Source organism: Magnolia sinica, chromosome 3, assembly GCF_029962835.1.
Source record: "Magnolia sinica isolate HGM2019 chromosome 3, MsV1, whole genome shotgun sequence".
Lineage (NCBI taxonomy): Eukaryota > Viridiplantae > Streptophyta > Magnoliopsida > Magnoliales > Magnoliaceae > Magnolia > Magnolia sinica.
In genome coordinates this window covers 94,029,680-94,101,768 of record NC_080575.1, presented here as the reverse complement: position 1 = coordinate 94,101,768, position 72,089 = coordinate 94,029,680, and the positions used below count along the sequence as shown (strand labels likewise).

At 40.5% G+C, this 72,089-nt stretch overlaps 2 protein-coding genes, 1 long non-coding RNA gene and 1 other non-coding gene across 5 annotated transcripts; all 4 read right to left on the bottom strand.

Moving 5' to 3' along the window:
* Positions 1–8,903: 8,903 nt before the first annotated feature.
* LOC131241849 (small nucleolar RNA R71) lies at positions 8,904–9,010 on the bottom strand. The gene has a single exon (XR_009169416.1). It is a non-coding gene; the product is annotated as a small nucleolar RNA R71 (small nucleolar RNA).
* Positions 9,011–18,472: 9,462 nt separating this feature from the next.
* On the bottom strand, positions 18,473–32,326 carry LOC131240279 (uncharacterized). Its single transcript, XM_058238405.1, has 2 exons — positions 29,688–32,326; positions 18,473–18,920 (listed from the first exon to the last, which is right to left on the bottom strand). Exons 1-2 carry the CDS (start codon positions 32,230–32,232, stop codon positions 18,901–18,903), a joined length of 2,565 nt encoding a protein of 854 aa, XP_058094388.1. The 5' UTR covers positions 32,233–32,326; the 3' UTR covers positions 18,473–18,900.
* A 3,331-nt stretch (positions 32,327–35,657) lies between these two features.
* LOC131240278 (uncharacterized) lies at positions 35,658–39,264 on the bottom strand. The gene is made up of 5 exons (XR_009168696.1): positions 38,463–39,264; positions 37,905–38,369; positions 37,249–37,682; positions 36,268–37,153; positions 35,658–36,125 (listed from the first exon to the last, which is right to left on the bottom strand). It is a non-coding gene; the product is annotated as an uncharacterized LOC131240278 (long non-coding RNA).
* A 5,403-nt stretch (positions 39,265–44,667) lies between these two features.
* On the bottom strand, positions 44,668–65,158 carry LOC131240277 (tryptophan--tRNA ligase, cytoplasmic). Of its 2 annotated transcripts, XM_058238402.1 has the most exons (12): positions 64,799–65,155; positions 64,584–64,703; positions 62,345–62,530; positions 60,960–61,011; positions 60,808–60,873; positions 60,621–60,707; positions 59,347–59,439; positions 51,312–51,392; positions 50,314–50,385; positions 48,181–48,249; positions 47,867–47,977; positions 44,668–44,953 (listed from the first exon to the last, which is right to left on the bottom strand). In XM_058238402.1, exons 1-12 carry the CDS (start codon positions 65,023–65,025, stop codon positions 44,903–44,905), a joined length of 1,215 nt encoding a protein of 404 aa, XP_058094385.1. In that variant the 5' UTR covers positions 65,026–65,155; the 3' UTR covers positions 44,668–44,902. The 2 variants fall into 2 exon arrangements, with proteins under 2 accessions (XP_058094385.1, XP_058094386.1); XM_058238403.1 differs by lacking the exons at positions 44,668–44,953; positions 47,867–47,977; positions 48,181–48,249 and adding an exon at positions 49,473–50,158 and having other exon boundaries at positions 64,799–65,158.
* Positions 65,159–72,089: the final 6,931 nt, after the last annotated feature.

Sequence of the window (72,089 nt, the reverse complement as noted above, 5' to 3'; positions counted from 1 at the left end):
GGCGTAGGAACCTTTTCCAGGCAGCCTCCGGTCTTGGCAATAATAGATGTTGTTGAAAGCATCCAAGAAGCTGACAATTTCAAACGTAGAATGGTTAGGATAAGAAAGTCATGAGCTTAGCTATCATTCCAATAATGACGTTTCATCTATGTGGGGAGATCAGAATCGTGAAGAACTTTGATACTCTAGCAGATTGTGATGGATGATACACAATCACTGGGAGATTACTTACAAATTACATTCATGGCATACAGGTTATTCAAACTAAACCGCCCAAACTATGGTCCCAATTTAAATATCTCCTCAACGGAAAAAAGTAATATTATTTGATTATTTGATTGTTGGAAATCTAATGGAAGGTTAAAAATTAAAAAATAAAAAATAAAATCCAATCCCTCTGTTTCATCAAACGTGTCCATGAATCAGGGGTTAGGATCGTTCAACCAATTCCGATTTTGGCTCTTTGACTCGGGCGCCTGTGGATTCCCCAATTTAGTCATTTTATTCCAGTTAGTGTATCGACATGTACAATTTTTTGAGTGCCTGTGTATCAACCATCATAAGCAGCCGGAGTATCAAATAATGCGAATTTGTAATAATTTCATTGCTTGTTGAAAAAGCAACATACCAAATACATACACCCTTCCATAGGGATTAGATTAGGTAAACGAGAAAGCCAAAACGCACACGACTTTACAAGGATCCTTGCCGCCCAGCCAGCAGATTTTACAATCCGCTGGCCACCGTTCATCAGCCGCTCAGATGATGAATGTTGGTTGGCCCAGAAATTCTGACGGTCCACCAATCATCAGGTGCTACCAATTTGTTGGTTGGCTCAAAAATTCACTGTAGGTCTTGCCTGGTGAACGGCTCGGATCTTGAAAACGTACGGCATAGTCTGGCAGGCTGCAGGTGTGATCTTGATGGGCGGCTGCAAACATCATGTAGTCCATTAAATAACAACAAAACATGGAAAAACTGACAGAAATACAAGAAAGGAAAATGATAGCAACCACTTTGTGAAAATGATTGAAAATTGAAAACATCCAAACAGCTCTCTGACTAAAAGGAATAAAAGGGGATGCCTTTTGCTTCTAGAGAGAGATACGATTAAAGATACTTAAGCCGGCTAAAATGGATAGAGATATTGCTTTGAAATGGGTGGAAAAACCCAAGATTGATTTTTTTATTTACAATGGTGAGATACCCAAGCTTGATTAGGTCAGCAATGATGGATTTTCTTCTTCTTCTTCTTTTTAATGATAAAAGAATAAGAAAAAGAAAAACTATTAGTATTGGTTATTAAATGGGAAAAGCATTGGACCTACCTCAAACTGTACACTACACATGGGGCCGTGTTCCATGATCGGAACCGTTCATCTTGCATGTCCCACCGTGGATGGCCCTTGGTGTGAAAATCAATGATTAGATGATCCAATGGGTCCTGCATCATGTAAGCAGGTTTTTTTTTTATTAATCAGGAGTGGACTGGTAAACTGCCCCCCTTATTAAATATAGTCATCTTTAAAATGTGAAGAATATTTAAAATGCAACTAGGAAAAAAATAAAATTTTGACTGAAACCCAATATCTATATGCATTGGCTATGAAATTTTAAATCGCTGTGAACTAGACAGGCCAACCAAACATGGCAAACCAACCCCTTTGGATTGCCAATGTTATCAGTCTGATATATTCAGGCGAAATCCTTAATAAAGTAACTCTATCATGCGAGACGGGTCTGTTAGCATGTCATATCAGTAAGAAACTCACGGCATTATCTTAAGACTTTAATAAAACTAGTAGCTTTATAAAATGAAATACACACCATACATGGTATTTAATTAATTTCATATTTTGAGTCAATAGTCATGATAGAACTACCTTATTGGATAAGCTTAAAGCCCAGTTTGGTTGCTACTTAAAAATGATTTCATCTCATTTTCATCAGTAGCAATTATGTATCATAGTTTATAAAATTCATGGGCTATCACGATTATTTCTATTTCTTACCAAGATCTCTAATACACGACTACTTTTAGCTAAAATGATATGAACTGATTTTTATGTGGCAACCAAACAGGACCTAATGGAAAAAATATCATTTAGAACAAAACCCAATTCCTCAAACTACCTCATCATACAGATTTACTAATGACCAGTTCAAATCTTCTAATCCTATAAATCAAGAGGTTTGCTCGAATACGGTATGTCAGGACTGTAGCCTTTGAATCTGTCATTTTCCAGAATCCAAACCACCGTATTACACGACTCACTTTTTACAGTGGAAAGGCTATCAATAAAAGCGCTCAAATGAATTATTTCAACCCTTCGGTAACTTGGGTCTTCTGCTTTGAACATGAACAGTCATCATAGCCTTTGTATAGTCAAAGGGTTGAAATATTCAATTTGGGAGATTTTCCAGGAATCCCCCATCCAATTAGGGCCCTATCACATAAACAGTTGGATCATTTTAAAAAAGCCCAAATCCGACAGCTAGAGTCTGACACAACCTTATTGTAATACATCGGGATGTATTCAAGCAAGCCTTGTAAATAAATATAATACAACCACTACAAGCGTGTTAAAGATTTTCATTATTTAAGTCAATGATCATGATAGAACTTTCCAATAAGAAAAGCCAAATACCAAACCCATATCCAGCTTGTCCAAGGATCAATATCCTTTTGTTACAAAATTCAATCAAAATACAAGCTTAAAAGGGAATATAAGTAATTTCCACCGTAAGCCATAATGGTAACAGCAGTGGCTGTTATGACCACCGTTGTCATTATGGAAATACCTTGATGATTATCCAACTCCAACATACAAACCCTGCAAGGGTACTTTGGTAATTTCGCCAATCCAGGTCAATTGTCTTGACTAAGCTTTCCTATAAGAAAAACCATGGAGAAGAATCTCATTACAACACCAAATCCAACCTTCCATAACTTTTCATTCTCTCTCCCACATACACAGATGGAGGGTCTGATTCCCATGGTTTACAAGGCAATCAAGAAGAACAACACCCGTCGGAAATACAGGTGTTTGTCGCATGGCCAGGCAGAAATGTTTCCCCTTGCAGACTCTTTCGTTAGCAGCCATGCATGTGTGAAACCGGCACCAGAAAAGCTCATCGGGTTCCACGAAGAACATGCTGGTCACCGAAGAACCAAGTCGGTTGATGAATACACCAGCAGGTACTACTCAACAGAGATGACAAGGGAAGAACCAAGGTTTTCTAAGAAATTTGTCCATTCAAGGAGTAATCGTATGTTTGCATGTATAACAGGTGGGTAGCTACAATCTCTTGTTTGTGTACTATAGCAGAAGTTATCAGGGGATGCTTTTAAATTTCCTAAATAAATTAAGAAATAAAAGAAACATGTAAAGCCACAAAGGTGATGTCTTTTTTTTTTCTCTAATTTGTACAGCAAAGTAATTGTTTTGGAATATCATGACAGCATGCACAAGCCTATTGACAGAAATGTTTAAGAGGAATATCAATATCTAATGAGTTGGTTGAATCTTATCAAGTTATCAACTCAAGAATAAAAATACTATCCTTTAGTAAATGATTGAAATATAAGAAATATGTATTTGAGAATGAGAAAATATTCGATATTAAGCACTCGTCTCCAAGCCCATTGTCAAGTATTCTTATCTAGTACAAAGCATAGTTCTAAAACTCAGCAACTCAACTCGAACCTCGGCCGAGTTGATTTGACGAGGTTTCGAACCGAGTCCCCATGGAACTCAGAAATGTGAGTGACTCGGTCTCAAATTGTTGTGACTCATCCTGTTCACTCGAACCCAGTCACTGGAATCACACATTTATTAATATAAAAAATGCAACAGTGGGAGAAAAGCTTCTTGATGTTTCGATTTTTATTTTTTTATTTTTATTTTTATGTAAAACTACACACACACACACACACACACACACACACACACACATTAAGATAATTATTAGATATAGAATTGAGTCAAGTAAAGACTCGGCTGAGCCTTCGAGTCTGCCCGAGCCAGCTGAACATCGAGTCAAGTTGAGTTTTAGAGTTTTTGAATTATGGTGCAAAGGGCATGTCCACAATCCTGGACTGTTCATCCAGTAGGCCCAACAATGGATGGCAATACCCTAAAAATCACACTGGTTGGAACTTGGAAGATCCAGCTACCAAATGGAGCACCTTTACTAGTTGAATGTATACCATTGGTCAGCCTTTCTCCTCCTCTTTTTTGTAATCAGTCCATTAGTAATCCATAGAAGTCCTCCGAAGACAGCAAGGATCATCTGACCGGTGTCATTTTCTTCACTATGTGATGAGAGTGCCTGATTACTAACGTGGAAAACATGAGCTTACCAATGGATCCTTTCGTTTGAAAAAAACAAGTTTCTCCTTTCGAGTTTGTTGTTATCTAAGTTACAGATTTTGTAATGGAGAATGAGCATTTTCACTTGAGTTGATCCTTCTCCCAGCAATTTGGGGATGGCTTTTAAGTAGATTGACAAGAGTTCTATGATCAGTTACCCACTAGACATCAGCCACCCACTTTTACCAGGGGTTTGGAACCTGCCATGGAAGAGGCTCAAAATTGCAATAACAGTTTCATCTGAGATAATACAACTGCAGTAGTCATCCTTATAACTGATTTTAATGCAAGGTTTTTTTTTTTCATCTTAGAACCTGGGGACATTATCCAACTGAAATGCAATTCTGGAACCTTGCAAAAGACCTGAACGTACAAAATGCGAACACAGAAATGCATCTCTATGATCTTATTGATGAGTTAATGCACTGAGAAGGAAAAACATACATTAGATCATTGCAGATCAATCGGCATCAGCTTATTCAACTGTTCTGGCCGTGGAGGCCAAAACCTGGTGAGGTTTGAGGCACCACAAAGATTTGTGCCTCTGAAAGGTGGTGGGTCCCACAAATGGATTGCTATCGAAACATATCACAATGCAGTGTGACCTGATGTAGGTGCTATAGAATGAGTTGTGCCTCAACAGATCCATAATAAAGCATCCCGAACCCCAAAACCAATCCCATCATGCGTGGGATGAAGTATGCTTATCATACATGCCAACCTATAAATGCAAGCATACATGTACAAGATCTGAGCCACTCACCAGACAGGTGAAGCTGTGGATGATACCTGGTCCAAAAATCAGGTTAGTCTAACAATCCTAACAGCTGGAATTGAGCATCAAATATTGACAATTGATCAAGTTTCTAGCTGTCCAATTGTCCCCCAAATCCAATGGTTAGAATTGCCTGACCAACCTGATTTCCATAGTGGGTCTGCCTGATGAGCAGCTTCACCATGCAGGATTAGCAAATCTCATACATGGTTTCCCCATTATTACGACTCTAAAGGGCCTGCTTGAATGCAACGGATTCGGAATTGTAACCAAGCATCCCCCATGGGTTCTATACCCGATTCATAACTAAAGACCTTCTCTGGTCCTTCACTAATCGGGGGCTAAAACTCCAGAAATTAGAAATGCTTGATTTTGCAACCACAGGGAGACCCGGGACACCTGTTGTGCAGTGTGGTGCTAAAACGGAAAACACATTAAGCATGCTTCCATTTTGCTCATTTTTTCCTGCAAAAATCACAAGTAGATAAGAATGATACTTTTCCTGTTCTACTTGTACAAGTAATTTGGACCGAGCACATCCCATCCCATACACCCTGGGATGCAACAACAGAGTTGTACCTTGAGTCACCAAAAGCACAAGTGGGAGTTGTTGTGGAAGCAACAAAGTCAACAGAAGTTGCAAAAAAAAAAGGCCTCTACATGCTGAAAGTTTCTAGAAATCAGGAAATTCCAAAGTGGGAGCAGTTCTCCTAAGTAGAAAATCTGTGTAACCATACCCTTATCATCATTCAACTATCAATCAAGGCATTCCATAACGGTAACGGTGGTCGTAACGGCCACCATTGTTATCTTTACGATGCAGGCTGAAACGGCCGTTATGGTCCCCGTAACGGCTGTTACGGTCCCTTTTTTTTCTATTGAAAAAAAAAAAAAAAAAAAACACCCCCGAAAACCTGTATCAGCCCCGTAACGGCCCATTACAGGGCCATTACGGCCTTTACAGGGGGCATAACAGGCCGTTACGGGGGCTGTAAGCACATCATGCTACAAATACAAGGAACTAAAAATTACCAGGCCAAGATGGTTTGTGATTGATTCTTTTTAGGTTGATGAACATAAAGAGCATTACTCAGAAAATTGGGTTTGCAGTATTAGTACAAGCAACAGCATTACAAGGCATGCACAATAACCTAATCCAGTATATAAAAAAAAAAAAAAAACTGACACAGAGGCATGAAAGCACATTATGCACCGGCTACTCAGCCACCACCACAATCTTTCTAGTCACATCATTGAACTTCTCAATGTCACTTTTCTTAATTTTTGTTCAATCCATATTTTCCAGAGCATTCAGAAGATTAAGGGCGTGTTTGTTGTTGAGGGTCAAATATTGCATATTAGACCCCAGTTATTACCTGATCTGCAAGGTGAATTTAGGAGCCTGAACTAAAAAAGGGTACTAAAAGCATGGATTTAACGCTCAAAAGTCACCAAGGCAAGGGACGGACCCCAGGGGACCGAGATCGAAGAATTTACACGCCAAAGATCCGAGAAAATCAAGTGATTGGGTTTAAACGGACATGAAAGTTGTCTAGAATGCAAGATCACAGGGTTCCCACCGAACACGTGAGCAAGACTGCGTAAGGATTACACACGTACCGGGAAAACCGGCTTTTCCAGGAGGTAGTGGCCCATTACCGATCATTAGATGGCCGATCTGGACTGTCCATCGTGTAGGCCATCCAAAAACGTCCTAGGGGACGTTGTTTTTTTGGAAAGAAAGCAAGGAAAGTGGGTGATTTTCAGCCTCTCTTCTTGTCTACGTAAACAGCCCTACGCAGGTTCTCTTGGCTGCATAAGAAGAGTCGGTTCGTTCAACTCCAAACCGACCGACCTTGCCCTCTTTCCTACTCTATAAAAGGAAGGCTTGGACGTGGAGATCACCATCTTTGGACGTTTAGAGGAAGAAGCAAGAGAAAAGAAAGAGAGATCATGGCTGGCGTTTGAGTGTTTTCTTCCTTTTTCTAATTTTGTTCATGTTTTTTATTTTTAAAGAGATTTTTGTCTAACCATGGCTATGGCTAACTAAACCTCTTAGCTAGGGCTAGAGGTGAAGCGTGTAGTGAGATGGGAGACATTTCTTTATGCCTTTTGATTCATGTTTAACCTGAACTGATTTTGATTCTAGTTTGATTATAAGGAATGCCTTTAGTTTTTAATGGTTTGTTGTGACTTAAATTACAATGGATCTGCGATAGCTTGGAGCATGTTCTTTGCTTTATTATGATTATGAAATTAGGAACCCTGTTGTTTACCATCGCCCCTTGGACATGGTTGGATGATGGAACCCTTCCTAAGGTTCATAACTCTCTCAGATGGATGTGGATTGGTTAGATTTTGTTGTTTGCTTTTTCTCATGGGCATGGCCTTGTGATGGAAGCAAGTCTAATTCTCATACCTCTTATCCATTGATGACTAGATCAAAGGACGTTCATAATTGTTTTTAAAGAAGTATCTTTCATCTAGATGAGGATAGGACTCTGAATCCAGTTGTGTCTGTGAATCAAGCATAGATCTCCCTGATTGCTACAAGTGGATCCTTGGCACCCTAGTTTCCCACCTTTGAATTTCACAAGTTTTAGTTAATTAAATTCACAATTATTCCCTTAAATTTTTCCTGGTTTAGATTACATCTTCGTCTAGTTCTAGTTCTGGTTACTTTCAGATTACGTACAAGGTTCAGTCCCTGTGGATTCAACCTCGGTGTTAGCGAGATTATTACTACATCACAACCCTATACTTGGGGTGTGAACGAGTTTTTGGTGTCGTTGCTGGGGATTGACGGTTACGTTTTTATGAAATTAACTAGTTTTATAATTAGGTTAAGATTAGGGTTTTTCTATTTTTAGATTTTGGTTTTTATTTTCTATTCCTAGAAACTTTCTAGTTTTAGGTTTAGAACTTTCCTAGTTTGTTTTTAGAAACTTTCTAATTTTTTAATTTTTAGGAAATTTCCTTTTTTTAAAGAAACTAGTTTACTTTCTATTTTAGGATTTCTTGCTATTTCTAGACTTTCTATCTTTAGAAACTGGTTTGTTTTATTTTGTAGGATCTAACTTAGGAACTTCGAATTTGGTAACTTCCTTCCAAATCTTCTCTCTTTTGTTTCCTAGATTTCTATTCTTTTCTTTCCTTTAGGTTTAAGTTAGAATCTGTGATTGAGGGCTGCGAGTGTTTCATGCCTAAGTGGGTCCGTGACAACACTCGATGTCTCTTGACTGAAGGAGGATTGAGTGAGGGGTTGACTATCCATCGCAGGACTAGACACCGCTCGAGATCCCCAGAGTTAATTGAAGTAATGGCTGTAAACCAACCTCTTCTACCTCAACCTAGGGTGGAGGACATCCAGGATGAGAATGAGGTGCATCAAGCACCCCCGCCTCGTACTTTACGAGATTATTTACAACCGGCGAGGGTGAGCACGCCATCATGCATGGTTTTTCCTGAGAATACGGGACACATGGATATCAAGCCAAGGGTGATCCAACTCCTTCCTAAATTTCATGGGCTTGAGTCAGAAAATCCATTTACACCTGAAAGAGTTTGATGAGATCATAGCCACTTTATATTTTCCAAACGTACCTAAGGACACGGTCAGGTTGAAACTCTTTCCCTTTTCTTTGAAAGAGAAAGCTAAGACGTGGTTGCATTCACTACGTCCTAGATCTATTGGCACATGGAATGATATGCAAAGGGAGTTCATAAAGAAATTTTTTCCACATCATAAAACGAACACCCTTAGAAAATCAATCATGAACTTCACCCAAAAGGAGGATGAAACATTCTTCCAATGTTGAGAAAGGTTCAAGGATCTTGTCAGTTCATGCCCACAACACGGTTTTGAAATGTAGCGCATTACGCACTTTTTCTATGATGGATTGACATCTTCCATGCGCCAATTGGTCGATACCACATGCAATGGGGAATTCATGAATAAAAATGTCGATGATGTTTGGGACTACTTGGATAGACTTGCTGAAAACGCACAATCATGGGACACATACCTAAAATCAAGCACCATATCTAGGCTGACTCAATCTAAGGAGGGGTGGAATGTATCTTCTGAAAGAAGACGATGATATCAATTCTAAAGTGACTAATCTCATAAGGAAATTCGAGGCCATGGAATTAAAGAAGGATAAGATTAATGAAACTGTTTGTGGCATCTATGGTTGCAACATTCACACAACTGAAAACTGTCCAACAATACCTGCCTTTCGAGGGGTGTTGAATGAGCAATCCAATGCCGTAAACAATTATCAAAGACCTTTCAATGGACCTACCTCCAATACATACAATCCTGGTTGGAGAAATCAACCAAACTTCAGTTGGAGAAATGGACAAATTGCTACCCCTCAAGGTTTCTTCAATCAAAATCCAAATAAAGAGAAACCTCAAGAGGATCCGATTCAAAAACATATTCGAGAACAAGAGCTACTTAATCAAAATTCGGCATAAACGTTCCATGATATCAGATCAGCATTAGGAACGCTTGCGTCGTCTATTCAAAAGATAGAGTCACACTTAACGATTGAGGGAAAGGGGATGCTCCCTGCTCAACATCTCTCCAATCCCAAGCCACAATATGAGATAAGTGATCCAAGCTCTTCAAATCAGATGGAGTAAGCTAAATCTATCACCACTCTCAGGAGTGGGAAGATCATTGACAAAATTATTCCGGTTAGGGCTGAAAAGCCTAAGGACCCGAAAGTGGACGAAGATGATGGATCTAGCCATGCTCCACTAGAATTAGAACCGGAACCTCAAGGGAAGCCGGTTGCTCCATTTCCCCAACGGTTGGTTGCATCAAAACCTCTCTCTAACTCTCAGGATATTCTAGAGGTGTTGAAACAAGTGAAGTCAATATTCCTTTACTTGATGCCATAAAACAAATACCTTCATATGCCAAATTCCTTAAAGACTTGTGCACGACCAAAAGACGGCAAAATATTTAAAAGAAAATCTTCTTGATTGAGAAAGTGAGTGCTATCCTAAAGCAAGATGTGCCGCAGAAATTTAAAGATCCCGGTAGCCCAACCATATCATGTGTAATCAAGAACTATCGAATTGAGCACGCACTTCTTGACTTAGGAGCGAGCATCAATCTGATTCCCTACTTAGTGTATAAGCAGTTAGAATTGGGTGAATTAAGACCCATCTTAACCACATTACAACTTAATGATCGCTCTGTTTGTATACCAAGAGGGATAATTGAGGATGTGTTGGTCCAGGTTGACAAATTCTACTACCCTGTAGATTTTATCGTCCTGGATACCAAACCCATCAGTAACATGAGCACTCAAATTCCCGTCATTCTTGGTCGCCCATTCCTTGCCACTTCAAACGCAATTATCAATTGCAGGAATGGTGTCATGAGTATGTCTTTCAGGAATATGACATTGGAGTTAAACATCTTTTTCAACACAGGCAGACGGTTAGAGGATGATGACGATTTCCACGACATTAACATGATTGACTCTTTCGGGAAGATAGGACACCTTTGACCTTATCCTCTGACCCTCTAGAGACGTGCCTGGCCCACTCCCATGATTTTGATGATGACATTATTAGAGAGATGGTTGTCATGCTTAATACTACGCCGGTACTTGAAGTTAACCGGTGGAGGCCACAATTTGAAGAATTGCCCCAAACTGAAGCAGTGCATCTGCCGTCTAACCTCAAGGCACCGAAGCTTGACCTAAAACCTTTGCCCTCTAATTTGAAATGTCTATTTAAGTCAAGATGAGACATACCCAGTGGTGATCTCTGCCCACCTGGAGAAAGAACGGGAGAGTATGCTCATATCCACTCTCATTGAGCATAAGGGAGCCCTTGGATGGACGATTACGGACCTCAAGGGAATTGACCCTTCGATTTGTACTCACCGCATTTATCTCGAGGATAATGCGAAGACCTCTCGGCAATCACAACGTAGATTAAATCCAAACATGGAGGAAGTGGTTAAAGCCGAGGTTCTTAAACTATTGGATGTGGGTATCATATACCCTATATCCGATAGTCAATGGGTGAGTCCAACTTAGGTGGTGAACTTATGCCAACTAGAGTTACTACTAGTTGGAGAATGTGCATTGACTACAGGAAGTTGAATACCGTCACGAGGAAGGACCACTTTCCTTTGCCCTTCATTGATCAGATCTTGGAAAGGCTAGCTGATCATTCTTATTACTGTTTCCTTGACGGGTATTCGGATTACAATCAGATAGAGATAGCCACTGAAGATCAGGAAAAGACTACATTTACATGTCCCTATGACACCTTTGCTTACCGAAGGATGCCATTCGGACTATGTAATGCCCCTGCCACTTTTCAGCGATGTATGATGAGTATCTTTTTTGATATGGTGGGGCAATATCTAGAGGTCTTCATGGACAATTTCTCCGTCTTCGGTCCATCTTTCAGCGAGTGCTTAAAGAGTCTTAAATATGTGTTGAAAAGATGTGAAGAAAAGAATTTAGTGCTTAATTGGGAGAAGTGTCATTTCATGGTTCGTAAGGGAATTGTCCTTGGACATATCATCTCGTCCAAAGGAATCGAGGTTGATAAGGCTAAAATTGATCTTATCTCAAACTTACCTCCATCCAAGAACATATGGGACGTGCGATCCTTCTTAAGACACCAGGTTTTACAGATGATTCGTAAATGACTTTAGTCTCATCTCTTATCCTCTATGTAATCTACTTCAAAAGGATGCACCATACGAGTGGACTGAATAATGCCAGAAATCTTTCACTAAGCTTAAAGGCATGTTGACCACTGCGCCTATCATCCAGCCACCCGACTGGAGCCTTCCTTTTGAACTTATGTGCAATGCATCTGATTATGCACTTCGGACGGTTTTAGGCCAGAGAAAAGATAAGAAGCCCTACGTTATTCATTACGCAAGTAAGACTCTAAATCCTGCCCAAGTGAACTACTCGACTACGGAAAAGGAACTTTTAGCCGTAGTGTTCGCTTTGGACAAATTTAGGTTTTACTTGATCGGATCCAAGATCGTCATTTACACAGATCATGCGACACTCAAGTACCTTCTTGCTAAGAATGATGTTAAGCCTCGCCTGATAAGATGGATCTTCTTACTCCAAGAATTTGATTTAGAAATTAAAGATAAAAATGGAGTAGAGAACGCAGTGGTTAACCATCTTTCCCGCCTTAATCCCTCTAATTCCCTTAGGACGGCACATATTAATGACATGTTTCCTGACGAACAATTGTTCAGAGTCTCCCATTCACCTTGGTTCGCTGATATTGCTAATTATCTTGCCACAGGTTTCATACTGACACATTGGATTGCGCAAGATAAGAAAAAAAATTTCACTGAGGTGCGCAACTTTTTCTGGGACGATCCATATTTGTTTAAATATTGCCCAGACCAAATCTTAAGGAGATGTGTGTCAGACGATGAGCATCAGAGTGTCATCTTCTTCTGTCACTCACAGGCCTGTGGTGGTCACTTTTCTGTTAAGAAGACCACGGCCAATATTCTGCAGTGTGGCTTTTACTGGCCCACTATGTTCAGGGACACTCGTGAGTTTTGCAAGGCTTGTGAGCGTTGTCAGAAATTGGGAGCATTGTCCCGTCAAAATATGATGCCCTTGAACCCTGTTCTCATCATAGAGGCATTTGATGGTTGGGACATCGATTTCATGGGACCATTCTCCCAATCCTTTGGAAATTTATACATTTTCATCGCCGTAGACTGTCACCAAATGGGTCGAAGCGATTCCGTGCCGGAATAATGACCATCGCCCGCTCATTAAATTCTTAAAAGAGAACATCCTTTCCCAGTTCGAAACACCTCAAGCCATCATTAATGATGGGGGCTCACACTTTTGTAATCGACCATTCGAGAGTTTAATGAAGAAATATGGTATCTCTCACAAGGTGAGCACCCCATACCACCCACAGACAAGTGGGCAAGCTGAGATTTCCAATAAGGAGATCAAACACATTTTGGAAAAGACGGGTAATTCTGACCGTAAGGATTGGTCAATCCGATTGACCAATGCCTTATAGGCTTACCGTACTGCATTTAAAACCCCTATTGGAATGTCTTCCTTTAGACTTGTCTATGAGAAAGCTTGCCACTTGCCTGTGGAGTTGGAACATAGAGCCTACTGGGCGATCAAAAATCTTAATTTCAATTTGGATAATGCTGACTCGCTGCGCAAACTTCAGTTGAATGAACTTGAAGAAATTCGGAACGATGCGTACGAGAACTCGAGAATTTACAAGGACAACATGAAGGCGTTTCATGACCAACATATTCATCGAAAATCATTCACGCCAGGTCAGAGAGTCCTTTTATATGATTCTTGGTTACATCTCTTTCCGGGTAAGCTCCGATCTCGTTGGACCGGCCTTTTCACTGTTATCAATGTTTATCCTCAGGGGCAGTCAAGATTCGGAATCCAAACAATTGCAATGAGTTTAAAGTAAATGGACATCGATTAAAGCCATTAGTTGAGAAATTTGATTCAGAGGAAATGTCCATGCCTCAAAATGATCCTGTTTACCAGGCTTGATCTCCTAGTCTAATGGAGGTATAGGTAGGTTTATTGCTTTCATAGGACTAAGGTAGTTTGTTTTTTGTCATTCTAGGTTAGTCGGCTTTATGACGATAGGTTAGTTTGCTTTCGTTGGATTAACTCTTATGCCGAGCCGCCTTCACGCTGAAATCTCTTTGAGAAAAAGTCGCTTAACTCCGTCATCAGGTACTATCTTTCCATCACTTCTCTTTTACTTTCGTTGTCTCACGTGCGTTGCATGCTTATCTCTTTTACATTGAGGACAATGTAGATTTTAGGTTCGGGATGGGAGATTAGGTTACCTAATCAATGTTTTCTCAGTCTTGAGCAAAAATTGTGAAAATTTCTAAAATTTTTCTGGAAATTTTTGTGATTTTGACAACCATCTTTGATTTAGACGTATAAGATACGTAATGTTGGTAATTTATGACTCTTGGATTCAGTTATCTGTTAGATTTCATAGTTAAGTCGACTTGTTAATCCATAATTAGAAGTTTTAAACATTGATTGAGTTATGATTTCACATGTCACACCTAGCTTACACATTAAGGCTTCAGTTCGATATTGAATTGTTAACCTGGTAGTCACTAGACATGGAAGGAGCCAACCAGGGGAATTTGTCCATCATGTTCAAAGAAAAAATAATAATAATACCTAGAAAAAAAAAAAACAGTCGTCTTCGAAAAGGGTTGGGCGAATGGTCTTTATTATGGGTTTGCTCCCTATAGGTGAGGGTTCGATTCCCCTCCTTGGCTTTACCTTTAAAGGGTTGACATAGTGTGAAAGCCATCGATGGAAAAATCAAAAGCTGGAAGAATGAAAAGTTGAACTGTAAGGCAAGTTTTGGTTTAGGTCATGGTTATCCTGAATACTCTTGTGATTATCAATGTTATCATGAAAATAAAGAATTGAGTCTTTGATTGTGATAAGTTTATGTTTCACTATACACCCATGAAACTCAATGTTTAGAATTATTAATACTTTGAACTTGACAATGAAGTTTACCATGCACTTGAGTCCAGGACAAAGTACTGCCCAACATTCATGAATCTTAGAATTCTAGTATCCGGATTGTTTTTTAAAATTCACTTGGGTTTATAGAAATTGTCTCATACTTTTTAAATTATTTTTCGCATACTTTGCTCGGGACTAGCAAAATGCTAGTTGGGGATTGTGTTGAGGGTCAAATATTACATATTAGACCCTAGTTATTACCTAATTTTACAAACATGATACTATTTAACGACCTATTTTAATCATGTTTGTGCTGTAAGGTGAATTTAGGAGCCTGGACTGAAAAAGGGTACTAAAAACATGGATTTAATGCTCAGAAGTCACCAAGGTAAAGGACAGACCCCAGGGGACCGAGATCGAAGAATTTACACGTCAAAGATCCAAGAAAATCAAGTGATTGGGTTTAAACGAGCCTGAAAGTCGTCTAGAATGCAAGATCACAGGGTTCCCACCGAACACGTCAGCAAGACTGCGTAAGGATTACGTACGTACCGGGAAAACCGGCTTTTCCGGGAGGTAGTGGCCCATTATCGATGATCGGATGGCCGATATGGACCATCCATCGTGTAGGCCATCCAAAAAAGTCCCAAGGGACGTCCTTTTTTTGGAAAGAAAGCAAGGAAAGTGGGTGATTTTCGGCCTCTCTTCTTGTCTGCGTAAACAGCCCTATGCAGGTTCTCTTGGCTGCGTAAGAAGAGTCAGTTTGTCCGACTCCAAACCGACCGACCTTGCTCTCCTTCCTACTCTATAAAAGGAAGGCTTGGACGTGGAGATCACCATCTTTCAACGTGCAAAGGAAGAAGCAAGAGAAGAGAGAGATCGTGGCCGGCGTTTTGAGTTTTTTCTTCCTTTTACTAATTCTGTTCATTTTATTTTTTTTAAAGAGATTTTTGTCTAACCATGGCTATGGCTAGCTAAACCTCTTAGCTAGGGCTAAGAGGTGAAGCTTGTAGTGAGATGGGAGACTTTTCTTTGTGCCTTTTGATTCATGTTTAACCTGAACTGATTTTGATTCTAGTTTGATTATAAGGAATGCCTTTAGTTTTTAATGGTTTGTTGTGACTTAAATTACAATGGATCTGCGATAGCTTAGAGCATGTTCTTTGCTTTATTATGATTATGAAATTAGGAACCCTGTTGTTTACCATTGCCCCTTGGACATGGTTGGATGACGGAACCCTTCCTAAGGTTCATAACTCTCTTAGATGGAAGTGGATTGGTTAGATTCTGTTGTTTGCTTTGTCTCATAGGCATGGCCTTGTGATGGAATCAAGTCTAATTCTCATACCTCTTATCCATTGATGACTAGATCGAAGGACGTTCATAATTGTTTTTAAAGAAGTATCTTCCATCTGGATGAGGATAGGACTCTGAATCCAGTTGTGTTTGTGAATCAAGCATAGATCTCCCTGATTGCTACAAGTGGATCCTTGGCACCCTAGTTTCCCACCTTTGAATTTCACAAGTTTTAGTTAATTAAATTCACAATTATTCTCTTAAATTTTCCCTGGTTTAGATTACATCTTCGTCTAGTTCTAGTTCTGGTTACTTTCAGATTACGTACAAGTTCAGTCCCTGTGGATTCGACCTCGGTCTTATCGAGATTATTACTACATCACAATCCTATACTTGGGGTGTGAACATTTGTTTACAGGAAATCCATGCAGAATGGAAATTGTTTTCCACTGACAAGACGGTTGAGCTGTTTGGATATGTGAATTCCACGCAGTAATCATTACTTTATCTACGGTCAGAATTATCTGGTGCAAGAAACAAGGTAACTATTGTCTAATGAATTTGAGAATTTGACTTGTTATCCAAACAGGCACCCCATTTTTGGAATCCTATTTTCTACCGTGACTATGAAAATTATCAGTGGGTAATCATTACATTATCCATGGACTCCAAACAGAATCCACATATCCAAACACGCCCTAAGGGTGAAAGAGTAATGAACCAATTATTCTGTCACAAGATTTTCTAAGCATTCAATAATGAATTGCATTGCTGCATTCGATGCCCTTCTCAAAACACTATGCATCCATGCCTAAAATAACGCATATATGGAAGTGTCTTTGAGAGGTAAGTTGTGCCTAACTGCTCAAACATTATAGGAGACAAACCTCAACATTCACAATGTTCTGCTCATTGGGCTTTTGATGGAACCTTGTCATCAAAGGCTGCATACACAACTGGAACTGTTCATGGAACTGCAATTCACCTACACACACATCAAAGAGTTACGATAATTCAATGCTTCAAAAAAACTGGAGTACCCGGAGTAGATTACCTGACAATGTTCCACTCATTTGGCTTTTGTTGGAACCTTGTCATCAGAGCTACACATGCAATTGAAACTGCCCATGGAACTGCAATTCACCACCATATACATCAAAGAGCTATGATAATTCAATGCTTCAAAAAACTGGACTACCCGACTCATTTGCTCAAATAGAAGGATAAGGCATCCACCTCCTCAAGACTTCAATTGCAAATCTAGAGGCTTTGAACGTTTAAGACAGTACTTACCTGGAATTTGTAGTGAATTCCACCAACTGGTTTTAGGGCTTGTTTGGCCGGGCAGATTGGATGGGATTGGAAGGGATTGGAAGATAGATCCCGGGATTGGCCAGGCGTGCCAAACAGACACGGGATCCTGATCCCGGGATATAGCAATCCCATGGATCTTAAGACAATCCACTAACTTCACCATCATTACCTTTAAATCCCATCCAATCCACCCTAATCCCTTCAAAATTGCCTGGGACGTGTTTGGTTCGAGGGATTGAAAGGGATTGGAAGGTTTAATCCTGGGATTGGTCGGGCGTGCCAAACAAACCCGATATAGCAATCCCATAGATCTTGCACCAATCCACTGACGCAGCTATCATTACCTTGAAATCCGTGCAATCCACTCTAATACCATCCAATCTGCCCGGCCAAACAGGCCCTTAAAGGGACCACTGTGCCGTCCATCCACGAGCCCCATCATGAATTCTGGAATAACCCAATCAACCTTAAAGAAGCTGTGAAAAATGACTAAATGCACCACACTGCCTCACACTGAATGAAAAGATGGTTGCATATTCTGATTCCTTTTTACACATCAAACACCTGTTGACCGATGGCGCTTTCGAAGGATATCAATTGTAAAAGTCTTGTTCAATGTATTAGACCACAAAAAAGCCTCCACTCAATAGGAGGCATTCATTCCCCAAACCTTAGCCCATGGCGGGGAGAGAGACTAATGACTAATGAGCAAAGTGCTTGGAACAAATTCTTAAAAGAAAAGTGGCCTTTGGAGTAAGCTAGAACTTGGGTTTCTGTGCACATCGATAATCCATTAGCAAGAGAATTGCCCGCAAAACGAAACATGATCTTATGATCAAGATTTCATGAGAAAATAAAACAACGATGAACGCCATAATAAAAATGGTACTATGGAGATGCAATTGGAAGGTCGTTGTATCAAAAGCCCCACAAGAGAAATATCAAAGGATCAACCAATGCATAGTTCTCCTAAAGGGCATGTTTGGATTCGCTGAAATGAAAGGTAGATACAGCATTTCCACAAAAAATCTTATTTGCAATTGATTGCCTTTATTAGCCTTTATTATTATTATTATTTTGAAAGATACTGATTTTATTCAAGACCAAAAGCCAAAAATCAGATCAATTGAAAGAAAAAGAAATTATATATATATATATAAAGACAAAAGAAAAGAAAAGAAAAGAGAAAAAGCAGCCAATTGAGGCACCCAATCCCTGATAGAAAGATTCATCCTACTAATAACCCCAGTCGACGAAAATTTCTTGTTCTGACCATTCCTCCTGCCCCGCAAGGACTAGAGAACAGCTAGAAGCACTCCTCTCCATCTGGACCTCTTGTCCTTCCCCCCACTCATGAGCTAGAATTGAAGCAGCATTTCAATAGAATTTGGCATCACCCACGAAGTATAAAAGGCCGAGAGGACACTGCTCCAGATTTCTCTCACGAAAAGGCAGCGGATAAATAAAATGATCCACCGCTTCTGCATCTTTGAGACAGGAGATGGATATTTGGAAGCACCATAGCACTCTTGCGCAAGTTGTTGACGGTCAGGATCTAGTTCTGGCCCACAAGCCAAGTGAAAGCCACCACTTTAGAGGAGTGTCGTAGGCCCCAATTGGACTAGTGTGAGAATCCAGCACCTGGACTGAAAATTGGGAGATTAGAGAATAGAAGGATCTCATGGAGAAGATCCCAGATTTATGAAACCTCCAAACTAGAGAACCTGAAACACCATGAGATGGCATGTACCCCTCCATGAGATATAAGAGCAAGGCTAAGTCCTCTAATTCTGCATTTAACAAGTTATGCCTGTAAGGAGGAATCCACACTCCCCTTTCCTTGGAACCTGAAAAACAATAAGTGACCGAAACTCCAAGGACAGAACAAATCCCAGCTAATCTTGGGAACACCGATCTTAAGGGAAGACTTCCCTGCACAAGACATCGTCCCAAAACCTAGCCCGATTTCCCCAATGACAAAACCCAAGCTAACAAAAAATTTTGGAGCAATCCGAGTGACACCCTTTCAAACATGGGCGGCACGATAAAGTGACGAGTCCTTTATCCACCGACTCCTATGGGAGGAGCCATATCTAGCCACAACAATGGACCTCCACAAACAACTCCTCGACCCCAAATCTCTAAACCCATTTACCCAACGACGCCACATTAACTTCATCCAACCGCTTAATCCCAAGACCTCCAACAGAATAAAGACTACACACTTCCAATTTAGCAGATGGAATTTACCCCAAAGACGTTCCACCTTGCCAAAGAAAATCTCTCCTGAGCTTATCAATCTTGTAAATAACCGATTTGGGACAATGGAACAAGGACATGATGTAAAGAGGGAGGTTGGATAGAGAAGCCTCAATGAGGGTGATTCTTTCCCTGAGAAAAAGAAATTTACTCTTCCAAGGGGAAAGTTTCTTCTCCATACGTTCAACCACCTTATCCAACAGATGCTTAGCTGGTTTCCCGACACGAAAGAAGACCGAGGAAGAAGGAAGGGACCCCACATGACACCCAAAAATACTACCTAACTGAGAGACTTCATTCTCAAGTAGAGATGAATTCCCAACAACTCACGTTTTTCCGGAGTAACTCTTGAGACCTGACACCAGCTCGAAGCATCTAATGATCTTCCTAAGGTTGTCAATCATAGACCTATTTGCAGACAGATCTCCCTGCCGTTAAACTTCCTGCCTTTAAGACCTTCAATGGCCTTGACTTATTATTATTTTGAATACAATAACACCTTTATTAATTAGCCTTTATTATTTCCTTTGGAAATGACATTTCAACTTTTCCTAAATTTCTTGGAAATTAGCCCTTTTTCGTTTCTTTACTTGGACTTTAGAAATTAAGATTCTCAAAATGAAGGGAAAAAAAAAAAGGAAACGTGTCAATATGGAGCTTCCCTATGAAGAGGTTTGCTAGTTGCACACGTGTATGGATTCTTACACATTCATGAGCAGCAAACGTGCTAATATGGAAAACTTGAATGAGATCTAAGCCTTCCATCTGTTGTTTGTCACCATGGATGGACTGCCACATTTCAGAAAAGAAGATCCTAGTCTCCTATCTCTGGCCTATTCTGGTTGAATGCGAACAAGTCTCCGGTTCCCTGTACAACAAAGAGGGCATGTGCCACAACTGCTTAGATTTTCGCTGTACATGGCATTACTGTTCCTCCAGAAGTTATTTGATAGGCCGGCACGCATTCACTTGTCATACGCATGGCATGCATGTGGAAATGTGGGACCAGATCCAATGGACCCATAAAGCTCAACTGGACACCATGCCTTCCAACAATCATAACTAACTCTTCATCCCTTAATTTGCACATACGCACATAGCATAGCATAGGAAATAAAATGGGGAATCTTAAGATAACTGGTCACCTACAGCAAACTTCATGCCAAGCTTGCTAACTTAGCATGCAACCCCATCTTCCCACCTACATGTCAGTTGTATAGGACAGTCGAGCTACGAGGAAAGGAGGGCCAACGCCTCTCTCAGAAACCATGCCAATCCAATAACTGAGCTTTCTACACTAGTGGACATTTTTGGATGGGTGGTATGAAAACAAGCCAATGGTTCCCGCAGACTAGTCAACAGGCATGTGTGAGATGGCCACATACCAAGATGGGCTAATATGGGAATGTAAAATGATCAAAACAGGTGTATGCAATTTCTGAAAGCATCTACCGAAGCATTCAAATTTTCCACAAAAAATATATAGCCACGGAACTACTGGAGCAATGCAGATTAATTATCCTGAAGATGTGCCCCTTGCATTTTAGAACATGATAAGGCACTGGTAGAATATAATAGTTTTCCTCTACTTAGGGCCCATTTGGACGCACCCTCAAAAGGGGCATTTGATGCGTAAACCCCCTTCTGAGCCACCATGGTTTTCATGTGTTTGGATGCACTTTGCAAACCAATGTTTCACCATCCCTCCCAACAAAATAGGCTCTAAAATGCCAGATTGGCTTTCATCGAGGCTTGAAACCCCTTTTGGTGCAAGTGCATCCAAATGGGCCCCTAATGTTTTTCCAAAACACCGGACACAAAAGATAGGTTTCAAGCTTCTGTTGTAACTAAAATACATTGGAGTTTGCCTCAATGGCAAAAGATGAATGCCCATGTGAGAACGGAGAACATTGTAAATATACAAGTCGAGTTCATTCAACTGAAACTATAATTGATAAGGAAGATTGATGTAGGACGACCTAATCCAACCTTAAATGAGCATGGTATATGAAAGGGGCAGATTTATGCAATCTTAAAAAAACAAATAAAATATCAGCCTTATACATCATAAAACAAGAAAGAAATAAGGTTGATATAGTATTTGATTATGGCCATCCATCACAAACATGAAGTATTGAATCTTAAAATTTGAGTTTAGTTGGATCCGGCGAAAGATGGAACTTTCGTCTTGCAATAGGTCCGTCTAACGATCCAAGTGGATTTTCTAATCCAGAAAAATAGGAATTTCCTGGATTGGGAAATCTGAAAAATTCAGAAAAGAATTGGTGGTTCTTCAAATTTAGATTTGAGTGATGGGTTTTATGTGGGGATGAAAATCTTTTGAGATCTAATGATTTAGATAAAAAGAAACAAGATTCGGCTTCTAGATCTAAAGATTTTAGAAGAAAAGGAAGAGAATGAGGTTAAAGAAAAGAGTACCTTAAGAAAAGAGAGAAAGAGAAAGAAGTAGAGGATGAGAAATCGTTTACCTGGGCCTCACACCCTCTTCCAATCACTGGAAGTCGAAGACAAAATTGTCAGAAGCAAAAAGCTCACTTTTTCTTTTCATAAACATAACATAACATGCTATAGGTTTAGAGCAACCCTTATAAATTCGTAATCACTTGAAATTACCAAAATACCCCTACTAAAAAAAGTTTTTTTTTAAAAAAAAATTCGCACAAAATTGTGCACAAACTGTCTCAAAACTTAAATAAATCAAATGTTCATAGACTAAATGCAAATTTAATATGCCCGATGGGCCCTGATAATAGCACCGTGAAGGTGACGTAATGAAGGTGGGTCGTGACGATCCAACGGTCCGATCACACCATCCTCGCGATCCAACGGTCCAAATGTCTCCTCTAAACAACTTACACATGTCACAAACACATGTGTAAGGTCTTCAACCTCTAGAGACTCGACCCGTATCCGTCATCTAATCACATTGACATGGGTAATGCACGTCTCCTGCGTTGATATACTTTGAATGGCCTAGTGTCCGCATCAACTCCCCTCAGCTGAGAAGATCTCGACTCCGGCGAGATAAAACTCTTGTGCTTTTCTAACAAATCTGGATCTAGTCGCTACAATTCTGCTTCCGTCAACCATGTACAGTCGGATGATGGTCTGTTCTTCCACTTCACTAAGTACATCTGAAATCCACCGTCCTGAGTGGAAACAATTTGCTCATCCACAATTCCTTCAATTTCTTCTCTTTTCTCAGGTATAGTAGGCATAGGTGGTGTAGGTTGGGAAGAAAATTCAGAAATTGGCCAATGGTTTGTAACAAAATTAGGGTCTATGGGATGGCTTGAACAAGGCATTAGATCCTCCACATTGAATGTTGAACTAATCCCCACGCAAGGTGGAAGATCTATCACATACGCATTGGACCCAATCTTTTTCAGAATCTTAAATGGTCCAACACTGCGTGCTTGTAACTTCTTAACGGTACCTTTTGGGAATCGTTCTAGCCTCATCCTAAACATTACATAATCACCCTCATTAAATTCTTGAATTCTAAGGTGTAAGTCAGCTGAAATTTTGTATTGTTCATCACTAGCATTTATCCGCCTCCTAATCTCTACATGCAACTCATGAATGTGATGGGAAAATGCATCGGCTGACTCTAAGGTCCTCTGGATGACTGACATAGGTAACAAATCTATGGGTAGTCTAGGTTTATAACCACTAACGATCTCGAATGGACTCATACCCATAGACCTATTAACTGAACTGTTATATGCAAACTCGGCGACTGTAAGGACTAAGTCCCAAGTTTTAATGTGTTCATCCACCAAACATCGTAGTAGATTTCCGAGACTTCGATTCATAACCTCAGTTTGGCCATCAATTTGAGGATGGTAGGTAGACGAGAACTGGAGTCTCATACCCATCATATGCCATAATGTCTTCCAAAAATAACTAATAAACCGGACATTCCTGTCAGACACTATGGTCTTAGGCAAACCATATAATCGAACTACCCCCTCAAAGAAAATCTTGGCTATGTTGGACGCATCTGAGGTTTTAGAACAAGGGAGAAAGTGAGCCATTTTTTAAAAACGGTTCACGACCACAAAAATGGAATCGTGCTTTCTATTTGTCTTGGGAAGTCCAAGCACGAAATCCATACTGATGTCTTGCCACGGTACGTGTGGCACTGGCACTGGCATTGGCACTGGCAATGGCGTATACAATCCAGTATTCTGCTTCTTCTGTTTTGCCAGTTGACATGTTCGACACTGCCCTAAAATTTTGGCTACGTCTCACTTGAGACTTGGCCAATAAAATCGATCCTCCACTAGGGCGATGGTCTTATCTCGACTAAAATGTCCAGCATGAAGCTCCCAAACAAGGAAATCCCGAAAGGGAAATGCGAGGAATACAAAGTCGGTCTCCTTTGAAAAGGAAACTATCTTTCAGCACGAACTCACCCAAACTATGCTAGGCACCTAAGAGTGACACGTATGTTCTCCCAAAATTTGGACACATGGGATACTCGTCTTTCAATTGCTCAAATCCGACAACTTCTACACTCAAGGAGTTAAGTAATGTCACTCTCCTACTAAGGGCATCGGCTGGTTTGTTCTCGATCTCGGCTTTATGTTTCAAGACAAATGAATATTCCTGAAGAAACGCTGCCCACTTGGCATGCCTTGAGTTAAGCTTCTTTTGGAAATTCAAATACCTCAAAGCCTCGTGATCAGAAAACAAGACAAATTCTTGCGGTAGAAGATAATGACGTAGCGATTGCACTACCGGATAAAATTCTTTGTCATAGGTAGAATATTTTTGTTTTGCCTCATTCTGTTTCTCACTGAAATAGGCAACTGGATGACCCTCTTGGCTTAATACTCCTCCTATACTTATGCTTGAAGTATCACACGCTACTTCAAAGACTTTATAAAAATCTGGAAGACGCATGACGGGAGCCTCTATCATCTTGCCCTTAATAACTTTGAATGCCTTAACTGCGACCTTAGACCATATGAACTCTCCCTTTTTAATGCAATCAGTAATGAGAGTCATAATAGTGCTAAACCCTCGAATGAACCAACGATAAAATGTGGCTAAGTCATGAAAGCTTCTCACTTCATGTATGTTCCGCGGTTCAGGCCAGTCAACTATGGCCTTGACTTTTTCTAGATCTGCTCGCATCCCTACAGACGACACTATAAATCCTAAGAAGACAACCCTATCAGACAAGAACGAACATTTCTTAAGGTTCGCACATAACCTCTCTGCCCTCAAGACACTACAGACCTGCCTAAGTGGTCGAGATGCAGCTCTTTAGTGGTACTATATATGAGTATGTCATCAAAATAAACCACTAAGAACTTTCCCATAAAGGGTCTCAAAACCTGGTCATCACACGCATAAAAGTACTGGGTGCATTAGTCAAGCCAAAGGGCATGACCAACCACTCGTACAACTCATCCTTCGTCTTAAAGGCTGTCTTCCACTCCTCTCCAGGGCGTATGCGTACCTGGTGATACCCGCTCTTGAGGTCTATCTTGGAAAAAACGATGGATTTGGCCATCATGTCTAACATATCATCAAGCCTTGGTATCGGAAACCGATACTTGATCGTGATCTTATTAATGGCCCTACTGTCCACACACATCCGCCACGTACCATCTTTCTTAGGCGTTAATAGCGCTGGTACGGCACATGGACTCATGCTCTCATGGATGAAACCTTTTTGCAGGAGCTCATTTACCTGTCTATGCAACTCTGCATGCTCTGCAGGATTCATCCTGTAATGAGGAAGGTTCGGTAAAGAAGACCCCAGGACGAGATCAATGGCATGTTGGATGTCCCGCATAGGTGGAAACTCATCCGCTAAATCCTCGGGGAATACATCACTGTACTCCTCAAGAATCGAAGTCACCTACTCTACATGAACCTGGGGTGTAACTTCCCTAGCCATTAGGGCGTACACCGTCGAATCATCCTCTGTCTCTTCCTCAAACTCTTTTGCATTTATGATATGTAGAGACTTCGGAATAGATTTCCTCACATCCTTCCTTGACTCACTCGTTTTCACATCCCTAGCCTTGTCCGTGTGGCTCTTGGGTAGCAACGGATTAATCTTGATTTTCTTGCCCTCATGCGTGAATGTACACACGTTCGAGCGACCAAAAATCGTGACATCTCTATCGCATAACCACGGCCTCCCTAAAATGATGTGACCTACATCCATAAGTAAAACATCACACCACAACATGTCTTTATATGAACCGATTTGGATGGGGACTAAACACTGCTGGGACACAGGCATAAAAGACGTGTCAACCCAAAAAACCTTGTAGGGTTGAGGGTGAGGGATGGACTTCAAACCCAAACGAGTGACTGTGCTAGCTGAAACCACGTTGGTGCAACTACCACTATTCACGATGACTTTGCAATTTTTGTCATCGCTCTTGATAAACGTGTAGAAAATTGTGCTTATGCGCCAATCATCACTCTCTTTGGCCTGCGCTAAAGCACATCTAACTACAGCTAGTGGTGCAGTCTCTGGTTCTTTTTCTTCATAATCACTAGCACCCATCTCTGGGTGATTTTCCTCAACTTCATAATCACCCATGTCATCTTTCATTTAACTCGTCTATGACTAAGGCTTTCCCGCGAGTCTTTGCCGTGCACTGGTATGCGAAATGACCTATACCTCGCACTCATAACATCTAAAATGACTACCACTGCCAGGATTGGAACCAAGGACACCTTTTCTCTTATCATCCTCAGGCTTAGGCGGCGCAGTAGCCTACGCCCTAGGCTGACTTCCAATGTTAGGTTTGGTTCCCTGAAAACCAGATCTAACAGTAGAGTCTCGGGACTCAAAGCGCCTCGTGACAGGAGACTTTAGGTAAAGCTCTAACTCCTATACAACTTGGTAAGCCTGATCCAAGTCACTCACAGCATGGGTCATAAGTTCACGCTGAAGATCCATGCGAAGACCCACCTTGATACGCGCCAGCGTCACTAAGGGATCCTCCTGAATATCACACTGCATCATATACTCCTCAAATTTTGCAATGTAATCTGCAACCGACATAGATCCTTGGCGTAATGCTTGCCATTGATCTAGGAGCTTTTGACGGTAAGAGAGAGGAAGATATTTTTCCTTTAATAACTCTTTCATCTCTACCCAATGCACGACTGAGACACCTCCTGATTTCTTGATCCTAAGCTCCGTATTTGTCCAAAAAAATTTAGCTTGACCCACAAGTTTCATTTTCGCAAACCGCACCTGTCGGTTTTCAGACATCTCATACCATTCAAAATAATGGTCCATGTCCGCTAACCAATCAAGGAATGATTTTGGGTTAAGACGCCCATCAAAACTAAAAGCATCTACTTTAATACTCTTTAAGACCTTCTCATTGACATCATAACGGTCTTGATATTCGACAGCAGGCTGCGGATTTCTCGCCCCTCCATGTCCTACCCCTCGGCCACGTGTTCTACGACCTCTACCACGATTTCCTACCTGTTCTTCAACTACTCCCCCTACGTGAGACTGTTCATCCCCTCTAATGTCGGAGATTTCTCTTAGGAATGCTTCTATCTGATCCATACGGGTATTCGTGTTCCTAAATTGCGCCTCAATGGCGGCCGAACGTTGGTTGATCGTGTTCGTCATCGTAGTCAACTGTTTTATATTGAAAATCGGGTGTAGACCAAATCCTCTACCAGTCCGAGTGGGCATACACAATAAGACTCAACTTAGGTTTCCTAAAACACAACTCTAAGAGATTGTTTTGACACAAGACTATAGACACCGATGATCCTAACCTTTAGAATGATGCAAATGTGGAAAAATTCAGATCTAGACTTCCTTTTCTTTTCTTTTTTGTGCGAATCTGAAAATTTCAAATCTAGACTCTATATGCGATGCATGAAACCCTAGAAAAAAAAATAATAAATAAAAATCTAGACTCTTGATAACTCGATCTAAGACGACCCAATGTAAGGACCTAAGCTTTAATACCAAAAATTGATGTAGGACAACCTAATCCAACCTTAAATGAGCATGGTATATGAAAGGGGCAGATTTATGCAATCTTCAAAAAACAAATAAAATATCAGCCTTATACATCATAAAACAAGAAAGAAATAAGGTTAATATAGTATTGATTATGGCCATCCATCACAAACATGAAGTATTGAATCTTAAAATTTGAGTTAAGCTGGATCCGGCGAAAGATAGTGCATCAGTCTTGCAATAGGTCCGTCCAACGATCCAAGTGGATTTTCTAATTCAGAAAAATAGGAATTCCCTGGATTGGGAAATCTGAAAAATTCAGAAAAGAATTCATGGTTCTTCAAATTTAGATTTGGGTTATGGGTTTTATATGGGGATGAAAATCTTTTGAGATCTAATGATTTAAATAAAAAAGAAACAAGATTTGGCTTCTAAATCTAAAGATTATAGGAAAAAAGGAAGAGAATGGGGTTAAAGAAAGGAGTACCTTAAGAAAAGAGAAAATGAGAAAGAAGTAGAGGATGGGAAATTGTTTACCTGGGCCTCACGCCCTCTTCCAATCACTGGAAGTCGAAGACGAAATTGTCAGAAGCAAAAAGCTCACTTTTTCTTTTTCATAAACATAACATAACATGCTATAGGTTTAGGGCAACCCTTATAAATTCGTAATCACATGAAATTATCAAAATACTCCTACTAAAAAAAGTTTTTAAAAAAAAAAGAAATTTGCACAAAATTGTGCACAAACTGTCTCAAAACTTAAATAAATCAAATGTTTATAGACTAAATACAAATTCAAGATGCCTGATGGGCCCCGATGATAGCGCCATGAAGGTGGCGTAATGAAGGTGGGCCGTGACGATCCAACGGTCCGATCACACCATCCTCGCGATCTAATGGTCCAAATGTCTCCCCTAAACAACTTACACATGTCACAAACACATGTGTAAGGTCTTCAACCTCTAGAGACCCGACCCATATCCGTCATCTAACCACATTGACACGGGTAATGCACGCCTCCTGCGTTGATATACTTTGAATAGCCTGGTGTCCGCATCAAAGATCCTTAATTTGATTGGTTCTCTAGTTTTTTGTCATCTGGTAAATTTATTGAGTCTTAGTTGACTAAATTAAGCATTCATTCGAGTTTCCTTGGTATTTAATCAAATTTTCTCAGTTACTAAGAAGCCGAACTATACCCTCTAAACGAGACCAGAATCTTCTTAGTCAAGTCGACTCGGTGCCAAAAGTAACAAAAGTCTATGATAGCTTTATTCATTTTTCTTGCATATCTGATGTAAACAACTGAACTGAATTGAGAAAGATATTTACATTGTTATGAACGTCCTACAATTACAGCTGTTTCAATACTGCTCAAACATATGACTCTATTGAATTATTTTTTTAACTGTCATGTTTTCAATTTATGAAAATGCAGCTAGACTAGACATCAAAGTGTGCTTTTTTGTAACAGGTATTATTATGTAGCAACTCATTAACAACACACATGATCTACATACATGCACGCCAACCTACACCATCAAACCAGCGGGCACTACTATGGATGGAGCACAGCCTGATTCACATAGAGGCCATCTCCACCATCTGATTCCATAAACTAAATTCAATCTGGCAACTGCTTTTTTAATATGGCCATTATTCAGATGGTCGGGATGCTCGATCAGAGTGATTTTCCAGCTACACATTCACAGTGGGGCCATGATTTTGATGTTCTAGGCTGGAGTTCGTGTATGCCAAACAGGTAACATGGATGAGTTGACACAATGGTAAGTTCATATCAGAATCTAGCCCATCAAAATGTTAGGGTGCTTTGGCTATGCTTTATTTGCCAGCGAACACCCCATGTTTATCTGACATCTGCTTAGATTCCTCAAAGCAACACCATCTGCTAAATTGTGTTTAGTTTTGCAAGGAAATGAAGAAGACAGGAACCTAACTTTGAAGAACTTGAATTGCACACTGTTGAACATCAGAACTACAGTTTACACGAATACTATCAAATACTCATTTCATCTTCCATGATTCCATCTGAAATCAGATCACTGAAATAGAGATTAGAATGACGTACAGCAAGATGAAAAGAGGAAATTATACTTCAAACAAGTGGTTTTTGTAGCAGAGAGTCCAATCTGAATCACCTGATGCAACCAGTCCACCTCCATCTGTGCTTATGGATTCTGCACATGAAATGGGTTCAGGAGGAGGAAGCTTCACTTCAGTTTTCTCATCATCTTGTACATCATACACAAATTCCGTAGATCCAAAGCCATTGGTTAACCTCTGATCATTTTGATCAGTTGATGCAGAATTACTTGCATTTTGATCGAATTCAAGACCAAAATCAGAATTAAACTGATCATTCTTGCAATAATCATCATCTTCCTCTTCTTCTGAAAGCCATTGACAGCAATCCAATTCATCCATCTCAAAAATCCTACTAACTAGTCCTTCCCTCCATGATATCCTCATTTGAGAAGTATTCTCAAATTTTGAACTGGACGCCCCTCCCTCCCATCTGCAAAATTCTTCTCTTCCAAATTTTTGATCGTTCAAAGGCTTTAGTAGCTGGGCTCGATCAATGGAATTGGAAGGCGTTACTGGACATGATAGCTGAAAATTCAGACCACGCGAAGGCAACACACCAGTCTGGTCACAAGGTTCAACCTGCCCCTTTGGAGACAAGCTCATGGTTTCAAGGATCTCTGCCATTGAATTAAGTTCAAACCGACAGTCAGAAAGATCCTCCAATTTCGACCAAGAAAACCCCACCTGTCTTCCTGAACTCGAATCTGAAACTGGTGTACAAATGACATTGTGACTGGCCCAGGAGTCCCCAGAAAAAGGAGAATTCTCTATCATTTGATCATATCGATATCCTATCTCTTCCTGGGGCACAAGAACTTTATGTCCATATGAAGTTGCTTGACCTTCTACAATTGGTGGACAAGGACTAGCAGCATTAGTGATTGAAGAACCACAAAACTCATGACCAGATGAACGCGAAGCTTCTGAAACAAGTCTAGCAGGTCCCACCAATCCTTCAAATTCAAGTGGCCCCTTTTCAAGAACATCCTTCTTTGTAGCGTCGCAAGGAGACAACAACCAATTTATAGAAGCTTCAGCAGGGGGGCGAACCATAGACACCCTAACACTACTACAGCCATCAGAGGACCCCAGGTGACCCTCCTCTCCCAATACAGTGGGCCCCACAGATCCTTCAAATTCAGGTAAACCATTCTGATTGACACCCTTCCTTTCACCCCCACAAGGAGCCAACTTCCAATTCATAGAAGCCTCAGCAGGGGAAGCAACCATAGACAGCCTAACGCTGCTGCCACCATCTGAAAACCCCACATCAACCAATGCAGTGGGGCCCACCAACCCTTCAAGCTCAGGCGACCCATTATGAATCACGCCCTTTTTTGCAGACTCAGAAGGTGACAAGTGCCAATGCATGGATGCCTCAGCAGGCACAGGGATCAATGACGCCCTGTTATCACAAAACCCCAGAATCTCAACCTCTTCCCCGACGGTCAAGAGTCCTCTTGGCCTGCATTTCCTCCTGTCAGAGACACCGACAATAACATGGCCCGCAGCAAAACATGAGGGAGTCGAAACCAAAGAAGACCCACATTGGATTTCTGGGGATATCGAGGCCTGAACTGGGGGTGTGATTGTGGAGTTCTCTTCCGAGGCTTTGTCCGGGGTAGAAACTAAACAAGACCCAGATGCCGGTTTATTTACAGGAGTGCTATTCACTGTCCTGAAACTCATGTCGGGCAGTGCCATTGTGGAGTGATGCCCTTGCATGACCTTGTCAGGGGTAGAAACAAAACAAGACCCAGATGCCAGTTTATTCAGAGGAGTGCCACTGATATGTAAAACTGGCCGAAAGCTCAGCTCAGAAGGCTTAATGTTATCAATTTTTGGAGATATAGAGACCAGCAGAGGAGGCGTTGCAGGCTTAACAGTATCGATTTTTGGAGATATAGAGGCCAGCAGAGGAGGTGTTGTAGAGTGCTCTTCCAAGGCCTTGCTAGGGGTAGAAACCAAACACGACCCAGATGCCAGTTTATTAACAGGACTGCCATTCATGTCAAAAAATGCCCTAAACCTCATATTAGGAGGTGGGATTACGGATAGCCTTCCCAAAATCGTATCATCAGTGGAATCCGAACAAGAACCAGATGCCAACTTATTTACAGGAGTGCCATTCTCATCCAAAACCGCAGCAAAACTCGGTTGGGGAAGCTTACCTGCATCATTCTCTGCTGAGGATTGCCCTCGGGAACCAGATTTCTTACCATTTTGCCAGTGAAGGAGATACGAGCTTCTCGGTTTCTTCGGAATCTGTGATCTGGGTTTCGTGGGATTTTTCTGGGGGGGTTTGAGTCTGGGGTTCGAAGCAGCTTTTTGAGTCGCATTTGGGGCTGATTTGGGAGTTTTGGTGAGGGATTTGGATCTGGGGAGGGTAGTTTTGGAAGAGGAATTTGAAGAGAGAAGGAACCTGAAACAGCCCCTTGGGGCTTCAATGGAGGTGGAAGAAGAAGAAGAAGAGGTGGTGTTGAGTTCCTTCAATGGATTTCTGGGGTTTGCTTTTTTCTTCGTTTGGGTCTTTGGGTGAGGTGTTTCTGCTGCTGGAAGAGAGTTTTTCCTGCTGCCAAGCATCGCTGCTTTGTTCATGGTCTCTCTCTCTCTCTCTCGTTCTCTCTCTGTGAGATCCGTTTGGGAGGGCGGATTTGAAATGAGATTGGAGGGGAGACCAGGTTCGAGTTGAGGGATTTAGATTGATATATACTCCGGCAGACTATGAAGGTTGATACGCAGGCGCACAGAAATGGTATGAGTGGCATGTATCAATTAATACTAAACTATATAATTTCTTGAATCACTGTAGATATATTATCATACCAAATTCAGTTTGTTTAAACTATTTGAGTCTTTGATTATTGGACATTTATTTTCTAAAGGTGGACCGTTGGTAACTTTTCATTTCAACCGTCCATTTGATGTCCAACAATGGACTATTTAGCTTATTAGAAAAGTATAATATTTAGGTTTATGGTCCATCTAAGTTAAACCTCTCGATTTTGACGGTTTATTTTTAGTTTTCTGTGTGTAGAATATACAATGTCGTGGTGCCTGTGTATAAATTATTACACAATGCCAAAATATTTTACTAGTCCGCGTGACCACTGGAAAATGTCCTTAGGATTAGGAGTCGGCTGTTGGTGATCAGAACCACTTACCGTGCTTTTGGTGGCCACATTAAGGCCTGTTTGGGCGGTGGGATTAGAAGGGATTAGGTGGGATTGGATTAAAAAAAAAAACATAATTATTAACCGGATTCCCTGCCCCCTGCTGCCATGGGATAAGATTACTGCCATGCTTTGTTGATAATACGGTGGTACATTGAATGGATATACCCACCGTCATTTGATGTTACTAAGAATAATATATATGTGTTATATCTAAACTGTTCATTTGTTTTATAACCTCATTTTATGGCATGGGCCTAAAAATGAGGTAAATCCAAAACTTATGTGGCCCCAAAGAAGCTTTCAACAGTAAGTATTCAATCCCCATTGCTTTCTATGGTGGAGTCCACTTGAGATTTAGATTTACCTATTTTTTCGCCTATGCTCTAAAATAATCTCGATAAATGGGTGGACAGTGTGAATATAGCCCACACATCATAGTGGGACCTACACAACTTGCTAACATTGAGTGAAATTGGCACGGGACCCAATGCAATCCATTTAGGGCATGTTTCGGCAGTGGGATTAGAAGGGATCAGGTGGGATGGGATTCACGTGGTCCTTCACTCCACGTTTGGGAAGAAAGGAAAAGCTTGGAATTACATTAAATGGAATTGTACGGGTCCGTGCCAATTTCACTCAATGTTAGCAAGTTGTGTAGGTCTCACTATGATGTGTGGGCTATATCCACACTGTCCACCCATTTATCGAGATTATATTAAAGCATAGGCAAAAAAATCAAGTAAATCTAAATCTCAAGTGGACCCCACCATAGAAAGCAACAGAGATTGAATACTTACCATTGAAGCCTTCTTTGGGGCCACATAAGCTTTGGATTTACCTCATTTTTAGGCTCATGCCATAAAATGAGGTTGCAAAACAAATGAACGGTTTAGATATAACACATGTATATTATTCTTAATAATATCAAATGACGGTGGGTATATCCATTCAATGTACCACCATATTATCAACAAAGCATGGCAGTAATCTTATCCCATGGCAGCAGGGGACAATCCCTGCCATGGTTAATAATTATGTTTTTTGAATCCAATCCCACCTAATTCCATCTAATTCCACCGCCCAAACAGGCCCTTAATGTAAGTCCAAGCTTTTCCTTTCTTCCCAAACGTGGAGTGAAATTGGCACAGGACCACATGAATCCCATCCCACTTGATCCCTTCTAATCCCACCGCCCAAACAGGCCCTTAGTATCATGGTACGGGGATTTTCATAATAAAATGTTCCTCCCTTGGAGCATCTTACGCTGGTTGACATATAAACAGGTCTATCAAGACCTCCCAAAGCCAGAACATCAAACCCATGTTTTCGCAGTATGAAATAAGAATAAGAGGGATTTACAGGGATTTGTTTTTTTTTTTTTTCATTGTTTGGTAGCTAAGAATTGAAGTGATTTATTAAATTTGAGAGGAATCCAAATTTTCACAAAAGAGCTCTTTTTGAACTCACACATTAAAACTTTATTTCAATCAACCCATTTAATTTTGTACGGATTAAAATGAACTGAATTGCAAGAGAGTTTTAAGTCTACATCACCAAAAAGGCCTTTGTACTTGAATTCATTCTTTTACGTTCATTGACCTATTATTATTATTATTATTATTATTATTATTATTATTGTTGAGATGGCATATAGCCATGTGTGTATCTTTTGAACTCATCTGATTGGGTCTTACTCACGGATTAGTGGTAGACTCACAAGAGTTTCAACACAAAGCCATACGGTCAAGCCCCCATGCTGAGCTGGGTTAGCGTTTTGAGATTGAGGGCCTGTTTGGCCAGGCAGATCCCACGGTATTACGAGGGATGGGATCAAATTTAAGGTAATGATGGTGGTGTCAGTGGACTGCTGGGAATCCCTTGGGATGGACCAATCCCGGGACGGAAATGGTCCGTCTGTTTGGATCGTCCATGGGATGTGGGCCATATCCCACGGAATGTACAAATCGGCCTGTTTGGTTAGCCGTGGGATTGCAGCAATCCCTCCCAAATTTACACCCACGCTGTTTGGCCGGGCAGATCCCATCCCAGGATTTCTAGCAGGCGGTTGGGTTAGAAACAATGGGAACGGATTGGCTACTCCCCCTGACACCAGCCCTGTGGCTGGTCGTCGGTGCTTTGTGGGTCCCACCATGATGTACGTGTTTCATCACATCCGTTCAACCATTTTTACAGATCATATTAGGACTTGATACAAAATATGATAGGGATATAAATCTTAGGCCGGCTACACCACAGGACAAAACATAGCGTGGGATATTCACAATTAAAATCCTCCATAAGGCCCACTGTACTGTTTACTTGACATCCTATCTGTTGATATGGTCAAGAAGGCCCAGATGGAGGGTAAAAATAAATATCCCGAAATCCAAACTAATATGGCTCCCAAAACTCTTTTAATGGTCAAAATTCATTCTAGCTGTTTCCTGTAATGTGGTCCACCTGAGATTGAGATGTGCTTCATGTTTTTTTTTATCATATCATAAAATGATATGTAAAAATATATGGACGTCATGGATGAAACACATACATCATGGTGGGCCCTACGGAGCACCGACCACCAGCTAATGGCTGGTGTCAGGAGTAGTCAATCCATTCCTGCTGCAATGGTCTTATGTGGGCCCCACCCTGCTATCGTAAGGGTTACTCCCTCCAAAAAATGGTTAGAAAACTATACAATCTGCATATATAAAAACCCATACACTCTAAGGTAAATCTGCAATGAAAGATAGCTAAAAAAAAAAAACCATACAATCTGAGATAAAGGTAAAGAAAGCTAAGTTAAAGAAAGCTAAGAAAAAAGCTAAGAAAACATACAATCAAACTCCATCAAAAAAAAAAAAAAAAAAAGAGATCCAAAAAATAATATTCATTATGTTACAAAACCTCTACAGCTAGAATTTAATAATGATAAGTAAGGCAAAGAAAATAACGAGAATGCCAATCAGAAGTCCACGGAAAACTCTCTCCATAGGATGGGCCAAGATCATCCGTCGTCGTGGACCTGGAAACCCTGCCATGGGTCGACTGATGGATAGACGAAGTCGACGAACGATGGATGTCAACCTCGTCTAACTATGCGGCGACATAAACCGCATGAGTTTCTGTCGCAGTCCGCAATTGTGCACCAATCCCACCAAAGTAACTCTCCCAGCAGGAAACCGCTTCCCTCCAATTCTTGAATGTTCGATGTCTCCCTCCGCTGAATCCTTCAACCTCCAACCTAGCATCATCCCACGTCAGATAAATGCCCGGTCGACGGCCCACGAGAACAACATAGTATTTCTCATTTGCCATCTACATTGACATGTATATTAGTACCATGTTCAAGGTGCGGCAAGTCTGAATGTGCAATACTCTATAAAACAAATTGTCTCATGACAAATAAATCAAAAATATGATCTTACGATTTGAATTTCAAATAACTGATAATACGTACCCTTCGTCCATACGATGTGTGTGGCTCTATTTGTCTTAATTTGCTGAGCAACAAGCATGTGGCAGAATATATATATAATATATAAAATCAGAGTATTAGCACACCTATCAAATTGGTATACACGATATACCAATTTGGTCATCCAAACATCAAAAAAAAAAAAAACAAACATCAAACAAACAGTCCCCAGCGTATAAAAAGTTATTACAGTCCCATAAAACAATAGATCAACACAATGACGGGTAAGAGCATGTCAGACCGACCCAACTCCTGCATTGAGATCATTCTCGCGGAGTGTTCTTCGCAGCCACTCAACGCGCCTCTCGGGTCGAAGACTGACAAAAAACGATGCCAGCCTCTCGTCCCGGCTCAACAGTTGCCCAATTTTGATAAATTCTGAGTTGGTCAACCCTTGCACCTCCTCAAGAACATCAAGTACCTTTGTAGTACAATTTACCTCCTTGCCGAGGCCAAGATCGCGCATTGCCTCTGCAACAGTATTAAGGGAGATGCCGAGTACATCGCAGGGACGAGGAGGCCGCATACGTTTCTTTGATGCACCCCCATCTCGGTTATAGTCAGACTCTGGAGTCTGACTAGAAGTGCCACGGGTTCCATGTCTTCCCATCGATGGAGTATCTGAGGAAAAATTTACGCCTGGCGAGTCCGCTACGTGGCCCTCAGAGAGGTCAATAGTATCCTCCAGATCATCTTCAGCGTCTCTCTAGGACTCATTGAGATCTCGCTGAATCCTAGAGGATGACGCGGCCATAGTCGTACTTCCTTGCGCATATCGTCCAGTTGCTTGATCGGAGCCGACGATGACCGCAAGGTTATCCATTCTCTCAATCCTTTTCCCGCATAGATGTGTAGCACGCGGGTGAGACTGCAACCGTAAAATGTAGTTGTAAGTTAGGAAAAATATATTCGAATGATGGGTTTGTGAATGTCTTATAGATGATGCATTTATATAATTCATACCTTCAGGTAATCCTCCCAAACCTCATCAGGGGCCGTAACGACCATGCGCTCATTATCCCATCCGAACCTACTAACTGCTAGCATGTCCCTGATTGCAATATATTCGTGCTTGTAATACCTCAGACGGTTCTGCACATTCTGCCAGTTGACAGGTAGGTCCGTATGCTTCATGACCTCTTCTGTTGTTACTTGGTAGGCTTCCCTCTTGAAACCATTATCTGCCTTATGTCCCAAAGCAACCTGTTCTAGCAGGACGTTGAAAAGCACTTGATCCATTTTAGCACTCCATTTAATTTTAGCCGCTCGAGACAGAGGCTCAGCGAGGGATTTGATTGTCTTCCCACATGGTGAACTTCGCATCGGCATCACAGGTGTCCTAAGCGGTGATTGTGTCGGTGTTGAACTATCATTAGACCTTGGGTCTGCCATGTCACCTATGCATACAACACATGTTAAGTACACATTAATTACATTCAAAGTCAATCTTATTCTGTTGAGAATGAGACATTGTTGAGCAAAAAAATAGTGCATTCATGTGCAACACAGCTATATTTCCATAGTTAAGTAATAAATATTGCGAGGATTTAAGTATTGTTCGATTTGCAGGTAAAATTGCAAAAGGGAGAAGTAAAAGTAAATTGACTATCTACTCCTACTGTTCTGTTGCGCATCTGCCTACATTCGAGCAGCAATATCATCCCGCACATGATTCCAAGCATCATTTTCTTGTTGAGTGACGCGTAGCAACCATTGCCTTTCGTCATTTGCTGACACCTCATGAGGTGTTGGGTTACTCTCCTCTACAGGAAAAGATCCATCATCACGAGACTGAAGTACGAATCATATGAAATTGTGTAGAACATAACACGCTACAATAATTTTCAATTGTGTGTGAAACTTATACGGAATGGTCGTCTTCAATATGGGAAATTTGTTTTTCAGTACACCAAAACAACGCTCGATTGCATTACGTAATTGTGCATGTCGGTAATTAAACAGCTTATTCATATTCGCAGGCGCTCTCCTGGTTCGATACTCTTGTAAGTCTTATCGCATGCTGCGGTATGGAGCCATAAAACCGGGTGAATGCGCATATCCAGCGTCGACAGCATAGTATTTCCCTACACATTTAAATGAATGTTCCATGAAATGGACACTCGAATATTTTGTGAATATGAAATGGATGGGTAATCTAGGAGAGATGTAACCAGTACCATGCGGGACATGTAATAGATCATCTGATCGGGTCAGAGCATTGTGTAGCACCCGCGCATCCAAGGCTGAACCCTCCCAACCGGCTAATATGTAAAGGAAATTCATGTTAAACGAACATGCCGCGAGTACATTTTGTGAGAGGAATCCTTTTTGATTGCGGAAGCTCGCATGATCTGCAGACTGGACCAGAGCCGGTATATGTGTCTCGTCAATTACACCAACACAGTCCTACATACATTATGTCAAATTTATTTTAGGGTCGGATTTGTTATTCAGAGTATGAGTATAGCAACGTACATATACATTGATTGTCATTGAAATTGATACCTGAAAGTATGAAGCCCAACTGATATTCGTCTGAATCTCGGATGGTGTCTCTGAGCTTGGCTGTTTAACAAACTCTGGGTATAATGATACAATAGAATCCGAAACGTGGTTAAAGTGATGGCTAACGGTTTTCCCGGATCGAATAAATCTATGCCCTATGACCCTATTGCGAACATTATGGCCAACTGTATGAAGAAATATAACCACCTGTTCTTCGAGACTGACATGACGGGTGTCATGCAAATGTGTCTTCTCACGAAGGGTAGTACACAACTCAAAGAAAGCATCTCGACTCATCTTGAGTTGAGCTATACAATCCACTTCTGTCGCCCGAATTATAGAGTTGATGAACCTCGCCTGCTCATCATCTCCATGTCACGCCAGCTGTCTAAACATATATACGCGACAGTATTCCCCTACAGCTGATACACAAGCTGTCATCGCTTGCATGACAATAGCCCTTTCCCTCTCTTCTTCATCAGTCAACCACCCCCCTCCTCCCACCAAACTAATAAAAAATTCCATTCATGAATTTGACCAAATCCCAATTCAAAACCTATAAAATCAAACCAAATGAAATGATTAGATTTTGTTAACCTTGCACCGTAAAAAGAGATTAGCAAAAGAGAGCGCTCTTATATGTAATTGACAAAGAGCCGACGAATCAGAACATAATACGATTCAAATCCAATCAAACTTGCTTTAGATTCTTTTTTTTTTTTTTTTTTTAAAGACCTACAGCCTTCTAGCTGTTTCATGCATCATTTCTTGGATCGAGCAAAACTCATTTCAAATCCAATCAAAACAAACCAACCACGAGCTAGGTTCTTTAAAATAAAAAACAAAAAAATTCTGCACAAAAGAGCAATAGATTTGAAAAGAAAGCCAAGCTCTTTACACCACCATCTAAATAAATTTTGTAAAATTCACAGGAATCTACACATCAAATCAAAACTCCCTTTGGAACCAATCAAATCGGATCAAATAAAGAACATGCCATGGAGAGAATCCAGCCCTTTTAATTCTTCAAACAAGAGAGTCAAAAGAAAGAAAGGCAAAGGAATCTGGAAAACAATGGATAGAAAAACAGACATGCAGGGATCTTTCACATAAAACAGAATAAAACACTTCAGAGTCAATCTTTTTTTTTTTTTTTGTTACCTTCTTACTACACCCACGGTCAGTTCCCATCAACCACTTGTTATTCGAGACTCAAGTGACAATGTGCTATATTGGAAACAACCCACCAAATGTATATATACACACTTCAACATCAACATATTCCAAGAAACAGAGTGAGCTAGGCCATGATTCAGGTTGGCAAGTACATTTGGACCAAATATAAATAACAACTTTACTACCCAATTATATATGTTTTGAGATCGAATAGCTGATACAATGTAGTTGTGTAGAAATGCTCATGAATCGGACAGTGAATCTGTATGTCAACATCTAAATCAATTCAATCAGATTCTGCAATATGAGATATCTGAAACTGAAATCGGATGTGAAACTAGGACTATATATATATATATATATTATGCAAGCTAGATCTCAAATCTGAATATGAGGCTGATATGAAACTAAACATACATACCTGTGCAAACTATATCTGAATCTGTTTCCATTCTGAAATTGAATCACAACATGTATAGCAACAGAAGCTGATATACAATTAAAATCCTATGTGTGTTGCTGCATGTACAATGGAAGAATTTCTGATTTGTTAGGAAATAACAAAGTTGGTGTGATTCACATCTGTAAGTCTCTCTACTGATTCTGACATCTGAAATCTGAAACTGATTCAGTATTCTGTTAAATGGTATTGACATTACATTTCGGTTTGTTAGTGGTTCCAAATCATATATACGTTCTTGATGTCTCTGGAAAAAACATCCAGTTGCTGTGATTCATAACCTCTCTCACAATGTAAGGAACAGTGAGGGATTCATTCCAAGTTGTGTACCCATAACTCATGTTTTAGCTACCTAAGATCTCCATCATTTTCATGTATGACATGAATGTCACTCAATTGCATTATGAGGAGCATAGCTACCCATGACATTTTAACAGGAACTCTGATGAAACAAAACAAAAAAAAACAAAAAACAAAAAAAACATGCATCATACCTATGTGGCTCACGAAATCTGGACGGTCAATTCATCAGGTATCTATACATTTGTTACAACAATACACAACTTCAAAATATAGCTATGAGATTTATAATAGAAGATAAGAATGGACAAACAGTTCATTTACTTTGAGGTTTGTAGAGAAATGCAGATCAAAGATCTACATAAAGCACCACACGTATATTCAAATGGATGGATCATAGCAAGCAGTAGAATATGTCCAAATCGAAAAGAACGCCTCCAACAATAGCCGTCGCACCACATGTATATGGACATCATAAAATAGAGAGGGAGAGATGGATGGAAATAAAACAAAAGAAAACTGAATCAGTATCGAAGTTAGGGAATCCATAAGTGCTTCATTGCCTAATGGATTATAGCAATGACATTAGAAACACGAAAATCATATCGCAAATACATTTAAGATGCCCAAGAAATACAATCAAAATTGCCCTATTTCATCTCTATCATAACCCACCTCAGGGCATGAATCTGTAGAATCACGCCACAAAATACCAAGCCATCAAACAGTCCAGGAGAGACTATTTTGGACGGAGAAAGATAATGACAACCCCAGATCGCAAAAGCCCCAAATTATAGCTTTCAATTCATTCTAGGAATCAACTTGCAGGGAGCAGAAAATCCCGTAGAAGAAGGCGTTAATATTTTCAAATCCACCAAATAAGACATGCAGGTAGCAAAACCCCTGAATGGAAAGTATAAAACCATAATAGAATGAACATGTAAGGAGGAAAATAGCTAGAGTAATGCATCAACACTGAAATCTGGTAGCAGAACATGCAAGTAGCAAAACCCCTAAATAGGAAGCTTCAATCCATAACGACATGCAGACATGCAGGGACCAAAACCCCCTAGAGGAAGGCATCAACAGTGAAATCTGCCAACAACCTCGTCCAGAAGACATATTAAAATCCGAAACCGGAGATGACAACGTGCACGAGGCAGAAGCCCCAAATTATAGGAGAAATTGAGGGCTACACCATACATGCATGAAGAAATCCCCAATCAGGAAAGCATGAGGGGCCTCTTAACACATGAATTTCAAATGTTAAGATGAAAGAAGCATAGATAGAGGCATGCATACAGAGGGAGATGAACGCAGACCTTTCTTGCGCAATCCCTCAGATGAAACTCACAGGGACGAAGACTTTACGGAAGGCGGGTATTTGTACGCTTACCGGATTCGCACGCGAATCATTATCTCCCGCCATCTCCAACGACTTCCTGATCGTTGCCATCGCTCGATCCCGTCGGTCCGTACGCGGGATGGGAGAGGCTTCCATGGTATGGGCTCGAGGTCGCAACGCGGGATGACAGGCGTTCCCGAGAGCGATTTCGCATTCCCTCATTTCATCCACCAACATATACGTTCGCCTTGGGATATATGTTGCCCCAAACAGCGCCGTGGGATGGACGGTGGGATTAAGGCGATCCCATCCCTCGTAATACCGTGGGATCTGCCCGGCCAAACAGGCCCTGAAGGTTGAATCGAGTTGAGGTCAAGTTGAGATAGTCATGGAAACGAGCTGAGCCAAGCAGGGCAAAGCTCAACTTGACTCGGCTCAATGTACAGCTCTTAACTAAGGTCATGAGTTCAAGTACCCATTGTGGTGTGTGTGCATAAAATAAAATTTTTTTTTTAAAAAAAAAAACTCATTTAATTTTATTCAAGGGAACTAAAATATTTGGGGCATCATATCTATGAGAAAATCTAATCCTCACAGTGGATCTAAACTTTATTTTTTTATGTTTTTAATTTTTTTTAATCACACGCACTCACACCCCACACACTCATGCCGTAGTGGGCTTTCACCACCTATGGATACTCAAACCCTTGACCGGGTGTTAAAACTCCCGAGAGTCTACCACCTGGGCAAGAGCAAGGATCCAGATCCAAACTTGATTTAATAACTAATTAAGTAACTTGGTTGGCTTTGAATATTCTAATATGTTACTAACTTCTTTAATAAATCTTCAAGCTGCCCATGATATTAATAGGTCCAGGGATAAAATACCTAATGTTTTAAATGAGTTAGGCCAGGAACTCTTCCTAACTTGACCCAACCCATTCACACCCCTATAGCCCTAGCCCTATAGTACAATCTCTAGCCTTTTCAAGTGGGGAGGCTAAACCTTCTTACACTGTCAAATGAGGATGAGACATCCAAATACAAGTGCCCCACACATAAGTAATACCTGATCATCAAAATTGTGAAACCAGTAGCAAGATGGAGCATAAACCACACAAAACATGCAGAACCACATCCATCAGGCGATGATAGCCATCCAATTGTTGGCCTACTAATGGATGGTTAAAATAAACAATACCCAAGAAATCCATCTGCAACACAAAATGCCAATGGTTTGGATGATGGGCAATTCTTTGAAGTGACTTTGTTTCTTGCCCCCATCTATTTTGTGCTAACTTAACCCACAATCTATTTCGACAATCTACACAAAAATATAGAACATACATACCATTCACCACACTGGTTTAGGCCATAGTGACAGATCCTGTTCTGAGAAATTTCTCTGCAAGATATTTTTCAGGGTTTTCTCAGGATATTATTGATAAAATACCACTAAATATAAAAATATTTATTTTAAATTATTAAATAAGTTTAACACACACAGGACTTCTTTAATTCTTTTACTATTGTTGAGTTAATATGGCAATGTTTTAAAATCCGCCAAGATTTTGAAAATATCATGAAAATTGTGAAGAGTCTAGTTCATTATTTCAGACCACCAGTCCATTCCATCCATGATTTAAAAACTCGGGAACTGGAACTGAATCATTCAGTCTCCAGTCGAGTCACGACTTGCCCCAGTTGGGGTGAATCGGCTTGACTCGTCCAAGTCGGGGGTGAATATGACTTGGACAAGTCAAGGGATACCCCGGTTCTATCCCCCTGACCATGGCCCCCACCCAAATCTCTCCACCCTTGGGGTGGGGCGCGGGCAGTTCCCAGATTGCTGGCTAGTATCATCCAGTCTGGGAGTTTTTGGGGAATGAATTGATCCATCCATGGCAGGGGGAGACAACAGAACAATGGCCTGGATTACCAAACCATGGGCCCCACTTGTACTGAAAACTCCAACGTTAGTGCAGTTTCCAGACTGGCCCATTCTAGAGAACGGTGTATGTGCTTCATTTGATACTACTACACGTAAATCACAGGAAAATGACATACTGGCGTGGAATGGCTGGTGAGTTGTAGCCCTTTTCATCGTTTCTTCTTTTCCTTTCTTATTTGGAGTGATACTAACACAAGCCTTTGATGGAACCTTTGATCACAATCCCATGAGCCTGCCTACATGATGCCATCATGTCGCAACTATTCATCCAGCGGGCCCCACTATAGATTGGTCATGTGTTTCCACACCGCTGCAATCAGAAAATTGCACAAACAGTGGAACTTTTGCCCAGTGCATGCAAACCACTACTACATATTTCTTTCAACCATCCGCCACTAACTGGATGGTTTTGCATTGTAGATGATTCCAATCACAACAACAGTTGCCCCTTGGCCATTTCCATGATAAGCCCCGCCAAATGAATGATCCGGATCATGCTCATGTCATGTGGAGTGAACACAAGAAGTGATAGGGTTCCATAGGGGGCTTCTGACAGAATAGCTAGGGGAACATATCATTCCAGAAAATAATCAATAATCCTAATGATAACCACACCAGCAAAACCAAGTGCATCTCCTCATGATCTTGGGAATAATGGAAAAAAATAAATCAATACATAATTAGTTGTAAAAGGGCACATGAAATCTGAATGATCAAAGCTATTTTAAATTGAAAATTGATAAGAAAAAGTGATAATTTAAGGAAACTACATTTCCTTATGGTTACAATAATAAAAATGGGTGACAACTCTCCCTCTCTCTCTCTCTTTCTCTCTCTCTCTGTGTCTCTCGTAATCATCTGACTGGGTTTAGCCGCTGGTTCAATCAAACATATGAGGAAGGGGCCTCACAGCCATGAATGCATCCACCATCTGAAAGGGGGGGAAAGCAACTTGGTAAGTACAAGAGGAATGATTTCTGTAATCACTAGGACCAAATTTCCTTTGTAGGAGAATTTATGAGAAATGGAATAGCTCTTATTTGACCAGTGTTTCAGTACCAATAAGATCGGCCGATATTATCGTTGCTCAATACGAAACAACCAGATAATTATAAAATTCCCCAGCATCCACAATAATATCATATTGTATCAACAGTATCACACAAGATTTTAAAATATTATGAGATATTTGTCAAGATTACTATATAAATGTCTCCAATATTGTTGCGTGCAATCAGTGTTTGAGGTATTGGTATCGCTACAAGTTTCGCTAGCCAGGGATACCGAAATGATATCGATATCACCGATATTATTGCCGATAACAGGAAATGCAAAGAAACATGGGGAAAATGGTCGAATTTTTCAATAAAACTTTAGGGTATGCTAAAATACACATATTTGTATATTTCGGAATTAAAAAATTGTAAAAAGAATGCATACATAATAAGTTTCCATTTAATGGGAGCTTAAAAGCATTTGTTGTCGTGAGAAACCAGTCCAGCCATCCCATCCATCCAACCATCCCATCCATCCAACCATCCATCCAAACACCCATTGATATTTCAATATATTGACAACACTATTTTATTGAGATATAGTTGACAACTGGAAAGAAAACGAAAGACTGTGGTCTTGATATTGCCCGTGTTGAGATGATAATAATATCGCAATATGATAAATATTATCATTAACAATTTAAACACTGCATACAACAACGCACCATAAAAAAAAATTGAAATGGATTTTTTTTTAATAAACAGATTTTTGGCAATATCAATACATTGGCAATATTATCGAAATATCTCCGACATACAAAGTATTGGCAATACAAACGAGACCTGAAATTTACACAGTAAAAAATATTGGAGATATCGAAACATTGGAGGTATTTAGCAATACATTGCCGATACCTGGAATTTCTGTGACTACTAGTGTTATCGCTATCACTAAGCTGGTGATAGGGATAATATCGAGGATATTTCAATAATATCGAGGATACTCTGAACAATGCATGCAATACATATTGACGATATCCAGGCAGTGAGATTAAAAAGGTGATAGGGATAATATCGAGGATACTCTGAACAATGCATGCAATACATATTGACAATATCAAGGCAGTGAGATTAAAATAAAATAAAAAAAACAAACAAAAAAACTCTTTTTTTATGAACTAAGTATAGATGTAGTCTTCTTCTTTTTTTTTATAAAGTTTTTGGATGTTTTTGGTATTTATGATTTATGAATTATATGAAATCTTTTTGGATAACAATTCCATAACTTCTGTCAATGCATTCTTATTTTTCGTAATGTTTTGAGTTCTAAGTGTGTAATCATATGTTTTTCTAACATATCCTGATGTTTCATTAAAAAGAATTCCATCATGTTCCTCCTGTTTTCCCCAGACATGGGATACATAACCCAATAAATGCGATATTTCCTATGCCATTCCATTATGCTTCCGTATCCCAATGGTGCAATACATGCATCAATACCGATATTGTCTAGGGCTGAAAGTCGGGCGGGTTGGGTCAGGTTGGTGCTCAACCCTAGCCCAACCCAAGGTTCCTATACCTCAACCCTAACCCAACCCAACCCAACCCAACCTCGGGTTGGGAATTCTCAACCCAAGCCCAACCCAAGCGGTCTCAGTCGGGTTGGTTGGGTTGTTCAGGCGGATATGTGCAAATATTTTCGTTATTACATTAGTTTATTATATTTCTATACATGTCTTATTTTTTGTACCTTTGATTTTATTAATTATTTATGTAATTATTTATCATAAAGAACTTCATTTTTTCTAAATAAACAAGCTAAAATAGAGGACAACCACTCCTTTAAAAGTCATGTTGTGTAGCACCCAATCTATTTGGGAGAGAGAAATTCGGCATATCTTGTTAACTTGGGTTATCAGAAATAACGTGGACTAATAAGACCCGACAGCATTGGAATTTCCCATGCCTTTAACGCAGACAATCCACACTCAATTCTATATCAATCGGGTTCGGCTTGGGTCAGGCAACCCGAGACCTCAACCCAAGCCCAACCCAAGTTTTGTCGGGTTGGTGTTTGTATAACCCAAGCCTGATACCAAACCCAATAAATCCTGCCCGAGCCCAACCCAATGTCGGGTCGGTCACCGGTCGGTTGGGTTGAACCCACCCGACTTTCAGCCCTAATATTGTCTGACAGTAATCATATGAGGGCACCACTGCTGAAACAGATCTCGTGGAAGCCTACCACCAATAGCATGTGGGCAGTTGAATTTCCTTACAATGAAAATCTGGCGGACAGGATTAAACTAGATTGTTTTCTAAAACAACCATACAAACAGGAGTTATAAAGCTAATAAGAATATGATAGGGAATGGTGAAGGAGCATTGCATTGAACAGGGTGTGGTCCAAAACATTGTCATGTGAATCAATGTGTATATGCACAGATGAGTTTAGGTCTTCGTTTAGTGATAAGAGCAATACGGAGGATGGCGATTGACCTTTTTTGATGAGTAACAGAATTTGGACCTCCTTCATATTCTGGGTATTACTTCAGAGCTGCCATTTGCATTTTGAACATTTGCTGTTGTAGCCTCCAGGGTATGTAATTCAAGTAATCCAAGACAAAGTGACACACCATTTTTAATTTTTATGCGTTTATCAGTGTCTTTAAAAAGGCTATGATTTATGATGCAATTCTTAGATCCAATTCAATATAACCTCCCTATAGCATGGGATGCAGTCCATTCTTTATGGACCTTTGTTAGTATATACCTAGAAACAGCAACATCAACTTTAATAGTTAGTTAGCCAACAGGCAGAGAAAAGCATTTCGTAGAAAGTAGCTGACCTCGTCCGTGACTGCAGCTCGTGCCGTGCGATGCCTCTCCACCAACTCTGACAGGACTTCAATAAGACGCTTCTTAACCTCGCCTGTCAGCATTCGTCCAGCACCATATTCCTGGTAAATGCCCACAAAAAATGTTATAAGAATAGATGCACCAAGACAACCAGCACCATATTCTTTTAGAATTTTTATTTATTTATTACGAAGTGATGAAGAAAAAATCGTGCAATGGGAAGATGTGGAAATGTAAGAAATGAAGAACGATATAAATTTCCATCAAATGCACAATTAGAACATGGCAGAGAGAGTAATCTCACCTTTCTGATGTGTTCTAGCTCAGCATCATCTTCTAGGAAAAAACCCAGGTACTTAATCGGTATATCTACCTGAAGAAGAACAAAAGAAATAGATCTTCAACACAAGTTCAAATACTCAGCGGAGAAACAAAGGGTCCCTATAATTGATTGGAACCCCATTTCTACAAAGTATAGTGCAGACCTGCATCTCATCCCCTTTCTAGTTTTATTATACCACAAACTGCTTTAGCGTTATTTGTCTTATCTCCATATATTTTTCTTTCTATATTTTATACTCATGTAAACTAATACCTTTCAAAACACACACACACACACACACACACACACAAAAGGTTTTTTTTTTTTTTAAGTAAACTAATATTGACATAAGAATGTCCTCCATGACTCATTTTACAATAAGTATGGTAACTTCCAATCAGTACAATTTCCATCCAAGAGGCAGCCACTGATTGGGTGGTCTGGACAGATGAGAGAATGCCCAGTTGCATATAGCTGTCCCCAGATCACCACCCATGTGCTTCATCAGCCATTCTTCCTACCCATTGAGACTAAGAACAACTGCAGCTATATGAAATATCCTAACAAGGCTTTGGTAGGTGGTGGTTGGTCTTGGTGCTGAAGAGGAAGATGATGAATCAACAATCAGAAGACAATCTAGCTGAAAGGAAGACAGGCGGACCTAGGCAGCCTGGGGGAATGTGTGGCCCCTTTTTGTATTCATTGCTAGCTTTGACTCTGGATAAGGGGTGGGGAGCCAGAGATGTAGCTCCGACATTTGAAGAGTTAAAAAGCCTGCCAGAGATGGTCATTCCTAGACGTAGGGGATCCAGGGCACTAAGGTCAGCTTTTGTGCAATTCAGGTACTGAGAAGATGCTCAAAAGGCGGTTGAAATTCTGCACATGAAGAAGGGATGCCTACGGTGAATCTTACAAAATTGGTAAGATGGAGAGATGGCCTCTTCAGCTAAGCGTCCGGCTGTTTTGGAAGTTCCCAAAGGGGGCACAGATTAGGTGAGGCAGGGGTAACAGCTTAGTGGGTGAGACCCTGACCATGGGGTCCACCTCAATGTATCCGTTGCACATCCACGACGTCCATCCGTTTTTCCAGATCATTTTAGCCATGGTCCCAAAAATGAGGCAGATCTGAATCTCACGTGGACCACACCACAGGAAAACAGTGGTGATTGAACGCCCACCATTAAAAACTTCCTAGGGTCCACTGTAATGTTCATTTTCCATCCAACCTGTTGATAAGGTCACGCAGACCTGGATGAAGGGAAAACAAAAATAGCAGGTTGATCCAAAACTTTTGTGGCCCCCAAGAAGTTTTGGTGGGAATTCAATCCCTACTCTGTGGTCTACCTGAATTTTGGATCTGCCTCATTTTTAGAACCATGTCCTATAATAATCTCGCGAAATGGATGGACGTCGTGGATATACAACACATACTCAAGGTGGGCCCCTCGGTCATGGCCTCACCCACTAAACTGTCACACCTGCCTCACATAATCCACACCCATCCAAAGGATTGCACCTAGTCTACTCCTATAATGATGTTTGTAAAGGATCTCAGTTTCAATTTAGTACCAAACCTGGGAAATATACCTAGAATAGAACCATAATGCTTAGAGGGAGATTTTGGACAGAAGGGTCAGAGTTTGGGTCAGGGCTCTTTGGTAGGGGCATGTAGGTGCTCGTTGATATGCACACCTCTAAGTGCATCAGTGAAGGAGATTCGGCCAATGCGATTAGATGGGCTTCTTCTTCAGGAATTTTCCTGTAGTGGTTCCTTTGGTGGATAGAGGAAGTCAGGGAGATGGAATAAACCACGTTGATTTCTTTCTCCAATGTATCTGGAGATGTCAATGATGTAGCAGATGACTTAGCTGAGGGTGCTTCTCTGCGAAGCGTTAGAGAATCCCTTCCCTTTTCACAATCTTTTCCTTATTGTAGTCTCTTTTCTTCTAGTGAAAATTCACTTTTCAAAAAAAGAAGAAGAAGAAGAAGAAGAAGAAGTAAATGCATTGCCAATATTAAGCTTCAAAACTGTCACAACTCGCAAACATGAAAAGAATCAGACTTTCTCGACAATATGCATCTCCATGATGAAAAGAGAAGGCAAGAAACTGCTACCTCTAGATTTGCTCCATATTTTCTGTGGTTCTCTATAGAATCTTGTCCACCAGAAAAGGCATACTTATTCACCTACAAGTTATAAAGCATGTTACAGTTATTGCAAATATCATGTTGTTGGATACAAAAACTCAGCACATACGCATATCCAAAAGACCAAAACAAGCATCCAATAAGAATGTGCCTTCAGAAAAAGGGAATTCAGATTTACATATAAAAGTCAGCACAAGTGTTAATTTATAAAAGAAAAGAAAAGGAGTTGAGCTGATATTACATGACTCTCACATTTGTTTTACTCAATCCACAATAGGGGCTTTATTTTCTAGTAATAGATTACCCATTAAACTTATCATATTGATTCTAACATCTAAAGATTTGAAGAGAGAGCCCAATCCAGGGAATATCATGGGCATGTAAACGTCTCTGCCAATTCAATCCTCCTGATGAATTTAGCAAGACAATATAAACAGTAACAAGCTGAGAACCATGCAATCTAAAGAATACAATTTATTTAGTGGGCAACAGATGGTGAATGATGTATCTTTCTTTCTTTCTTTCTTTTTTATGAGTGGTGTATCATCTTGAGAAATGGAGGAGCAATAACGAAAATGAATTTCCAACAATTCCTAAAGCATCAAGGGATCACAAGTTCCAAAGAGGAAGCAGAAATTTTAAGTACATGACTTGTCCAACTTCTTCCCTCTTTTTCTTTTATTTTACTTTTGACCAAAGTTATGAGCATGAAGTTGGACCACCTGCACTCAACATTATACCCTTAAGGTCACCATTATGGCAAAAAGTAAAAACATATGACAGACCACATTTTGTCCCTCAAAAAAGACCATATATTACTTCAAAGGAATCCAGGTCAACCTTTACCCAAATTTACCAAACAGAGAGAAAAATCTTGCATCCAATCAAAGTCAAAAGGCCACACATTGAGAGTGATACACTTATCTAATAACATAAATAAAAGTACAATATTTCTGATGAAAAACCTTATTTTTTATGTCTTTAGCTGAATCTGTCACGTATATTGCTGAGTTCGGATCACTGGCAGACATTTTTCCTGTTTCTCCCTGCAACATCCATATTGAAAACAGATTGGGGTTATCTTAGTCGACAGAAGTGGAATGAAACCAAAGCATTTATGGAAATGAAGCCACCTAGGGGTGAAACCTGAAGGCAGTGAACTCAACATATTGGGTCTATTCATCAACCATAATTAACAAAGACGTAAAGAATTAAAAGAAATTTTAAAATGGACAGTCGAAGTTTGACAATAACAAAGAAAATCATCCACATACCAAATAAAACACAATAAATAGATCAAAATAACGAAAGCAAAGTGGACGTGGCTCTTAGCTAAAAATGGATCCTAATACTCTTTCCGCAACAAATTAAATATAAAATGAATTTAATGCAAGGGTATTTTTACACCGGGCTCAAGTGGGGTGGCCTGTGGGATGTAGGGGCACACTCAAGGTGGGCGGGTGGCTCGTGTAAAGCGGAACCCATGTGTTTGGGGCTCACGAGGGGGGTTCAGCCGAGGACCTAACCCATGGGATGTGAGGCCTGAACTATGAGATAAAGGGATTGATTCACCATATTCTATTAGTTCGAGCTTTTAGAGCAACTAGTTAGTTGTCCTGCATCAAAGTAGTATCAAAGCGGGAGGTCTCGTGTTTGAGACTCTTCACTGGGGGTGAATAATGCATAGGCATTTTCACACCGGACTTAAGTGGGGTGGCCTATGGGATACAGGGACACACTCAGGGTGGGCGGCTCGTGTGAGTGGCGTGTGTGAGGCGGGTGGCTCGTGTGAGGTGGAACCCATGTGATGTGGGGCCCACGAGAGGGGGTTTCACCAAGGACCTAACCCATGGGATGTGGGGCATGGGCTATGAGATAAAAGGGATTGATTTACCACGCTCTATCGGTTCAAGCTTTTAGGGCAAGTGGTTAGTTGTCCTTGATGCAGGACAATTAACCACTTGCTTTAAAAGCTCAAACTGTTAGAGCGTGGCGAATTAACCCATTTATCTCATAGCCCAGGCCCCACATCTCATGGGTTAAGACCTCGGCCAAACCCCCCTCGTGAGCCCCAAATCATATGGCTACCGCCTCACACGGGCCGCCCACCTCAAGTATGTCCCCGCATCCCACAAGCTACCCCACTCGAGCCCAGTGTGAAATGCACATTAATCGCCCCCGGTGAGGAGCCTCGAACATGAGACCTCCCCCGTGGGCCCCGCCCACCCCGAGTGTGCCCCTGCATCCCACAGGCGACCCCACTCGAGCCCGGTGTGAAAATGCCCCTACATTAGTCCTGCATCAGAATTTAATTGAAAACAATCCTTTTGGGTGATTTTAGGAATCCCAAGCAATAAGTCATCCTGCTTCCTATCTTAGGCGGCCTTGGGACTAAATTTCTAATCATATTCATATAGTGTTTAGAAAACAATAAATTATTCATATATTGCTCAAGAAAACAGTAACATTTAGGCATCTAGATTTCTCTTGACCAGCAACATCATCTAGATTAATGGAGTCGGAAAAACAGAATCATGAAAAGTGCAAGCTACATTCTTCAGTGTCTAATATTATTGGCCAGAGCTAGTGTAACACCCCGATTTCTAAAACTCGAGTACGAGACTCGTCTTCAGAAATTCGGGAGTTTATAAATTAGAGAAACAGCGGAATGCAAACTCAGAGTGCGATAGCCAAAAGAAGCATGTATATCCATGAGAGCCCAAATATTTGACCCGCTCAGCTGGGGGTCTTAGTTACAAAATTCCAAAAGTTTCCAAAATTCTAACTATTAAAATGTCTGACTGCTAATTAATTCCAAAGTATGCCGCTACTTCTTGTTGCGGCGCATCATCATAATATTCTCCCTCGGGCTCCACAGTCACACCCTCCAGGTCGGCACAGACGTCCTCTACATCCGTCCCTGCATACTCTGTACAGTTGGATAGTTGATGGATGAGTGGTCAGCTCAATGTAATTCCCCTCAAGATTACACATTGCCGCCTTAGCAAACATAGTTAAAAGGAAAACAAGCAGTAATCCAAAACAGGTAATATGCAGTCTTATTAGATGCATGGATGCATGAATGCACATCGACCTGGGGATGCACATCCAGTCGGACTTGGGCTCGTCGCCCATGCAATCATCGACCTGTGAATGATCATCCAGTCGGAACAGGAGCTGATAGTTGATGGTCTGAGAGCTAGCGAAACAATACCCTAATAATACTAGCGCACGTGCTACAACATCCAGAATAGCCATCCGTCATCGCCAATATGCTATGAATGCATGATTAGCCAGCCATTATTTATCCAGTTACAATTAGCCAATTTAAGTAACTCAATGGTCACTACGGGGAGCTTAGAGCGCAGCGTAGGCCGACAGCTCGAGCATAGTGCCCCATTACCACCATCCCCGGCTCATGAGGTCCTTCACCTTGGGATGTTTTAATAGGATACCTTGATCAAAATGACACCAGTTCAAGGTCCCTATTTCCCACACATTTGTCTAATTACATCCCAAGTGTGGCTTGCATACAATCATGGAATCCTCCATGTGTCGCATCAAGAGGTTATGTATAGAGGCAAATCATGTTAACATGTGACAATATATGACTTCAAATAAGGCATATAAGGAAGCATCATGAATTAATAACTGATGAGGATATATTACCAAGTCATGTGAATAGTGATCAAGGATTAACTAGCATGTAGGCAAGTATCACAATAATGGTGATCTAGTACAAACTAGGTTTAGCTAATTTAGAAATGGAAAGCCCAAGAGGAAAGTCATCACTTGAATGGTAGAGTTCACGGACTTGGTCTGAGTCTCCTTGTGGTCCGAGTTCACTCAAAGGATCTCCTAAAAATTATAGCTTGTATTGGTCAGGTGATTCTATGGCCTTGTACAAAAGTTCAAAGGAACTCAACAATAAGGCCATTTAGGCTTGCGTTAGGCCCACCATATATTTATTTAGTCAAGATGGTCCCAAGGGATTTCAATAGGCAGTAGTCTATTTGACAAGGGTCCGCCTTTATCTTTCTCCTCAAGGCTTAGGACAAGTTCACCAAATGGATGGATGGTTTGGATGAAGCACATAAGTCAGGGTGGGGCCCACGGAGCACCGAGGAGTAGCCCACCCGATTCTCTGTTAGCCACCCCCTACTAGGGATCGATACCAAGATCTCCAGCATTGAATTGAGGTATCTCCACTCAGTTTGCCAATTGAGCTATGGATCTGAGTGATCATGTCCAGAGCTGGGCGTCAACAGGTGGACGGTCTGGATAAAATAAATGTATTAAGGTGGGCTATGTCCAGACCTCGGACGGTCTGGATTCAACATGGTGTCAGGTGGGTCCCACATGGGGCCAACCACACGCATCTAATATATGAATATTCAACGTCTCGTGCATCTAAGATATATTAGAATATTATATCATGCCTCTGATATTTAAATATTATATATATATATATAAATATATATATATATATATCACATACTTCTGATATTTAAATATTATATATATCACATGCATCTAATATTTATTTGAGCATGATATTAGCGTGGGTCCCACATGGGCACATCACGCGCCTATGTTATAAAAGGCCTAGCGTTGGAGACCATGATGGACGGTCAGGATGTAATCCACGTACCTCACGTTGCTTTGATGGATCTCATATACCAGAGGCACCTTATATAATATAACATATATAACCTGCTGATGCAGGGTGCGGCCAACCTGCACGTGTGCAAGACCCAAAACCAAGGCAGCCCCTTAGTCTTTTGTGAGGCCCACCTGCATTTGGCAAGGCCCAGTTGAACATTAGTGAGGCCCAAAGTCTGCTTCTCCTTTCATTGTTAGGGTGCACAGGTTTCTTCCCCTGCAGTGCAATGTTTTTGAAGCTACTTCTGGCCATGGTTTTGGCTCCATCACCGCACACTTCCACGCCATTTTTTTTTCAACCCATCTCAGTGCACAACGGGGCACGGTGGCAAATATCTTTTTCAGTCAAGGGACGGCCCAAAATGGGACATTATCTCTTTCAGTTTCAGACTTATGTCAGTCCGAGCTGCAGCCTACTGAGCTCATGTTGGGAGCTGTTCTTGGACTGGGTTTCAGCCCTCGGCTGGGGCCATCTTCATGCCATTGTTTGGCCCCAAACATGTCCCGCACTTAGGCTGTTTTGTCCTTAAAACAGGGTCTGCTCGTAGGCCGCATTCAGCCTTCAAACAGAGCCTGTTTTTGGCTCCCTGAATGGTCCTTGTTGATGGGTGTTTTTCAACCAAGGTTAGGTGTAATGGAGTTTAGTGTAGGTTTTCAAGAGTTTCTCTTTAAGAAAAAATGGAGGGAAGGGCTCTACCTTCCACAGTTGGGTCCGAACTTGAGCTGACTTGTACGCACCCACCGCCCCTACACCTTCCTCTCTCTTTTCTCTCTCTTTCCACAGGAGTGGTGTGGCTGCAGTCTTACACTGACTCGGCTCGGTCCGTTCTCATGGACTGAGTGGGGACAGTGCGAGCCGAGCTCACCTTCCTTCACTGTTCTCTCTCTCTCTCTCTCTCTCTCTGTTTTCTCTCCTTGCTTCCTTCCTTTCTTACTTCTCTCCTGTGTGGAGTTTGGGAGGGTTGAACCTCCCCATTTATAAGCATGGAGCTAAAGATCCGGTGGTTGGGATGGGTCCTGCGAATCCCTAGGCAGTGGCTTGTAAGTTCTCCCTGTTTGGCTATTTTTTGGCTTGAGAGAGAGAGAGCTGGCATCTGCATTTTTTTGCTTGAGAGAGAGAGAGAGCTGGATCTGCACGTCGGAAATTCAACCGACTCGGCTCTCCCCATAACTTCAGCGGTCTGTTCGCCTTCTGTTTATTCATGATAGAACGGATGGTCAGGGATCGATTCCCTTCGTTTGTTTTCGGGGCCCCTCATCCTTATATGGTTTTGTTGGGGTGGGCCCCACCGACAAAATGGACTGTCTGGATTGCTCAAAAAACGATCAGGGTGGCTCACTTAGGGGTTTGAACCCATTCGTTTCAAATGATGAAAATGGCGGGAGAGGATTCTTCTCAATTTGCAAAAAGGGTCGGTAAACAAAACCTTTGACCGATCCTCTACGTTCAGTGCACGTCGTGCACTAGTGGTTGGGGTGCACGTGCACCTGGCTTTGGGGGCCCACCATGACTCTGGTGCTTGATCTGCCCCGATCAACTGTCTTGGGGTCCAGTCATAAAGGTCCTAGCCCGGTTTGGGGCGGGGCCGAGGCCCAGGTGGGCCATATCATACCATTCAGGGCCTCATTTGCCCATATATCGTGATCCAAAGGTTTGATAGGTCCGAGGTTTCGGTTTGACGGTTGAATCGGGATTCAAGGAATTTTAAGTGCCTTGCTAGTCATAATTTATTCTCCCAAGGTTGTTAATGGGTGTATTGCGTCAAAGTGACTCAGTTGATTTGTTCATAGCCTGTTTTAAATCTAAGGGTTTTGCTGAGTTTTTACCTTTCGGCTGGTGTTAGGTTCGACTTGGCTTATTTGGACCGTGGTGGTTGGCTTCATCGTCGAATGGGAGCCCCGACCTACACGTGTAAAGTTTAAGTTATCTTTCTTAATCGCCTTTTATTTCAATAATCGGGGTTATCAGGGGTAACACCCGAGTATCAAAGATGGGCCACAGTCCTGAGTACTTTTACTCTTAGCAAACATATTTAAAGGTCCTATTAAAACATCCCAAGGTGAAGGACCTCATGAGCCGAGGATGGTAGTAATGGGACACTACTTTTATATCACTATTCACAGATGTGGGACCCACCTGACACCATGTTGAATCCAGACCGTCCGAGGTCTGGACATAGCCCACCTTAATACATTTATTTTATCCAGACCGTCCACCTGTGGACGCCTAGCTCTGGACATGATCACTCAGATCCATAGCTCAATTGGCAAACTGAGTGGAGATACCTCAATTCAACGCTGGAGGTCTTGGTATCGATCCTTAATAGGGGGTGGCTAACAGAGAATCGGGTGGGCTACTCCTCGGTGCTCCGTGGGCCCCACCCTGACGTATGTGCTTCATCCAAACCATCCATCCATTTGGTGAACTTGTCCTAAGCCTTGAGGAAAAAGATAAAGGCGGACCCTTGTCAAATAGACCACTGCCTATTGAAATTCCTTGGGACCACCTTGACTGAATAAATATATGGTGGGCCTAACGCAAGCCTAAATGGCCTTATTGTTGAGTTCCTTTGAACTTTTGTACAAGGCCATAGAATCACCTGACCAATACAAGCTATAATTTTTAGGAGATCCTTTGAGTGAGCCCGGACCGAAAGAGACTCAGACCAAGTCCGTGAACTCTACCATTCAGGTGATGACTTTCCCCTTGGGCTTTCCATTTCTCAATTAGCTAAACCTAGTTTGTACTATATCACCATTATTGTGATACTTGCCCACATGCTAGTTAATCCTTGATCACTATTCACATGACTTGATAATATATCCTCATCAGTTATTAATTCATGATGCTTCCTTACATGCCTTATTTGAAGTCATATATTGTCACATGTTAACATGATTTGCCTCTGTACATAACCTCTTGATGCGACACATGGAGGATTCCATGATTGTATGCAAGCCACACTTGGGATGTAATAGACAAATGTGTGGGAAATAGGGACCTTGAACTGGTGTCATTTTAATCAAGGTATCCTATTAAAACATCCCAAGGTGAAGGACCTCATGAGCCGGGGATGGTGGTAATGGGACACTATGCTCGAGCTGTCGGCCTACGCTGCACTCTAAGCTCCCCGTAGTGACCATTGAGTTACTTAAATTGGTTGATTGTAACTGGATAAATAATGGCTGGCTAATCATGCATTCATAGCATATTGGCGATGACGGATGACTATTCTGGATGCTATAGCACGTGCCCTAGTATTGTTAGGGTATCGTTTCGCTAGCTCCCAGACCATCAACTATCAGCCCCTGTTCCGACTGGATGATCATTCCCAGGTCGATGATTGCATGGGCGACGAGCCCAAATCCAACTGGATGTGCATCCCTGCATCGTAGGTCCGACTGTGAAGCCCGAGGAAGAATACTATGATGATGCGCCGCAACAAGAAGCAGCAGCATACTTTGGAATTAATCAGTAGTCAAACATTTTAATCGTTAGAATTTTGGGAACTTTTGGAATTTTGTAACTGAGACCCCCAGCTGAGCGGGTCAAATATTTGGGCTCTTATGGATATACATGCTTCTTTTGGCTATCGCACTCTAAGTTTACATTCCGCTGTTTCTCTAATTTATAAACTCTCGGATTTCTGAAGACGAGTCTCGTACTCGGGTTTTAGAAATCGGGGTGTTACAACTAGTAAAAAAAATAAAATCAAACTAACAGTTTTTATGGCTGTACCCAATGACATATACAGCACATTAGTATGGACGTGACGCTGTACAAAATATTCTCCACACTTCATGAGCCACTCGAGTACAGAAGTCAATTGGTTGCTTCTGTAAAACAAGCTTAGCACCCATTACTGAACACAAGAAAATTTGTGCGGCTAGAGAACAAACAAAAGCAAATATATATACATAAATGGTATTCCTCTGTACAGCAACTGAATATATCTGGTAAGAATAGAATAATGTAACCAAGTTTTTCATTCATCAGGAAAACAAAAACAAAAAAAAAAAACAAAAAACAAAAAAAAAAAGGGAAAGAAAACCCTTCCCCTTAAAATAGCAGCTAACAAAGCTGTCAATTTAGGTGAATATCATTGTTGCATTTTTTAAAAAATTGTTTTAAACTGATCATAACTGGTTTATCTTTTTTTGTACTTCTTTTAAGAGTAAAACAACAAGTTTACTATGTAGAGGCACAGAAAAGAAACAAAAATGTACAACAGATAGGGGCAAGAACATCAAGGAATAATACGTTTATCTAGGATTAACTTGGACACATTTGCATCATGAATACAAATGGGCATCAGAATAAGGACAACCCGAAAATACCTGAAGGGCAGGGAAGAATAATGACTCAATCAATGCAGGCTTTTGATACCCTATCCTGGGAGCAACATCCCGCGTCATCCTGAAATATGGATCCTGAAGGAATGAGAGAATAAGCATGAAATACAGTCAGGAAAATAAGTATGAAGTATAGTACATCATGCTACAACAATACATATGAAAGAATAAAGTGATGTGAGAAGAGAATGGTCCATGAAATATTAAAGAGAACAATTTTCTTGGGGCTTTAGAGGCAGCAAAGGCAAGTTTGTCGTTTGGTGAAATCAGAAGCAAAAACAGGTAGTTAAATAGCACATAAGGCATAGAAAGGAGTTCCCAGCAACAGACGCTTGAGGAATTAGACACAAAAATTAATCATAACTCACCCATTCAACAAAAAGATGAATATAATATCTTCATATATTAATGCATTGAAATTTATGAACGTCAAAGGCACGCATTTAGGTAGTTCAGACATGAAAGTTTGTTGGCTTATTAGTGGCACAATGGTGCTCCTCCAAAGATAATGGCCTTTGCTTGGTTGATGGGTGGAAACAGGGTGCTCACTACTGACAACCACCAAAAGAGGTAATTGGTTAGTCCAAACATATGCCCAATGTGCAAGCATGATGCAGAGTTGGTAAACCACCTGTTTGTCCATTGTTCGTTCGCCAAATTGGTGTGGGAGAGGTTCTTCAACCCCTTTTAAGGCTTATTGGGTGATGCCAGGGACTACAGATGGCTTGTTTTTTCGCTTAGCATGGAAGTGGCTATGGGAAAGATGGCAAGGTTCTATGAAGGCTGTCCCTGCTGGCCAGTCTTTGGGCTATTTGGGGGGAAAGAAACAATCGATGCTTCAGAGATAAAAGTGGATCAGCCTCAGAGGTGTTTAGGAGGGCTAAGTCAGAGATGTTAGATTGGACTTTTTTAAACATTTCTATCGATTGTTTCCCTCGGTTTTGAAGTGCGCTCACACATTTGTACCTTGTTCTCCGCCTTTTGGCGCATTGTAATGAATCATTATCACTTTAAGAAAGAAGAAGAAGAACATGTTTCTGATTTGTGTGTACAAGTTGGATCAGATTTCAAATTTCCATAACAAAGTTGACCACTCAGCGGGATATGTTAAGATTGCCTTCTAGAAAGTAATAAAAATTAGTAGAACATTAAGAAAAATACAGATTTTTTAACTTCAAAATTATATTCATATACCTAACAAAAAGTTGAAAGAATTAACTTATAACATTAAGATACTTTTAACATTAAGAAAACAGCACCTGGTCAATAGCACATGGAATCAAGCAACGAAGATTGTCTTTGCCAGAGAAAAGGTGTGGAAATGAACTAGGGAAGGACGGGACAGCCTGTAGCAAAACAAACACGACTGCGTCAAGAGTCTCCAGTAGCAGTTTCTTATCAGTGTCATCCAATCTAGAGAGAGAGTAGTGTGGTAATCTGCCAGACCTGAACAGGAGGAAAACTGATTTTTCCAATGTGATCTTCAGCAGTAAAACCAAATATGCCCACAACCTGAATTGCACCACTCAAATAATTTCAGCTGTGGAAGAGCACGGATAACAAATTTCTATTAAAAAGGGTTTTCTCAAGACCATTACCTTATTGAAAGTGACACATTTTGCTACTCTGACCATGTTCTTGTAGAAGGCACTGAGAAAGGAAATTTAGTGTAAGGAAGTGGAACACTGAGAAGGGAAAGGTACATACTTGTATGGCATGGGAATTTAATAAATACATTTTTGTGGAAGATGAAATTCAATGATCGCTTGTAAAGATGATAGTTGCAGAAGTTGAACAACCCACCTAAATTTTGATTTGATTTGGGCAGAACAAATTGACAAACATGGGGGAAAACCCAGGCAAACTAAAACCACGCTGATTTTCACCGGCTGCACAGAGCACTCTTTTGCCCTGATTTAGTAATTCAAGTTGTGTTTGGTTCATTCTGAGCCTAGTTACCCCTTAGTGTTTTAACTTGCATCAAAATGGGTTTGCCTTGAGTTTAAAACTGTTTGATAAAAGTAAATAGTTGCAGCATAAACAAATATCTCATCACCACCATTGTTAAAATGGATGGAAATGGAATCATGTATTTAAGATATTAAATAGTTTTTGGCATCTTTGAATCCTTCCTTCTCCTTCGTACAAGAGAGGTTAATGATGGGGCCAATAGAGTAGCTTTAGGAGTGAATAGGGGGTTACTCATCATCAGCCCTTCTCATTGACGTATTTTCTTCTTGCTTCTTAATAAATGTAGTCACCATTAAAAAAATGTGGAAATGAAAATTCAAAATCCATATATAAAAAAAAGGGTTGTAGTGTGCAACCAGTTGTAGGTGATTAGTTCTCATATTAAAAAAGAAAAACAAACATGATGGAAATTTTTTACTCTATTTTTTTTAAAATTTTTTCTGAACTTTTCAATGCAACACCCTCTGTATCTAAAATTCCTTAATCATCAATCAAATGATGTATAATCAATGCTATTTTTGCCTAATCAGGTAGTCATGCTTATCATGCAAATTGATAATAACTAGACTATATAAATCATGGCATGGGGAATAACTAGCAAGTGTGTTAAATATCATCTCGCAACACTCTAGATGCACAACTGTATAATATAGAGTTAACAGACTAAATATTAAAATAATGTATGAATCTTAGAGAAGAGCTAAGAAAACCGAATTTGCAAACCAGGTCTATAACCTACTTGAATTAACAAATTGAACAAAGCAACAATAACAAGAATAACCCTATCGCTGACTTGATTGGCCACTCCACGAACTGCAAACTATGAATGAAACCAAAGCCAAAGAGAAGTGTCAACTAAGCAATTATGTGCACAACAGTAACAAGGTAGTTTGAAGTGCAACCTCAAAATCAGAATCCATTGCCATATCTTCCTAGGATGAAGCCTTAGGTCATGTAATCATGCAGATAATACTTTCATGCAGCTAAAGGCGAAGATATTTTAAGAACTTACCCGCCAACATAATCGAAATCTGAGAAAATGAAGGTTCTTGTTACATCAAAACCACAGGCGATGATGTCTTTTGCATTCTCTCGTGCTAGCCTTTGGCTCTCTTCCACTGAGAGGTTCTTCCACATGCACTTCTCATCATCAGTAAGTTGTATAACAAGAGGAACCTTAAAAGCATCCTGCAAATATCTGCAAGCAATGATAATCAGTGCTTACTAAACATGATGGAATTTCAGCAAAGTTTGAGATAACAAGAAGCTACAATATAATTCTTGTGGCTTTCTGTTCGTATGAAAGCAAAAGAAAAGAGAAGAACTTTCCATTGTCTGCTTTACTCTACCAAAAACCATTTCCAACCACACAATTCAGATACAATTCTTCCTTGATTATGACAAGGGACAGAAATATTGCCAAAATTAATAATTGCCCATTTACAAGCTTAGAAAAATAATGATTAATATTTCTTTGCATTTAATTAGGAAAAAAAAGTAGATACCTACTAAACTGCCATCTGCACTAAATTAATCTTCTAAGAAACTGACAAGAAAATACGAACACAGTGAATAAGAATGTTAACCTGAAGAGAATATGTGTATTGGATTTCCAAAGACAAACTGAACATTTTCCAGCAACAATGTGTCCTTTTTTTTTTCAGTGCATCTACCAATTCAAGTTGAAAATTTTCCTCTACTCCTAACGATTTAAAAGACAGGCTAGACTCCTGTGTTAGTTTTGCACCATGTAAAAAGAAGAGGTGACTCTTCAACTGAAGCGTTCCCTAGCATAGTTGTAATTTGTAACTTGTAAGATAATCCACCCAAATTGCTGTGCCAACTGTGTGTGGAGCAAAAACTCAAAAACAAAAAATTGCACTGAGAAGATATATTAACCATTTGATTTCCTTTTTCCCTTCGAATTTGGATGGTCTGGATGGGTGTACATTAGTGCCGCAAGCGAGGAGGATGATTCACCACCATTTTTAAATCGTGCAATCCAATGCCAATTATGAAATTTACTTGAAGTACATTAATGCAGGGGCATTTTCACACCGGGCTCGAGTAGGGTGGCCTATGAGATGCGGGGGCACACTCGGGGTGGGCGGCCCGCAGAATCCATGGATTCGGGGGCCTTGTGAGGTGGGTGGTTTGTGTGAGGCGGAACCCATGGATTTAGGGCCCACAATGAGGGTTTGGCCAAGAACTTAACCCATGGATTTGGGGCCTGGGCTATGAGATAAAGGGATTAATTTGCCATGCTCTATCAGTTTGAGCTTTTAGAGTAAATGGTTAATTGTCCTGCATCATACATATTACAAAAATATAATTACTCACAAACTCACAATTTCCAATGCCAAAAAAAATAAAAATCAAGATGGTGCTTAGATATCGAAAATGAACAAAAAGTGACTATGTGTAGTCATGTGGGGCATGATTATTTGCTGATGTGGATGGAGGACTTCATATGGATGAGATCCACCCCATCCATCAAGTTTGTCACCCATTGCTTGGAACGGGGCCCAAAAATCAGGCCAATTCAAAATTTAGGTGGGCTTCATTCAGGAGCAGTTGAGATGGGAAGTCCCACCATTAAAAAAGTCTAAACCGTGTGTGAGGGAGTGTATCTGCCATCAATTCCACTTATCTAATGCACCGCACCAGGCCAGACCAGGATGGCTGGATTCCCAGAAAGTCAGGACATTCCAAGACTCATAGGCTACACCAGGCAAATAAATTTTTTGACATGATTTTACACCGGTCCCTACTGTGTGGCCCACCAAAGTCTTGGATTTGGATGATTTTTAGGATCCAAGGTGAAAATACAGCCGCAAACCTGATGGATGGTATGGATCTGATACAGATTCTCCAGCCCACAGCGCTTTTGTTGTAAGCATGCCCTCAGAATGACTATGCGTAAACCAGCTAGTGCAGTCCTTTGATATACAGTGGATTCAAATTCAGTACTTAAAGATGCAACAAAATGGATGCAGATAATCAAAATCTCGCCGTAGTTATAATTTAGCTCTCTTAGTATTCTTGCAATTATTTTTTTTTTCTAGTCCAACTTGAAAAGAAAGTAATCACAATTCAGTGACTGATTATTGACTTCGAATGCCATCGGAGTAATCTAACACTGGAAGCTTCACTCCATCCACAATGCAGAATCACAGTTGAAATCAATTCTACATCCAAACATGGCCTAAAAAAGTAACATATAAAATTGAATTGGGTTTGCAGGATTTTACTTGGTAAACATGAAAGGAACCAAATGCCCGAGATGCAAAGCCTCTGATGACGGCCCTCGCCCCGTATAGAGGTAGAACTTCTCGCCTCTCTCGTACACATCAAGAATCTCATTGAAATCACTACAATAACAAATTTAATAAAAAAAAAACCAGAGCTTTTAATGCGGGATGCGATCGAGGGCTGAGAATTCTAGATAGTTTGGATCGAGGGTTACCGGTGAGCGAAGAAGACACCACGGCGGAGGAAGACATGGGGCGGGCGGGAAGTGAGGCGCTCGACGCGGCGGACTAGGGTTTCGTCGAGGCGTTGGCAGCCAAAGCGGTCAATGAGCTTATCGTAGTCGATCTTGCCGCCGTCTTTCGCAGAGACCTCCCATGGAGTCACGACCTGATCGTCTACTTCTCCGACAGATTCTTTGCTGTTCTCGATCTCCTTCGACATTGTCGATGAAATTCCAAGGAAAGATAGTGTCTTTTTTCCTTACTCTCAAAGAGAGACGAGAAGAAGAAGAAGAAGAAGAAGAAGAAAAGGCAGACGGCCTAATACGTCTTCTTCTACTCTGTTGCCGAGGCCCCCCAGGGGGAGCCATCCCTATATACTCGGGCCGCGGATTGGGCACTACCCCCGCCTTTCCCGAACTCGGCTTTGAGGGGCCACCGTGATGTATTGATCTTATCCGCACCGTCCATCCATTTTTCCACGTCATTTTAGTATATAAATCAAAAATTGAGGGAGATTCAATGCTCATGTGGACCACACAGTGGGGATTAAAAACCTACCGCTGAAAAATCTTGGGGCCACATAAGTTTTGAATCAAGCTGATAGATACGTATGTTTTCCGTCTATGTGGCCTCCCTGAACAGGTTGGATTGAAAATGAAAATCACGGTGGGAGCTAGCAGGTTTCAATGGTGGGCGTCATTATCACTGCTGCTTACTCTGGTGTGTCCCCCTTGAGCCTTGGATCTGCCTCATTTTGATGACCACTCGGTAAAATAATATGAAAAAATGTATGGACCGTATGGATAAAACACATGCATCAGAGTAGGCCCTTCCGGGCCCTTGCCTGTGCCGAGCTTGGTACATGCAGGGTGGTACCCAATACATGCCCATCTACTCAGCAGCCACTCGTGCCACTATGGTTCACGTGTGTTTTTTTTATAATGAAAAAGAGCTTTTTGTCAGGTGAGCCACGCCCACCGTGTTGTATATTTAAGATAACCATTATTTGAATAGGCGTGACGAAAGGTAAGCTGGATGGAAAGTGCTTAGTTCACGTACTGCTTGAATGGTTGAGTCTAGTTGGCAAATTGGAAAATAAAGTTTGAAAATTAATTTAGTTGTGATTAAAAAACCGAATTTAAATAATTATAAGTACTGATAATTTTGTTTGAAAAAATATATATATAATATTTAAAAGTAAATATTTTTTTCACAAAAACATATTGGGTAAAAACAAACCATCAATGTCTTAAAATTAGCAAATTATCAAATTTGTCACTGTTATTTCAATTTTTATCTTTTAAAAGACATGAGACAAAATGATATTGCCTTGCTACTGAGTACGGCATGCATATGTGTAATCCATGTGCATCTCTTAAATATGACCCATTAATTAATAAATCATGTAATATATTCTTCTTGATGGAATAATTATGATTTTTCAATTGGTAGACCATGACGTTTCTTACCGGCATGATATGAGACTATTCTTCTCTATAATCCCACTTACAAATATTTTTAACTTGATGATCTTGAACAAAAGAATTTCATCTCTAAATGGTAAATAAATATTACTTTGGACTTTATGAAGTTTTTAATGGTGGGTGTTTAATCACCACTATTTTCCTATGGTGTAATACAATTAAGATTTGTATCCACTTAATCTTTGGAACTATGTCTTAAAATAAGCTAGAAAAATGAATGGACTGCGTGGATATATGATGCATACGCTGGGGATGACCACACAGTCAAGGTCCCACTCACATCATTGTTTCGTAGTGAAGTGGATTGGGTACTACCCAGGCCTAGCAAGAGACGAATGATCTTATAAGATGATTCATGTGGTTCAAAATATATATATATATACACACACACACACACACACACACACACACACACACACACGGAAACGCTCACCTGCGAACCAGTTCGTACGTACTACGTACGAACTTTTTTGAGAACCCATCATACGTGGTGTGGATCCAAAATCTAAACCGTTCATGTGAAGCAGCACCTCGTGAAACCCCCCAAGCCCAAGTTTTACTTTGATCTAAAACTTCTATGGGCCATGAAAAATGAAAAGAGTTTCCTCCCTTGATTTGCATTTATCTTTGCTATGGCCCACCAGAAATTTAGATCGAGGTGAAAATTTGTCACATGGGGTTTCATGGGATTCCGCGTCACATGGACTGTTCAGATTAGACACCCATGGCACGTGTGCAAAGGTGCGCACGTGCATAGGTACGCAAGGGAGCATGACTCTATATATATGTGTGTGTGTATACGCACGCGCTCGCGCGCGGGAAAAGGTACTATGCGCTCCACCTCAAGAGTCTGTCTCATGAGGTCGAGCTATGTGGGCCCCACCATGATGTGTTTCGAACATCTACCCCATCAGTCAAATGCACCATTCCATCGTGGGCCTAGGTCTCAAAAATCAAATCAATCCGTGACTTGTGTGGGCTACACCACATACAGAAGTGGAGAGGAGCCGTGCACCATTAAAACATTCATAATCATTTTTTGGGCCCACTGAGATGTGGTTTGCAAATTCACCCCATCCATTATGTGTGTCCCACTTGGATGAGGGTTCAGACTAAGTTTCAGATGCATGCAAGTTTCATGTGGGCTCCACCAAGTGCTTTTATATGTTTTAACAGTGTCTTCACTTGATTTTAGATGCTATGGCCTACCTGAGTTCCGTGTACGGCTGATTTTTGGGATATCCCATAATTTAAAGGGGACCCATCAAATGCACGGTGTTGATGGTCGACATGCATCACGGTGGGGCCCACACAACTCGACCTCATGGGAGCTTATCGCGAGGTCGAGTGCATAATACCTTTTCCCTATATATATGTGTGTGTGTGTGTTATTTTTTCTCCGCATTGTTTATCTATTTTGATTGATTATTTAAGGGCATATGCCCAAGACAGAGGCAAATTGAAGGTTCAATTGAACTACGCCATGAGAAGTATTGAAGATTCAATTCCACTGTTGAAAACTTCCTAAAGCCTACGGTGATGTTTATGTGCCATCTAAGGAGTTTTCAACAGTAAACACGTAATTCCTACTACTTCTTGTGGTGTGGTCTACTTGAGCCTCCAATCTATCTCATTTTTTAGATCATGTCTTAAAATTATTTGTCAAAATTAATGATCATAGTGGATTTTATATATATATATATATATCACAGTGGGCCCCACAAATTCCATGACAAAACTAACTCCAGCTACCCAATCCGTCGAAGCAGATTGCCTATGACCTAGCGCATGGATATGTAGATATGTGGGGCCCATAGATATGTAGATGACAAATCCACTTTGTCCATCTGTTTTGCAAGTCCACAAATAGAATAGTAGTCTAAAAATAAGGCAGATCCAAAACTGATTGAATGCTTGGGGTGGCATAAGTTTTTTTTTTGGATGATATTTTTGCCTACAGTTTATCAGGATGATATAGACATCATAGACAACTCCAGGAAAGTTTCAACAGTTGATGTTACCCTTCCCACTATATTTTGCTATGGACCATATGAGTTTTGGATCTGCCTTATTTTTAGAATGATATCCTATTGTGGTCTTTTAAAACAGATGGACCAAGTATATTTGTTATAGCCATCTCCGTAGGCCCCACACAGCCTTGGGAACATAGTGTTGGCTCACAGGCAATTTGCTTCCCCAATCCGCAGCTAGATGCGCCTTCAGTACTAGGGTTGCATGGTTCTGTTTTTAGTTAAAAACAGATGTTTTATAGGGCCTACGATAATGCATGTGTTATATCCAAATCATCCATCCATTTGGTGAGATTATTTTAGGACATGAACCCAAAAATGTCAAGCTGATATTTGTGTTTTCCCTTCATCTAGGTCTTTGTGACCTATGAACCTATGAACGATATGGATGGCAAATAAATATCATGATGAGTTTTAGAAGGGCTTAAAAAAGAAAAAGATCCAAATCTCACCTTCAAATCAAAGGAAGATATACCAGAAGAAAGGAATAATTTTAGAAGGATTTGACTGAAGATAGTTAAGGAATTTTTTCCTCTGAGTGGGAGAGAATGTAACGACTTGGTGAGAGAATTGTATAACATTTAGAATCTTAGAATAATCTTACCACTTTAAAAAGTTTGTAAGAATATTTTGGTCGGAAATTACTTACTGCATTCTGCGTTAGCTTTAAGCCAACTTGTGGTGGTTGAAAAAAACACTCTCTCAAATTTTAAGTGATTGTTTCAATTGAGTACTGAATATCGTTTGTTACCAAACTATTTTGAATTATGAAAATCACTGAAAATAACATTTTTCATTGATAAATCATGAAATTAAGATTTACCAAACGCACCCTTATTTTTTTTATGTTCTCCTCATCATGTACAATTATGCCATATTAACGGGTTTGATCAAAAGGACACTACCGTGGCCCCACACACAAACCTATGATCGGCATCCCACCCCCGTTGCCTCCATGTGTCGTGGATTTAGTTGATTTTTTGCCCAAGGGCTTGACATGAAGGATAGAATTGAGTGGATTTTACATTTACATCATCCTGGCTCCATCATTTTAGGGCGTGTTTGGACGGGCGGATTGGAAGGGATTGGATTGTATTGGAAGGGAATGGAAGGTAAAATCCGGGGATTGGCCGGGCATGCCAAACAAACTCGTTGAACTTCTGCCTGGATATAGCAATCCCATGGCATTGCCAACAATCCATTGACATCACCATCATTACCTTGAAATCTACCCAATATCCCTCGTAATCCTTTCTATTTTGTCTGGGACGTGTTTGGTTGGATGGATTGGAAGGGATTGGCCAGGCGTAATCTCGGGATTGGCCAGGCGTGCCAAACAGACTCAGTGGTAAAATTCCTGCATATAGCAATCCCATGGGATTGCCAGCAATCCACCGACACAGCCATCATTATCTTGAAATGGCTGTCATCCACCCTAATACAATCGAATCCCATGGAATCCGGCCGTCCAAACACGCCCTTAGTTGTTTTGGGTGCTAAGGAATGTAATCATTTAACTCATGTTGGCCACACTACCAGGAACAATAGGGATGAGATGTAAACCATGGGCTTGTGGGTGGGTGACAACGAAGGGACCAAGGTATTATATGCAATGTATATTCTTCACATAGGTATGGCTTGTCTAAATTTATTTTTTTATAAGTATGGCGAACATAATGCTTCATTTTTAGAAAACATATATTTGATATGCATTGATAATTATTATGAAATACATGGGAATTAGAATCACGGGTTATGTTTAATAATATATAATTATAATCTATTATAATCTATGTGAATATGTTTAACCACCTGTATTTGAAATGCATTGGTAAGGAGAGACTGAGAGAAGATTATGACTTGCCCATTGGTGATTCTCAAAATCCATATGAAATCAAATCATATAGTTTTATTGTGATTTTTATTTTTATTTTTTTTAAAAAAGAAAAAGAATAGCGGGCACACATGTGCATTGACAGAGCTTTCTATGGGGGGCCATATATGGTATTTTGATCTTCACAACACATGTTCAAGCACACAACATCAGGTGAGCCCATCCATTTGCCCACTTGTCCATTTACACACAACCACACATGCTAATGTATCATGATATGTGTGCAAGATCCAAGCTTTCATTTGGGTGCACCCCACTGCTTAAGTCTTTTCTTATTTGAAAATTAGGCCATTCCAGTACTAGGGTGGGCCATGACATAACTCTTTTTTTTTAATAACATCATGGCTTATCTAAAGAGTCGAACGGCCTGACTTCTTGCAAGAAATATAAATAATATGACCCAAGTCAAAGAACGGATTAAATTGTATGGAATTGCATTAGATGGAATTAACACTATATTATGTGATGATTTGCATGTTTGGAAATGCCATGATATTTTGACCATCCAATCCCACATATGGGATCAAATTCTTCCTTTAAGAAAATACAGTTTTAAGTGAAACCTGCATTTGGTAGACCATGGAATTAAAATCAGCAAACCTGATTTCACAAGTATGCTAGTCACTTCTATGCATATGCAACTCGAATGTCACATATAAAGAGTGCATATGGATGGATGGTGTGGATAAAACACACACATCAATGTAAGGCCACAGATGTAGTACATTTTGAAATCCACCGGAAATCCTGGAGTATCTACTATTGGGACCGGATGATACGATATCTGGATTACTCCAATCTTTCTTGTTATTTCCAAATGCCAGATAAATTTTGGATGGGACCAAATGCAATTCCATCCCACTTAATCCCACATTCCAAACAGGCCTAAGGTTGACATACGTCAAGTGATTATATCTTGAGACACATTAAACTAAGATTTGTTGCTCTGAATAAATCCCAAGGAGCATAAACTATCTCAAAACGAACAACTGAGACACATTAAACTAAGATTTGTTGCTCTGAATAAATCCCAAGGAGCATAAACTATCTCAAAACGAGCAACTTAGCTTGTACCTGACAAGAAATTAAATACGTTGTTTAATTCTATTCCGTACTCTCTTAGTTTGTCTTAATCAGATGCAGAGCTCCAATTTACCTGTTATTTATTTCTTTCTAGTTACTCAAATCGGACAATCATGTTAACTGTTCATAACAACGTCAACAGAGGCTTTTCTTTTCATTTCCTGTTCTTTTTTTTTTCCCTCTTCCTGATATAATGGGTTCCCCTGGAGCTCTATCGTTAGAATCCATCAAATGGGCTTAAGAATAGTCAATATCGTAATCGTTTCGGCGCGATCAAGGCAACCGATCATAATCCTTACGAGTGGGGAGTGAAATCCAATCCCGCTGAATCATCATAAGAACCATTTGAAAAGGTCTCCAAAAGGGATGAGACAGGACATGATTGAGATGGAATTAACACCTAATTAATTAAGATTAAGCTTTAATGCCATACTTCCAGTAAAATGTGGCTGTAATCACAGCCCATAGAACCTAGGGTGTGCCCCAAGGGGTTGTTTGGATGCCTATAAGTCGTATTAGTTGTAAAAAATTTATAGATAAGTCACTTACATGTGCTGTTTGAACAAGAAATTTCACTAGTGAGTGAGTTACAAGCTGTAAGCTACTTACATTTTTTCAGTGCAGTTGAAATCCTGAGCAAAAGAAGTAATTTCACTTACCTGTAAGTCACTTACATCTGAAATGTATTTTTAAGTTTAACTTATTTATACTTAACAAAGTTATTAGTGTCCGAACGATCCGTGAAAGTAGATTTTAGTTTTTTTTTTTTTTTTTTTTAATTATTTATTATTAT

Bases quoted from the DNA above. Each gene is read 5' to 3' on its own strand.
- LOC131240279 (XM_058238405.1), bottom strand. From the start codon at position 32,232: ATGAACAAAGCAGCGATGCTTGGCAGCAGGAAAAACTCTCTTCCAGCA. The intron at 18,921-29,687 runs GTGATTCAGATT...TTTTCAGTCCAG, and splicing joins AGGTGGACTGGTTGCATCAG to GTGCTGGATTCTCACACTAG.
- LOC131240277 (XM_058238402.1), bottom strand. From the start codon at position 65,025: ATGTCGAAGGAGATCGAGAACAGCAAAGAATCTGTCGGAGAAGTAGAC. The intron at 64,704-64,798 runs GTAACCCTCGAT...TTGTTATTGTAG, and splicing joins GGTGTCTTCTTCGCTCACCG to TGATTTCAATGAGATTCTTG. The intron at 47,978-48,180 runs GTGAGATTACTC...GGCATTTACCAG, and splicing joins AGCTAGAACACATCAGAAAG to GAATATGGTGCTGGACGAAT.